Here is a 64,400-nt window from a genome sequence, read left to right as displayed (position 1 = left end):
GGGCAATCTTAACTCCCAGAGGCCACTGACCTTCCTGACCATATAGAGTTTCCTCCATCTTCAAAGCCAGTAGTGGAAAACTTTTGCCTTGTTGAACCCCTCTCATGCTTTGACTTTCTCTAACTTCCCTGTCTGATTTCTAGACACAGATGGATTGAAGGGACTCATGTGACACGGGGAGGCACTCCTGGATGACTCTTTTCCCTTAAGGTCAGCTGATTTGGGAACTTGATTACATCCCCAAGTTTACATCCTCAATTGATGTTTGCCTGAATAACTGGGAGAAGGTGTTTGCACACCAAGGGCTGGGAATTTGGGGGCCTTTTCAGAATTTTACTGATCATGCTTGTGATCTGTGCAGCTACAAGCATTTTCTAATTTGGCCTCTAATCTCCAGTCTCTGCCTTAATACTCCCATAAATTCACATTACAAAGTAGGAGCCTCAATGAATCTTTCTAAAGCACAGTTCTGATTAAATTTAATATCTTGCTTAAATTGATAATAAAACAACCAACACTTTGAAGGTCTTTCATGGCACGTAGGTAAGGTCATTGAAAATCAAGATCTGTGTCACCTGTTTCTCTTTACCTTCCTTCACGCATCATTAAATCGAGAATTTACCCTGTTTGTCCTGTGTACAGCAAGCTCAGTGCTTTGGCTTCTCTCTCTTCTCCTTATCCTCATCTTTACACATCTCAAATGTTGTTTCGAGGCTGCATTCCAATGCCAGCTGTTCCAAAGAGCTTTGCATTGACCTCTTCTCTTTTGAATGCTGTTGTTTTATTTATTTTATTTTATTTTTTAAGTGGTTAGTGCTTCACCTTGGATTAAGGTAAGTAACAAATGCCTTGTTGCTCCCACTGGATGGCGAATTTTTCTAGGCCAGATTTGGCTTTGGTTCATCTTTGTCTTTCTACAACACCGGATAGTACCTTGTAGAGATTTTATGTTGCAAAATGTTTGAGCCATTAACTAAAAATTAAAATAGAAACCAGAATGGGTAAGAATTCATAAATCTTCATTGTAAATGCTTAATTACATTTCCACGTCTTTGGCAGTTCAGGCTGATAGTCTGTTCTTTCTTTTGTGGTTACTGTATTTCAAGGTCATTGACTCCAGAGCTGTGGTCTTTAAGTTAAACAATATTCTTCAAATGCTTACCTAATATTGGATGATAAGCTTATTTATATTTCCATTATATATAATTTTTTTTGGTTTACTGAGAAAAATGTTTTTTTCTGCTTAAATTTAAGAAAACTTTCAAGAGCTAGAGACATCTTATTTTCTCATTCACAGAGAGAGTTAACCGTTATCTAATATTAGTAATATTTCTCTACAAGTCATTCCTTGACTAGTGGGCTCTGTTGTATGAGTCATGTGTGACTCAGCGATTATTCTGGATTTTTAAATGAGTTACCATTTATTTAAGTGGGTTTCAGAAACATTATTAGTCATTCTGAAATGTGCAGCTTGCACATTTCCAGTTATGATTAATTAAAAATAAGAACAGAGCAGATATTTACTTGGTAACTTTCTGAATTTTCAAAGGACTTTGGCATAATTATTTAATTTTATTTCATAAAGCATGTACCTCATCAGCTATGAAAAATGGTAACTTATTTTAGAGATCCTTTTTAGGACATACTGAAATAAGTCATTTTGGAAAAAAAAAGAATTAGTTTATGAATGAAAAAAGTGAATGAACTTATGGAAAAATGGATTATAAAATAAACTGAAGCAGAAAAAAATAGACTGAACTCTAAAACTGCATATTTGAACAATAATCAAAACCTTACAACTTAACTAAAAATAAACTACCTATTAAAACATGTTAAAGGGGAGAGAAAGAAGAGAGATGAGCTAGGTTTCCTCTCTCTACTGCTGATGTAATAATCCTTTAAAAGGATGTCTTTATTTTTGTGGGATAATGGTATCTGTTCCAAAAGTTGGTTTGCAAGTTTCTTGATTAGGATCTGGAATATATTTTCTCATAGAAGTAAAGTTACGGATGACGGTTGGGTTCCCTATGAGCTAGTGCTACAGAGGACAATAGTAGGTTTTGATGAACACACAGGACTTTGAATCAGAATATTGATGGTAGTGAGTACTTCTAGTCCTCTGTCTTTCTAATATAATCTCATTAAGTTTATAGTATTATATGTTTTTGTATTATCATGAATGTAAGTGTTATTGATTGCTTAGCCAAATATTATATTATGATTATTTTTGCTTTACTGCAACTCTTTGTTTTCCTTGGGGTGAACTGCAGTTTATTTTTGTTCTTTTGCTTATCTCTCTATGAACTAATTACTAATTTGACCCTACACCCAATCAATAGTCTAAATCTCTTCTTAATACATTTGGACCCACCAGATATTCTTACAAGGCTCATCCTTCTGAAGAATGTCTCCCAGATCTTCAGACGTGCTTCCTTCTGGAATGGTTCCCTTTGGGCCTTGGGTACAGCTGTCATTTGCGAACTCTGTTCCCTGCCCATGGTTGGGATCCTCTGTTTCTTGAACTACATTGTTTCTTACTCTTTGGTTTATTTTTGTTGTGGTGGAGAACATCCACTGCTAGTCTCTTGAGAAAGACGACGATAATGAAGGATGCCATGTTTTTTGGATGTCTTAGTATATCATTACATGTTTTCCATAGTTTGACTGCGTAGGTGATTTTAAATTGCTTTCCCTCAGAATTTCAAAAGCACCATTCCATTTTCTTCTACACTGTAGCTTTGCTTTTGAGAAATCCAAGCCACTCTGAATCCTTACTTCTTTTTTTTTTGTAGCTATTTTTGTTTTCTACTGCTGTATACTAAATTACCACAAATTTAGAGACTAAAACAATGTCTATAATTATCTCATAGTTCTGTAAATCAGAGGACAAAGTGGGTTTGGCCGGACTCTCTGCTTTTAGGGAGACACAGGCCAACACCAACATGTCAGCCAGGCTGGGCCCTCCAATGGAGACTTTGGAGAAGAATCAATTTCCAAGCTTTTTTAGATTTTTTGGCCAAATTTGGCCTTCATTTGTAGGATTCAGACTTCCATTTCCTTGCTAGAGTTCAGCTGGGGGCTGCTCACGTTGCTTGTCAAGTGGCCTCTTCTATCTTCAAGTCAGCAATGAATCTTTCTGGTGCTTTCCATTCTGATTTTCCCTTCTGCTGCCGGCCAGAGAAAATGCTCTGCTTTTAATGGGCTGATGGGTTTAGATTACCCATTTAGATAATCTCCATATCTTTTTTAAAATTTATTTTTATTTTTAATTAATTAATTAATTAATTTTTATTATGTTCAGTTAGCCAGCATATAGTACATCATTAGTTTTTGATGTAGTGTCAATGATTCATTAGTTATGTATAACACCCACGGCTCATCACAGCATGTGCCCTCCTTAATACCCAATCTTCACATCCTAAAAACCTGTGATATGGGATTTTAATTGCATTAACAAATCCCTTCATAGCAGTACCTGGATCAATTGAATAACCAAATGATGGAAATCTTGGGGGGCCTATCTTTAGAATGCTGCCCACCACAGTAACTCTGTACTTTGGAGTGAACTAATTCTACAGTTGCATAAATAAGTATGTATCAGTTGGGATACTTAGTAACAGAAATCAACTCTGATAGATTTAAACAGAAAAAGAATTGTAAAGACATCAGACAGCTTTCAGAGTCATCAAGGGAGCTGATACTGGCCCCAGGGAATGGAGAGAAACAGACTATGGCTAAAAGAATGGCACCCAACTGACCCTACAAAGATTTGCATAGGTGATGTAGCTTGTCCCTGAATCACTCACAGGACACCAAACCCTGCCACTTCTGCCTCTGGAAACTGGATCTTTCAGCCACTGGTACCATGTCCAAAATGAAGTCTTCCCTGTCCCTGCTCCTTTGTCCAATAGTTTTGGACTGAGAATCCTGAGCAGACGACAGCTGAGCAGACGACAAATACCTGTCCCTAGATGAGGTGCATGCAGGTTAACTGTAGGGTTAGAAATGATGTGGGGGCGCCTGGGTGGCGCAGTCGTTAAGCGTCTACCTTTGGCTCAGGGCGTGATCCCAGCATTCTGGGATCGAGTCCCACATCAGGCTCCTCTGCTAGGAGCCTGCATCTTCCTCTCCCACTCCCCCTGCTTGTGTTCCCTATCTCGCTGGCTCTCTCTATTTCTGTTGAATAAATAAATAAAATCTTAAAAAAAAAAAAGAAATGATGGGTATTAAGGAGGGCACATATTGCATGGTGCACTGGGTGTTATACGCAAATAATGAATCATGGAACATTGCATCAAAAACTGGGGACGTACTGTATGGTGACTAATATAACAAAATAAAAATTATATAAAAAAAAGAAATGTGAGAATCTGATATTTTCAGCCTCTGGAGTGAAAATTAGTCTATTGCTACCACCAAGACTCAACATAGGTCTTTTTTCCCCCCAAACGTGGGAAGAGTTTTAGATTCTGGGCACTAAACAAAACAAAACAAAACAGCACCAATAGCCATAGGGGCTATGAGTAAACAATGCTGTTTATGAATCTAATTGAATTGATAAAGCAAGTAGCAAATCAAATATTTGTACTTTTAACATTAAAATGTCCCAGTTTTTTAAATAATATTTTTTATTGTTATGTTAGTCACCATACAGTACATCCCAAGTTTTTGATGTAAAGTTCCATGATTCATTACTTGCGTATAACACCCAGTGCACCATGCAATACGTGCCCTCCTTACTACCCATCACTGGCCTACCCCCCTTCCCTCTAAAGCCCTCAGTTTTAAAATGTCCTAGTTTTAATCATTTCTCTAAAAATTAAATTTCTATACGGGGTCTCGCATCATGTTCTGAGATATCTGGGCTACTTCCTTTCTCTTTTGGGTTCCTAAAAAATGATTAGGAGACAGTGAGGGCCTGAAGAGCAGAAGGCTGTTCTGGAGGGATCTGAAAGGCATCATCATCCCTCCCCTCTCAGCTCAGTCACAGTGATATCCCAGTGCCCTCAATGCCATCTTGTTTATTTTTTTGAGATAATTTTAAACTTACAAAAGAGTTTCAAAAATAGTATAGAGTTCCAGTATGCTCTTCTTCAAGCTTCCTCGTAGGTTTGCATCTTACATAACCACAGAACATTTACCGAAACAAAGAAATTAATCTTGGCACAATACTATTAATTAGAGAAATTATTTGTATTTCACCAGTTTTTCCAATGTCCTTTATTTGTTTCAGATCCCATCTTGCGTTTAGGAATGCCATCATTTTTATTTTTATTTTATTTTATTTTGTTTTATTTTATTATTTTATTTTATTTTATTTTATTTTATTTTATTTTATTTTATTTTATTTTATTTTATTTTATTTTATTTTATTTTTACTATTCCTGATATTCTACACACAGAAACTTTACAATTCTTACCTGGGTTAGTCATGCTAGGTGCTTAGTTGGAATTGAAGTATTAGGTCAGTTTTCTATTATAACAATTACAGCACGGAAGTGAAGAAGTTACCTAAAACTTGGAATATACCGCGGGGAGCATAAATAAGTGTAGGGGACTGTGGGTGGGTCTCCTTTTCTTTACTATATTTCATAATCACAGAAGATTAGAATTGGGAAGAATCAGAGAGATCATTCTACCCCAATCCTCATTTTGCAAAGGAACCAAGATCAAGAAAATTAGGTGATGTGTCTTTAAGGAATAAGGCTTTATCTGAACTCTGGTCTTTAATCTGCTGGCTTTTCCACTATAGCAGCAGTTCTCAGTGCGGTCTAGGGGCCCCCAGGAACCCCCAGACCTTTTGAGGAGACTATGAAGTCAGAACTATTTGCATAATCAGAGACTATGAAGTCAAAACTATTTGCATTTTCACTCTCATTCTCTCACGACGTACAGTGTTGTCCAGAGGCTGCATGGTGTGTGGTAAGCCAAGAGAATGAATGCAAAAGCAGAGATGAGAGTCTAGTGATTTTTGACTTCTAGATACTAAAAAGATTTGCAAAAATGTAAAATGGTGTCGAGCTTCTATTACTTTTTTATGCTTTGGAGAATAAAATATTTATGTTAACGTGTACTAGGCTCATTACTATTCTATTTGGAAATATGGTAAATGCTAATTGACATATTTACATAAATGAAAGATGGAATTCCCAATCATATGTAAGCACTGTCCCAGTATTTGGAAGGGTGTCATTAGTAAAAGAAGAAAACGTGGATAACACCAACTACCAAACTTATTAAATCAATGGTGTTAGAAAAATGTAGTCTGTGACACTCCCCTTCTTTTTTTTTTTCTTTTTCTTTTTTTTTTTTTTTAATGATTTTTTATTATATCATGTTAGTCACCATACAGTACATCCCCGGTTTCCGATGTAAGGCTCGATGATTCATTGTTTGCGTATAACACCCAGTGCACCATGCAATACGTGCCCTCCTTACTACCCATCACCGGTCTATCCCATTCCCCCACCTCCCTCCCCTCTGAAGTCCTCAGTTTGTTTCTCAGAGTCCATAGTCTCTCATGTTTCATTCTGCGACACTCCCCTTCTTTTTCTAAATAGAGCTCTGGCTGTTTTGGAGTAATTTTTAACTCATTATATGTGATTGCAAGCTCCTTATGTGCCTTGGAACTCAGATTTCATGCTCCTACATTCACGATTGACTCCATTTAACTTTATGGAGTTTGGCTAAATATATGAATAATAATTGAGAATGTTGTATTAAAATGACTTTGAACTAGTTTTTATTTTATCATCTCTACAAAATTGTCATGTACTTTTTTCAGGGAGTTGCATTGTCTGTACTTATTGCTTGATTGAATTTATAGAAGGGTCAGATGACAGGAGAAATTCCCTTTCCAAAGCAAATGAAAAGGACAACAACAACAAAAATCCTCCCATTCCCCGCCTGTGTGTATGTTTGTGTGTGTGTGTGTTTAAAGATTGATTGATTGATTGATTTGAGAGAGAGAGAGGAAGAGAGAGAGAATCCTCAAGCAGACTCCCTGCTGAGCACGGGGGTGGATGCAATGTGAGGCTCGATCCCAGGACCCTAAGATCATGATCTGAGCGGAAATCAAGAGTTGGCCACTGAAGCGCCTGAACCACCCAGGCACCCCCTACAATGTGTGTTTCTGCCCATTCGTGAAATGACTGATCCTCTACTCAGCCCTACCCAAACTATTATTTTAATGATAGGTTTTAAATCTCAATCTTGTAAATAGATCTACTGTTTCCTTAGAAAAAGAGCTGTTTCTAGGCAGAATTGGGGAGAAGAGGAGGCTAGGTAGATGGAGGGAATTAACGGAAGATGTCATCAGGAGCTCTAGAACTACTGAGACAGCCCAAATACTGCTCTTCACAATGTTTGGCTACGTTCTCTTCCACTAAGGGTGTCCATGGCAGTTTCTCTGGTTGTCTGTCACAATTGGATACATGTGAAAGAGGAGCAAACCCCTGCAGCATCTAGAACAACCACAAATCTGGAGAAAGATAAAATGGGAGTATCCTTCTGTCATTGTTGTCAAGGCCTCCTGCTGACCCTACATGATGATTTTGTGATTGAGGGAGGTGGTTAGGAAAACTATTCTCCCCTCTGTACTCATTTATTATTCTCACAAATCAGGCCCTTAGTCACGTTGGGCATGTTTTATCCTACTGCTTTAGCAGTTAGTGCTGGGAAGGCAAGAACTTCGTGTTTCATATATTGTTTCGTAACATATAATACACGTACACATGAAACAAAACCAAAATTATTGTGGGTTCATTTTCTCCCACTGTTTCTTCTACAGTGAAAGAATAGGTTTAATCTTGTACTTAATTTGCATCCTTTGCTCCTCTAGTCCTGTTAAATAATTCATCAGAAGGCAGTAACTTAGTGGTAAACAACCCACTGTTTCCCCTTGGTGGTACTTAGTAAACTTTAGCTGCTGCAATCTGTTCTCATAAAATGAATCCCATCATTCCTTTAATCATTTTAGCCACTCTTCCCTGGATTCACTCAATTAGATTACCTCTTTTTGGCAAGAGAAGTACTCGAGTTGAACAGTCTTCCCATATGTTGTCTCAGAAGAGGAGTAGGGGAAGGACTTGAATTGTACATTCATGGCTCAATGGCTGTAGTCATTTGCCTGCAACAGTTCCTGAATAGAGTAGGTATTGAGCAAGTGCTTGTGAATGAGAAATGTTGAATATGGACTTGTGACAATTCATTGTTTCTTCCCATCTATCTCTTCAACCCTTTACTAACATTTGGTTTCTTGAAAATGGATTTTGTAACAGTAAGACTTTGAATGTATCTCATGCTAATATCACAGATTTGGTTATACGCCATTTATCCATGCACAACAAGTGATTATGGTACTGCTTGCAGAATTGCCTGTGACGCGGCTCTTCACTAAGCAGGTGTGGGACTGCATCACAAGTAAGGGGATGAATAAGCGGACTGGCAAAAACCCGAGAATTTTCCACAAGGACATGAAATATATACACATGAATATGAATAAGTGAAATAGGGGATACCAGCAGAGTTTCCTTTAACCTGTATGGTTTCTGATGGGCTTGCATAAATGCCAAGGGACAAAGGTTATTGAAGTTTCCTCACTTTATACTTAGACCTATATTTATGCTTTCTTGGGTGCTGTGTTCTTTTAAGTTTGAGTCCTTTCCCATCTTGCCTTTGTGGTTGAGAGTGTAGATTTTGGGGCCAGGCTATTAGAGCTCAGATCCAAGCGTGCCACTTAAGCTGTGGGGCTTCGGCAAGTTTATACATAAGATTTCTGTGCCTCAGTTACTCCATCTGTGAAATGGGGGTAATAATAGTACCTCATTAATTTTGGGGAGATCAAATGAGTTAGTATCTGTAAAGCCCTTAGATGTTCACCTCTACACACAAAGAACTATGTAAGTATATCTTATTTTATCTACTATAATATCACAGTGGTGTTAAACATTTGTAAAATTCCTAAAGGTTTTGTCATGATTACAAGCTTTTACAGCCAGAGTAGAGGAAGCAGTGTGGACACTCCAGCTGCATCTAGGTCACAGCTCCAAGTAAAGAGATCGAACCACACTATATAGGCAAAAGGGCTTTCACTGAAGAAGCTCAATTCGTGGGCCAAAGAAAAAGGTATTTTTGGAAGTTTTTTTCCCCCTTTTGCTTCTTTTTCTAAACTATGTTTGCTTAAAGACATATTACTTTAAAAATTATGATGCCATCAGAAACTTGTTTGTGATATAACGTAAAATATACTAAGGGACATGAGATATATACCATTTAGATTATTACCTACCATCCTTTATAACAGCCAGCACGCAATGGAAATCAAATTTTTCAAATGAGCTTGGGCCCTATTAGAGTTTAATATCTTTATTTTTTTAATATTTTGTATATAGATTATAATTCTATTTTGCACCAAAAAAATGTTCATAAGTCATCTAGATTCAAGTAGAAGATACAACTTATCCTTAACTCTGTCTACTATCTAGGAGGCAGTGTGGTGGGAATGTTGTGTTCAGTTTGTGAATTGTTCTTAAATGAGCACCCCTAGAATGATTCTCAACAAATCTGAAATAATATACATTATTTTCTAAAGTAGCAACCTGGTCAGAGAACACTCAAGTGTTTGGTATATAAATTGTATGAAGGGCTTTGACTTTACCTAAAAAGTAATCATAATCATGAATATAAATTGTCACTTCTGGGTGACGATGTCTGACAATAGATGTTTCCAGTCCTTTATCTAATAGAAAGAAAGCACTCGTGATAACTTCAGTAGCTGCAGTGAATGACTGGAGCACAGAGGTTATCACTTGAGACTAAGTCATCATAAAAATTTGATTTAGAATGGCATGAGAGACTATTTATTTTTTGGCAATATATACTTAATTCTCATAACAGGAGTGTGGCATTTTTTCCTTAGATAATAAATTCAGTGTTCCTCATACCTCATTCATTCAACAAAAGTATATTGATCTCTTATTATGAAATAGGCAGTGTTCCAGGTGCTCGGGTTACAAAATGGAATCCAAACCCTCTAGGAATTCACAGCTTAGGTGGGAGATAAAAAGACAGATAAAATACTCCATGATATGGTAAATACTATATAAAGTTACGTGACAAGATAAAGTGACTAACTGTACATAAAGAAATTACATAAGGCCTCTTAACCAAAAAAAAAAAAAAAAAGAAAGAAAGAAAGAAAAGAAAGAAAAATCAAGTAAACACAATTGAAAGAACTGCTTTTTGAAAAGAAAATATGAGCAATTCATCCCCCCCCACACATCAATTTTCATTTTATTAAAGATATATATGCCCATGGTTTAAAGAGTCAAACAGTTCCTCATTCTACTTCTGTTTCCCTTCCCAAGACATCTAGTCTCAATTTCTTTAGCTGGATCTTTTTGTTTTAACTCAGTATCTCTAAAAATGGTACTTATATCACTATTTACTCATCTTTAAGTTTTTGGCATTAACTATGGACTTCTCACATTGGATAAATGAGGATTTAGCTCTTTTTCCTTGTTCCTCCCCAAATACACATGCACACTTTCAATTCCTAGAGTTGTCCTAATAAAGCATGGTAATATTACTAGGATCAATCATTAGTATTTACTTTATCATGATTATGTAAAGCTATCCACAGTTGAGCCATGTGGTATTATTACATGATTATTTTTCCTGGCCCATATCATTTTTTCTTTTCTGTGAGGTTAATAATTGTCTTTTTTTCCCTAGTTGCTTATGTATAAGGATCCTATGTATACATTAGAAATTCGGTTTCAATTATTCCCCAAACATTCAGACACAAAAGATATTTTATTAATTTATTCTTTTTGAAAATTATTTCTTGAGCCTTTGCTGTGAAAATATCCGACAGTACTTTACTCTTGATATTCAGCTGTCGTTCTGAGATTTTACCTTCTCAATTTCCTGGGGATTCCCTTTATTCTCCCCCATGCTGGATCTGCTATTACTTGGATCTCTGTTTTTCTTCTGTATTGGTTTCCTATTTTGGAAAAACATATCCATCATTAGGTTTCCACGAAAGGGTATATAGAGTGGTATGTGAAACATGTCTTTATTTTGTTCATTTGATCGATAGTTTTGACTCAGTATAGCATTATGGGTTAGGTATTTTCCCACAGAATTTTGAAATCTTTTCTCCCTTGTTTTCTAGCTTCCAGTGCTGCTATTAAGAAGTCTGGGTTCTTTTGAATTCTTCATACATTGTATGTGTTAGAGTTCAGAAATTTTATGATAATGAGTCTTGATGTGTATGAGTTTTAATCCATTTAGCTAATTATTCAGTGTAGACTTTCATTCTGGGAACAAATGCCCTTCACTTCTGGGTAATGACTATTTTTGAAGATACCTTCCCCTCTATTTTTCTCTATTTTCTTTTTCTGAAACTCTTATTATTCATATGTCAAACCTCCTAGGTTGGTCATCTTTTTCTTTTTTAGTCCCTTTGATCTTATTCTTTCATTTCTTTGCTTTTTTTTTTTCTTATTTCTGAAAAGTTCTACAATGCACACCGCATTGTTTCTTGACTTTTCTCACTGATTATTTAGGATTAGCTTTCTGTGGTTTGTTAAAAGTTTGCTACAATTTGTCCATGTGCTTTCTACCACCCAAATCTCTTTTCTTTGTCCCCATTTCTATTTCCTTTTTCGCTTATGCCCTTTAAATAGATTTTCTTTTTCTTTTCTTTTTTTGAACAAGCAAAAGTAAATGCATGTATTATATCTGACATCTCTCTCCAAAAGGCCTCGTCCACTTTTTAAAGAAAAGTTTATAAAGATAAAGGAGATCTTTTATCTTAAACAATCAAGTAAAAAAATTGGTTGGTTAATCAGGAAGGTCAGCTGAAATAAAGTACCCTAAAAAGGAGTACTTATTTAAAGATATTCTTTTAACTTAAATCATGTAATTATACACTTATCAGCCAATCTATTGATTTTGGATCAATACCTTGTTTGAGCATACATTCATTGATTTGAGTCTCATTGTCTCTCTTGCATGAACTGTTATCATAGTGTATCATATAAGACTAATATGAGATTATTTATTTATTTATTTAGTGATAAAGATCTTAAGACAAACCAAAAGAAAATTCTATACTTTAATAAATTGTCTGAAAAATTTTTTAAGATTTATTTATTTATTTATTCGACAGAGAGAGACAGCCAGTGAGAGAGGGAACACAAGCAGGGGGAGTGGGAGAGGAAGAAGCAGGCTCATAGAGGAAGAGCCTGATGTGGGGCTCGATCCCATAACGCCGGGATCACGCCCTGAGCCGAAGGCAGACACTTAATTGCTGTGCCACCCAGGCACCCCAATTATCTGAATTTTTTACAGGTGTATTACCTTAACAGAATTTAGCAGCGATTTTTATTAGACATCTACTGCTATTTACTGAATCTCTCGTGAATGGGATTTGTACCCTTGTAAAAGAGACCCCAGAAAGCTCTATGTGAGGGCACAGTGAGAAGACTGCTATTTATGAACCAGGAAGTGGGCCCTCACTGGACATTGAATCAGCTGGTGTCTTGATCTTGGACTTTCTGGCCTCTAGAATTGTAAGAAATACATTTTTATTATTTATAAACTACCTGGTCAATGGTATTTTTGTTAAAACACAGCAAACTAAGACTTATATCTTAGTTTTGAAGCAATGTTAAATATCTTCCTTTGAGTTAGTTTACATAATATTTAATTAAACTGCATATTTATAATAACTAGTGCAATTTGGATAAGTAGTTTTGAAAATAACTACAATTAATTTTTAGTAAATATAGAATTAGACTGCTGGGAGAAGTCGTGGAGGGGACTTGGTAAAGTAGCTAACCTTGAGGTTTAGAGTGAGGAGAGTCTAAAGACAATTTGATTGGGAGGTTGGAGATGATGGGGTACAAGTCTAGTGAGTACAACAGAATTGGAAGGGTGCTCAATGAATAAGTTGTCCCTGGAAATGAGAATATCTGAGTTGAGATCTCTCTGACTTATGGTGTGCAGCTCGTGCCACTATTGTGCGGATAAAACTGCTCTGCTTGTGACATGAAAACTCTTATAAATGAATAATAAAGGAGTTCTAACAACTTAGTAAGACTTAACCATTTATCTGACTTATTTTTCAGAAATGTACCGACTCCCTGTTTTATGATACAAGATTTTCATTTTATCTTGCTTATTAGAATTAGAATTAATTCTGAATTTGGAAGGCCAGAGAAAGAGGGTGTGGTTGTGGATATAAACAGTATGTAGGTTGTATTTTATATAAATAATATTGATTATCTGAAAACTTCAGCTATAATTTTTTTTTACTTTGTCTTGATTTATTAAAGTTGATAAAGAAAATCAACATTGGGATTTGAGTGAAATTATGAAAATCAACTGAAAGTAATTAGGTAAACAGGTCCAATTTGATTTTTTAAGTTTTAAGAGAGAAATGAAAAGCTTTTTAGATACTAAGTTTTGTAATGAAAAATAGAGAACAAAATTTGTCAGCAGTATAGCAAGTGTTATAAACAGTGTGTTTGAATTCTATATTATGGTTTGACTGGAAGTAGATGCAGAGGGTAAACTGAGAAGATACTGAAATTTAGGAGGTAGACAAGAGACACAAAGATGGAGACAGGTGGAAAGATGAGCAAAGAAACAAAAGGAAGAGTAGAGTTGATTACAACAAACATAAAAATAATAAGTATGCGATTGTGAAAATAGAACGAGAGAGGCCTGGCTGATGGGTGGGAGTGCTGACCTGGGCTTCCTCAGGCCAAAGTCCAGGATAGAAGTGATCGTATATGGGGACTGTACACTTATACATGGAAAATACTTAGAGAGGATTTGATTTGATTTAGAACAACCTTCTACCCTCAGCCACCAACTTGGAGTGACAACTGAAGAAGGCAGAAGCATAATTTCAAACTCTCTTTGAGAAAGCATTTCCTGTTCCCTCCGACTGAGTTGGGGTTGTTTCTGGGAACACATGGGGCAACCTGTAGATCGTTCTATGTTCCTTGTGGCCACTGGGAAGGGCTGGGGTTTGTCGGAGACTGACATTTGTAGAATTAGAAAGGCTAAAGAGAGATGGTTGTGGTTATATAATGAAGGACCAGAATTAATTTAGAGGCTAGAAGGGACCCTAGAAAAGAAAGGAAAAGAAAAATGGGAGTTACAAATGAGTGGGTCTTTGCCATTGGTACAAATCTGGGTCACTTACAGCTGTATTTTTCCATTTTTGTTTTGTCTGTGGACTGTGATTGCATAGTTGTCCAATAAATGTGTCATCATCCAAAGCTAACAATAGATTTCATTCTAGAATGCAATTGTTATATAACAAAATTCAGTATGTTGGAGAAAAAGTCAATCAACACAGTTTTAAGCATTGTAATGTCCTTTGTGTGTAGGGATTCAGGCATAAATGAGCATTTGTCATCTGACTTTTCTAGTGCGATTCCAGCATAATTTGCCTTGGGCATGACACATCCGAGTCTGGTGTTTATCCTGTATTACCTGCCAGACCCCTCTGGAAAGAGCCTCCAGGGAATTCATCAGCTGCAGTGTTTGTTTCAGGTATACATATAAATACGTGTTGAATGCATTTGTTGGGGATATTGTGGTTTCCAGAGTCGACTTAAATAAAAAAGTGTGAGATGAATGATGAAGGGGACCTTCTGCAGGAGGTATGAAGTTAATAGTTAAAATGTTATTTACCAAAATACTGACAGCAAAGCTTTTTATTACTCTAAGTCAACTGTTTGAGTGCCAGGATGAATAAGGGCAGCAGGATTATACTTGTTTTATGTCTGCTTTGGAGAAGTTTGTCAAGAAACTCTCTCCTCTACTATGCATTGAGTTTATAAATATAATAAAAGCAAAATTTAGAATTTGCATTAGAAAAGCTCACTTAGTTTGAAAGATCATTGAAAATAACTCATTAGGCACTGGGTTTCAGAAGCATAAGGAGCTATAAAATTCTTTTATGCCTATTTTGGTTGTTATTAAGAGCACGATCTTTGTTTTTCTCAAAGCTTTTGTCTAAGTGTAATAAAAATGGTTTGAGGTTAAGTGGATAAAGGTGAGAACCCATTTTCAAATTATAATTGAAATGCATGGCATTTTAAATAGTGATAGCCTCTCGTCTGCTCTTGAATATATTAAAATACTCAGTTGTCAACATGTAGCATTTTTTCCTCGTTTTTAATGTGTATGTACCCAACTTCTACTCTTGTATTTCTGACAGGCCATTCTGCAAGACTGAAATGTAGACTGGGAGGCACGCTGTGGTTGAGTCTGGGAGGATGTGGGTTTTCTTTAGATGAAGTTAAGAAAATAAAATACAAGAAGCAAAACCACTATGTGCAAAGCATAGTTGTAGACCAACGCCCTGTGTTTGAAATAGTGGCAGAGAGAGAACAGACCCGATCCCCACTCCTCCATCTAGTGGAGAAGACATCTAAAAGAATGGGGTCACTGCTACGCATAATGAGTATTGGCAGTGCGCTTTGGGATGGAGACAGCAAATGTACTTTCCACAAGGAAACTGGGTAACAGTATGTGAAGAAGGGACTCGCTGGGGAGTAGCTGTGGCTTGTCAAGCAGTGTCTTGTCATTGGACATGTTTGTTTAATAGAAAGAATTTATCTGAAAGTAAATTTGTAGCTGCAAATGATGGCTTAGAGAACGTAATTAGTATGCACATTATTACCGTTTTGAGATAGTGGTGTCTAACTATTCAACTCCTTCTTGGTCTAAGTTTTACTACTCGTGAGCTTATGGCAAAACTGTGTTTGCCATCCCCACCTCCTGCAGTGTTAGCCAAGGATTCCAGGTGACCCAGCTTTTGTGAAAATCCTGAAGAGTCACAGTCTCCCAAGACTAGTCTAGGCCAATGTTGACTGGAGAGGAGAAAAACTAGCAGTATGGTTTCAAACTACGCAATTTTCCCAGCGAGAGACAAACCCTGTCTCTTGGGGAAAAATTCCTTGATAACTGGGATAGAACATTATATTTAATAGATCTAATAAAAGTGAGCCTTGGTGTCCACTTGACCCAACTCTCCATTGGATAGCCCCTGCGTTGCCCTGTGTAGGGTTGTATTCTCAGGAAGAGAAAGAATATGGGAAGCGGGAAGGAGAGGGCGTGTGACATTCCATTTCGAGTTAACTAATATCTGGAAAAGGACAATGATTTTGTTCCATGCCAGATGCTCTGGTAACGTGAGCAGCAGGAGCAGAAGGCTAGCTGCAAAAAAACACAGCAGCTGAACAAGGGCTCGGCGAATCAAAAGGGCAGATTGTATGTGTGAAGAGAATCTCCCAGGATGATTTCTTCCCCAACCTGAATGAATTCCTCAGTAGACTCTTCAGTGAGAATGAACAGTTACTAATCTTAGATTTGGTATTTCCCTAAAGAATATTTTACTGAGATTCTCTGTTGAAAACAATGTCAGAGAGTCATGTATTCAGCCAGATTCTTAGCAGTAGTGCACAGAAAATAGATCAAAAACACGTTCTTATTCCCCAAAGTAGACCCTGTGGGTGTATGAAGTTGCAAATTAGGGAAATGGCAGCGCATCATAATAATTAAAATCTATGTATCAAAAGCCTTGTGTGTGGTACTGAGCTGGGTGATACGCCAAGCGAGTTGGGGAAGAGCTGTTCTCTGCCCTGTAGGTGATGCTTATGCCTCAATATCTGTGAGGCAGACACAAAGGAAAACACCTGCTCTGGTAGACAGCGGGGTGATGCTTCCATATTGTAGAAAGAATGGATCCCATCTGGGTGAGACCAGAGGGTTCATCCTGCTTGGTAGCCCGTATCATCTGTGTGTGTGTGTGTATGTGTGTGTGTGTGCGTGTGTGTGTGTGTGTGTGTGTGTGTGTGTTGGGGCGTTAAGTGCAACTCTGTGGGAGGCTATGACTGACTTTCTAGAAGGGGGACTCAAGGCTAGAGATTTCCCTACCCCAACTTACCCTAATTGTCCCTGCTTTATGCTTGTCTGCGGAACTCTATAATGACTTCCTAATTCTATTTTTATATTTTAAATGTGTTTGGTCTCTTAAAATTCAATTTTATTTTTAGATTCAAGGGTTTTAGTTCATTAGATATTTGTTTTTATTTACCTCGAATCTATCTCCTTTTAAGTGTCTCTCTCAATGTTAAAAATTAGGTCTGTGTTTCACACACAGAGTGGTTAAGAGTATACTCCTCGAAACCGGAAGGCCTGTGTTTTAATCTTGGCTCTACTTCTTACGAGCTGGGTGAGATGGGACAAATTATAGGGTTTCTCTGAGCTTCATTTGGACATTAATAGTACTGACTGGAAAAGATTTTGTGGAGAGATTAAATGAGTTAATACGTGTTCAGTGCTTAGAATAGCACTTAGAACATAGTGAATAATAGGAGTTCTTCATCATATATACTTTATTATGTTGTAGATGACCAGTAATCTCTCCCCTAGTTTTCATTTTTACAGCCTTGAAGAGTTTTGCACTTTTACTTTTACAGAGTAGAATTTTATTTGCCTTTCTGTGTGATAATAACAATTCCATGTGGTATACATTTATATAAACAAACACATATTGATCCACTTCTAGCCCATTAATGTTTTCTTAGCAACAGTGACTGGAACTATATTTAGTATTCTAGCCATAAGCACCTCATATTTTTTTAAAAGATGGAACACCTTCTGCTGTCACATTTAAAATATTCTTTTTGATGAGGCCCAATATTTTTATCTGCAGCAGCCTATTAGCTGATATCTTCGCTGACAGGTCTATAATGTTCCTGGATCTTATGTCACGCCGTATTATAGAACTCATTGCCATAAATATATATTGTATATCTATGTATATTTAAATTTTTCTACCAATCTTCTCTCACCTTTGAAGCATATTTGTTGCTTTTCTGCCCATCACAAAGCCTTCAGAATTACTTTGATCCTATTTACACAGATATTTTTGAGACAAAAATCTTCCTTTCTCTGGAAAATATGGAGATTTCTTTTTCAGTAGAAAAGAAAGCCAGTGCCAGCACCAAGTTCAGGTAACTGGCCAAATTCTTGATCCTTTGTTATTTTAACTTCGTTTGTTATTTAGCTTCATATTGTGAAAATAACATGGTGTTAGACGTTTATAAAGTCATCTTTTCCCTCTCTGAAACTATTGGCTATGCACATTTTTCTCATACAGAACGCTCTGTTGCAGATTTCGCGTTGCTTTACCCCCAGAGGCGAGATTTGCTCTAGGCTTGTTGCTGCTGTTGCGCATTTTGCCGTCTCGTTGGGAATGGAAGTGAGATCCAGAGCTCTTCGCATCATCTACATTGTGACATTTCTTTCACATAGAAGCTCTTTATAATGATGGTTTCTCTATAATTCTTGGGTGGAGGTGGGTATACAGGTGGAACAGGGTTCCATCTAATCTACTCGCTTGGATCTAGGTTATTTTAGTGCAAAAGTGGTGAGCATCTGTGGTGGAAGAAATGGAAACTCTCTGGGTTGTTCCTGGCATTTGACTATCTAACCCTTCCCTCCCTTCCACAAACGTGCTTGGGAGGAGAAACTGGCCACATATTCAAATAGCCCATCCCATTTATAGCCACGGTATTACGTAAAATTCTGATCCTCTGTGACTTCCAAGAAATGTATCTGTGTTTACGTTCTGTGCTTAGGTTTACCTTAGAAGATAGGGTTGCTACTGAACTCTATGTTAAATTGTGAAGTTAAAAAAAAAAAATACTTGAATTTCCTGCTGCCTTTTATATAAAACTGCTCAATATTTAGTTTTTAAGCAACATTTTTAATTTTCAATGTTTTGTTGCCTATAAAGTTTGTAAGTAGGATGACAAAATGAAAGAGGAGTTTTCAACTACACATTTGGATTCTGCTACTTTCCAGGTGTGAAGTCAGAGGAACTACTGCAACTTTCAGAGTCTCAGCTGCTTCCTCAGGAAGATGGTTCGAGTAGTACTTTCCTCATTCGTATAATATACCTATACCACTTTTTATCATGTATTATATTTATGTTCCATGGAACAACAAGTAGCTCATCTTTATTTCTCACAGAGCATCTGGACTCTTTGAGATATTCACTAAATACTTGTTGAGTAAATGAATGGATTTCATACAGAGGGTGGCCCTAGTAGGTCGCCTGTCAACAGGGGTATGAATGTACTGTATCTATTCTCTTCAGTTTCTCTTTTTGATATATTTCAAAATGTTTCTAGTCCCAATCAATATTGACACATTAAATCATTACTAGGAACAATTATTAAAGAACTTATATTAGAAAATGAGCCATTATAAGAGTTATTTGGAGTAGTAGAAACAACTCTTTCTGAAATATTTGCTTGTCAAAAATCTAAAGGTTAGAGGGAAACAGAGGACTCATTGTTTTTTGTTTTTTAAAATAATTTTTATTTTATTATATTAGTCACCACACAGTACATCCCCAGAGGACTCATTGTTTTTTAAGTTTTCCATTTTACTTTAGGAGCTTCTGACCTTTGAATTTTTACAATGAAAAATTTTTGTAATAAAGAACAAATTATAACCAAAATCTCTGGAGATTCCATGTATTCAGATGGAATCTCCTAAAATGCAATACAGTTTAAGGATTAAAATTCTCTACAGATATACAGATGAAGGTCTAGTACTGGGGATAAGTAGGTCTGCGGGTAATGTCTCCCGAAGAGCGTCTCATTTTCGTTAAGTTGGGAAATAATGGTCATTTGGGTCCTTGTCCTTAGTGATCTCAGGGACTCTAATTTAGTGTAAGACTAAAGTGACTTTGCAGAAATAGATTGGTTGAAGGAGTGAATCACTTACTAGACCATAAAGAAGTTCTAAGTTTTCAAATAAGTTCCCAAATGATGCTTATTTATGTAGTTGGTGAACTAGAGAACTAAAAAGGAGAATACTTTGGACTGGTCTTTAGTAAGACAGGGAACAGGTCAGTATGAAGAAAACATATTTAATTATCAAGACAATAGAAGGCAAATATTTTGTAGTTTTGGTTCTTTTTATTTTTTATTTTTTTTTATTTTTTATTTTTTTATAGTTTTTTTTTTATTTTTTATTTTTTTATAATGATTTTTTATTATATTATGTTAGTCACCATACAGTACATCCCCAGTTTTCGATGTAAGGCTTAATGATTCATTAGTTGTGTATAACACCCAGTGCACCCCTCCCCTCTGTAGCCCTCAGTTTGTTTCTCATAGTCCATAGTCTCTCATGTTTCATTCCCCCTTCTGATTACCCCCCTTTCTTTATCCCTTTCTTCCCCTACTGATCATTCTAGTTCTTATGTTCCATAGATGAGAGAAATCATATGATAGTTGTCTTTCTCTGCTTGACTTATTTCACTTAGCATTGGTTCTTTTTAATTTTATTTTATATTATTTCTTAGTATTTAGAAAATTCTTTTGAAATATCACGTTTTAGTGATGCTATCAGGAAGCATAGGAGATAAGATTTTGTTTATGCCTTTTTTTAAAAAAGATTTTATTTATTTATTCGACAGAGATAGAGACAGCCAGGGAGAGAGGGAACATAAGCAAGGGGAGTGGGAGAGGAAGAAGCAGGCTCCCAGCGGAGGAGCCTGATGTGGGGCTCGATCCCAGACCTCTGGGATCATGCCCGGAGCCGAAGGCAGATGCTTAATGACTGAGCCACCCAAGTGCCCCAGATTTTGTTTATGTCTTAAAGGGAGTATTCATAACCTTGAAGATAAGGTGTGGCTTTGAGGATAAATACAGTGAAAAAGTCTTTTATTTTATTTTATTTTATTTTATTTTATTTTATTTTATTTTGTTAGTCACCATACAGTACATCGTTAGTTTTTGATGTAGTGTTCCATGATTCATTGTTTGTGTATAACACCCAGTGCTCCGTGCAATACGTGCCCTCCTTACTACCCAGTGAAAAAATCTTGAAAGAAAGGTGGAATTAATAGGGTAAAGGGACAGTGTCATTGTGGAGCAGCTTGTCACCAGCAGAGTTTTTTTTTTTTCTCTTAGTTCTTCTTAAGAAAACTGAGGAAGTCCATGTAATATTTTATTTGGGAAAAGTATTTTGATTACATCAGGCTACTGAGTTATCATCAGGTCCTATTGGACATTCAAAGATATTTCCTTTTGAATCACTTACGAAGGAGGGACCGGAGTCAAAATTTCCTTCTGGCCTTATATTTCAACATGGTACCCATTGGTTGCCATTCATTTATTAGAAAATATTTACTCAGTTCCTACTTTATTCTAGTCAATATATTCAGCTCAATGATACAGCTAAAATGCTACCTTCTAGGGATCTCCAGTCCCTTGACTAGGTTCCCCTTGTCAGTCTTTTCTGATTTTGTTTCCTATTCCATCTATCTTGGATTCCATATGTCATTATTTTAGCCTTTCTTGCAAATATCCTCAACTTATTTTTGTCAATGTCTTCCTAAGTCTGTATCCTCACAAAACCTCAATCCTGTGTTTCTCACTTTTCTGAAAGAGCTTTGCTGGAGGAAAAATAGTTTACCCGTGCAGATCGATGCCACTATAACTTAAAAATCTCCAGTCTCTGTAGGGCAATGAACATTTTTGTTCCTTGAGTGGGTTTTTTCACATTCTCTGCTATGACGATGGCAAACCATTTCCATTCTCTTTAAATCTTTAGTCTCTCATATTTATACTGTCTGAGCACCTCCCACCTAGCAGAGAAAACTGGAAGCTCCATTAATGGCTACCTTTCTTATCCAGAACAGATAAGAAAGATCAAAGGTTTAAAATTAGTTTCACTTTCAGATTCTGCTACTTACTGGATAAACTTAATTGTCCTGAGGCTCAGTTCTGTCATCTGAAAAGCACTTATTAAATGTTGACAATTCCCTCCATCGTCTCCTCCTCCTAACTTTCCTTTCCTCCTTAATTTTTCTCTTCTCTCCTCCTTCTAACATTCTATCTTTTCTTCCTCGTATGGAGGAGGATATATGAAAGTTAATCCCTTCATTTCAGCTCTAGTTTCCTTCTTTTCTGCCCTTTCAGGAACCTCACTTTATCCTTTTCCTTCTCTCTTCAACTTCTTTATTAATTCTTTTCACTAAGCATTGAAATATGTGTTAAGTCTGTTCTTCCTAAAAGCAACATAAACTTTTCTTAGACAGACCCCTGTGCACTTCTCCAGTGGTCATTGTGTCTGTCTCCTTCTCTTCTTCCTTTCGAGTTGTATTTCCTGACTGTCTCCATTTGATCGTAGAGTACATTACTGGCACGCTTATCATATGTAGACCCTGGACTAAGCACCTCTCATTCCTCTTCCACTCACTGCAGTCTGGCTGCTGCTCACATTCTGCCCCTGAACCTGCCGTTACCAATGCCTCTAGTGACCTGGGTCACAAATACAATGGACTAGTCTTAATAGCAGCTTTGTTTATAGTTTCGGTAGTAGGCCTATTCGTGCTCCCTTCTTTTAATACAGCTTTTATCTCTTGCTATCAATGACATGCCTACAACTTCATATATTTTGTATTACAGTCCCAGAGCAAATTGGCAGAAGTAGAACTAGTAGTTAGCAGGTATGGATATTTTTAGATTAGTCCATGTACGTTTGCGATGTGTTCTTTCTAGTATCTCTTCTGTAAATATTTTGAATACATTTTCCTCCCTTTTTCTTTGAAGAGCACACTTTAAGGAAACTGAAAGCACGTTCATATTCTTTTACGTTTGATAATCATTGATCCTTTTCCCCCATTATTTCTAACAAAGGTTAAAACTTGATGAGATTTTTTGGCTTTCTTTCTTTCTCTTTCTTTCTTTCTTTCTTTCTTTCTTTCTTTCTTTCTTTCTCTCTCTCTCTCTCTCTCTTTCTTTCTTTCTTTCTTTCTTGCACCCCTACCATTAATAAAATCAGAGTGTTTGGTAAATGCATTAATGATTATACCTCAGACTATAGCCAGTATACAGGGGTCAAAACAAAGGTTTTTAAAGTATTGATATTAAAAAGGTAGCTGTTAGAGAAGATTAAAAGCAAATGAATAAAATCAGTGATATTTAGAATCTAAATAACACCAGTCAGTACATTGAAGGGAAAGTTATTAGGTCAAATTAGGGTCTAAATTTAATGGTTGGCAGGATCCCTTTAGGTGAAGCCTCTTTTAGTGAATTTGATCAAGCCACTGAGTTGGAATGCAAAATGACAAACTTATATTAAACCATAAAACAACTTTCAAAAGAAACAAAGTGATGAGAAAAACATGAATAATGAAAATTCTTGTGATATGAAACATTCTTTAAGGCCAGTCCCATGTATGAGACAAAGGAGTCATCTAATGGAATGATAGCAGAAACATTTCTGAAGCAGGAAAAGCTTCTCTGTTAGAAATGTCAAATCAAGTCAGGATCAACTTGTTGTGGTAGAATTTTGAGATTGTCTAAATTAAGCATGAATTAGATTTGCATATTTATGTCATGTGATCAAAATGAGATTGCATATCTGTGCTTATGCTTGTGGTTCTTCCAAACTGGTTTACTTCACCTCTATCTTCAGCTTAAGGGTCCGTTCTTCTTTCTAACCTTGGCCTAGTTTCCCTGGCTGTCTAAAGCCTTTATAAGATACTCTGCCTTTTTAATAATAGCAGTAGTACGGAGTCTAAGCATGAGTGTGTCTCCGGTCACAGTACCCTCTCTGAGAACCCTCAGACTCCTGCATATACCCGAACCTCTCTGATAAGTTCTCCTAGTTTATTGTTCAGAATCTAGAGCTGTTCAGATAAGGGATTAGTGCCTGACTCAGGAAGAGGCATCGTACTGAGTCAGGCGCCCAGGTGATAACCTAGAATGAGGTATCTTCCCAACAGAGAGCCCCAGTAATGCATGGTGCCCAGGTAATAATAATCAAGATTAACATCTGTTTAGTACTTACCATACATCAGGCACTGCTTGTCCAACATGATGGTGCAACCAGGAGATTTGTAATTTGGAACTGTTTTATTGAATGTGTGAAAAGTTCCGAACTAGTTGGTAAGCAGGTGCTGACAAGAGTCCCTTAAAACTCCTTCCAACCCTCTTAACTTCTGTAGCTATCCTACTAATCCTTTTGGGCATTTGGACCATTCCATGATCCATCAACTAAACAGTTAACATCTGGCACTGCGGGGCCTCTCTAGAACCCTGCCCTAGCTTCCCAACACCCCAGCAATGATGCAGGAGCATTCTGATGGCATCCATTAAGGATGCATTAAGTACTTGGACTCGGGAGCCAATTGCCTGGGTTCAAATCTTAGCTTCACCCATGATGAGAAATGTGATTTTGAGCTAGTTAATTAGTCTTTCTTTGATTCAGTTGTCCTCATATCTAAAATGAGGATGGTACTATATCTATCTCAAGGGGTTGTTTTTGAGACTAAATGAATTAATACATGCAAAGCATTTAGAAGATAGGTGACATATAGTAGATACAATAAAAGTGCTTTTTATTTTTATCAGTTCTCATAAGAGTTAAACGTTTTGAGCATCATCTCTCAGTACCACCCTAGATACCAGTGCTAGGGAAAAGATTCGTGGCCACTGCTGCTGTCATTGTGTCCGGGGCCCTGGAGAACTGCTGCCTATTTTGAGCTGCATTCCAGTCTTTTTGACACCTGGCTATGTGGAAGTTGAGAAACTGTCTTTTCTTCTTTATTCCCTACCTTATATTTTAAATTAATTGTCAACATTAAAAAATCATAGAGTTTCACATAAAAATCCAGGCTTCCGGCATTCATTGGAAATTTGGAAAACTGGCAACACTGGGGCCAGGTTTTGTCGTGGCAGTGATTGGCAGGAGCCAAGGGGGGGGGGTTCTTCCTGGAAAGGGGTCTCAGCTCTGGTGGTTACTCTCCAGACCACTGCATCTTTTTGTTATCTGTCTGGTATTTGAGTTTGCTACCCCTGAACTAGGGTGACCTGTGTCCCTTTCTTTACAAGATGGAAGGCTTCAACTTCTATAACCACAGTTTATTGCCTGTACTAAATTATAAGACTGTTTACGGAAGATGCCATGTTTTATTTACTTTATCTCTGAGTTTGCCTTACCGTAGTAGGTTGCCTATAGACCTCACTGTCTGGACTGATAAGCTTCAGCTGGTAGTGACTTAAGATTGTTTTAAGCTTTATACAGAGAAGAGTTAGAAAAAAAAAAACATACAAATGAAAAAGAATATATAATTCCTGAAGTTGAGTCAACAAGTTTTTACGAGTCATACAGACAATATTACATAATGGAAGTGGAATTTCCTCCAGTTCAACATTCTGGCTATAGTGATTTGGGAAGCTCCTCAAATAATTCCCATTCTTCCTTGGCAGTCATATGACCTTGAACAGATCATTAAACCCCTGCGGACTATATCTGCTTTGGCAAAATGTAGGTAATAATAAATGTTCCCTTGATGTTGTTGCATTAAATGAAATATAAAATATTGTCTGGTTATGAAAATACTTGTAAAATGTGAATATACTTGCTGGGTTTATGTATATTTATAGCAGTGTTTATAGAAGAAAATAACAAGGCTCCAGAAGAACTTGCTTCTTAGTGGAAAAGTCAGAATTAGAATCCAAACTTCATGAATCTTGGCTAGTAGGGCTTTTTTACTGAAACATTATCATATTGTAACCAAATATAAATGAAAGATTTAGGGGAATAAAAACATTCTGTTGGGAGCAGGATAAGCCAGGGATCCAATAAACTAGGTTCAGCTGTTAGAGATGTGTCTATACTTCGATCATCCTTGTATATAAAAAAATTCAAAGGACTGAACCAAATGTATTCTTCATTTGAAAAAAAATTTTTTTGAGCAACTCTTATGGAGTTGGAGGCATATATTATGACTTAGTTCTTGGGCTTTATTGATGAAAATCTCAGGTTAGTAACTAGGTGAATTGTCTTTGTTTTTTCTTAAACTTTCCCTTTTGATCTGGTTTATATGAAAGCAGGTGAATGTTATTAAAATGAACTTTCTCTAAACTCAAGTCTCTGGCATTTAGGAAGTAGAAGGGCATTTTGGAAATCGGAAGACCTGTTTGTAAACTGCATCTCTCATTCACTCTTGTGGCCTTGGGCAAGTTGTTCAGGGTCTCACTTTTCTCATTTGTAAAATGGAGATTCTTTTACCTTGAGGGTTATGCTGAGAAATGTGCCTGACAAAGTGCTCAGTTTTAGAACATTTGTTATTCAATTGCAGGTTAGAATTTAAAGCTGAAAGAAATCTTAAAATCTATCTCATTTGATTCCTTTAATCTGTATATGAGGGGATCCCCAATGAGTAAAACGAACACAAATGTTAGTCTGTTCAATTTCCTTTCATATTTATATACCTGACCAAGTATTTCATTTCTAAACAAGATTTCTTCTTCTTTTTTTTTTTTAAGATTTATTTATTTATTTTAGAGAGAGAGAGAGAGACAGAGTGCACCCGTGCATGCTGGAGCGGGGAGGGGCTGAGGGAGAGAATCTTCAAGCCGACTCCCCGCTGAGCCCAACGCTGGGCTTGGTCTCAGGACTCATAAGACACAAGCAGAAACCAAGAGTCAGAATCTTAGCTGACTGCTCCACCCAGGCACCCCTAAACAAAACTTGTTAATAAAACTAGAGTCATGTATTTATAAAAACACTTATCAAAAATGCAATTACATAATGTGTATTTCTGGTGATGTATTTTTAGAAATGGTGAATTTGTACAATAATGCCAGTATATCACTGTCAGAATTCTATCAGAATTGTATTGGAAAAATATTTAAATAGAATAATAAACTGCTAGAAAAAAATAAACTACTGTATCTCACAATAAGTATCATGTCATCCAAATATAAAATTATCTGGAGTAAAAGAGACCACGATTTTCTAAGATGTGAAATTTTAAAATGACAAAAAAGATTTTATCCTATGAAATGTATCTTTTTTAACATAGTAACAATAATAACAATGTGTCATAATTACATATACATACAAGTTAAATTATTTTTTCTTCTTTTAGCTTTTGGAGGCCGAATTGGTATTGACAAATGGGTACAGCTGTTCCCCAGCAACCACTCTGGACACATATTTATAAGTCACTCCAAGATATGGAGCCTTTCAGAATCTGCTCTTCAAAAAGACAATAGCTCAAAATATTTTAGACTAGTTTTGACAATGAGGTTTTGTAAAAACACAAAAATACCAATGTCAGCTGTTTTTATTCTCATTTATTTTCAGTGTTAGCTTTTGTGTCCTGAGATGGGGGTGATTCTGCCCACTTTTGGGGCAGAGATGGCTGAGCTCTTCACCCCTCGCCCTTGCTTCACAGCCCAGCTCCTTGCTGGGAATAGTTCTTGACAGGTCTATCAAGAAATTCTGTGAAGGAGTAGAACGAGCTAGTAAAAGTTAGGTTATTTTGTTTTAAAGTGTTTTTTAGATTTTCCCAAGCTATAAAACTGTTGGAGTATAACACTTGTTTTACACATACAAAATAGTATTTTATGAAAGCAACTGCTTTTTTGAAGTAAAGTAAATATTGATGCAATAAGCATGAGGGTAAGAAAAAAGAGAATAGAATCAAATTCTTCAGGTACTTGTGCTTCTGGTCAAAAGGTTAGAGATCCTAAAAAAGATGGAAATCATAAAAAGAGGACTTTGAAGCTGAAATGGGTTTGGTAAAATATTTTTAGGAATGGATAATATAAAATATCCCAGAGTAAAAAATAAAGATAGAAATCTTCACTGGTTGGACAAGATCCTAATTTATTTAATGACAAATCTATACCACGTACAAAAGGAATGCAAAATATCCGGACTGTAAGCAGAATATTGGGCTTCTTAATTTTGAATTATTCAAGAGCATGTGGAAGTGACAAAATTTACTTCATTATTAAAGTCTCTTGTATTCACTTTAACACTTAGTTATCCAATTGTCATACGTTCTTGACATCCCAATTTAGCTGCGCGCATGGTCTGTTATTTGGTTTTTTGTCTATGAATTGCTACAGGATACGAGAGATGAGGGTAATGAGACTGAAGCCACCAGGATGAGTAAATTAAGAAGAACAAGAAAGAAAGTCACAAAACAACCTGTTTTCTCAACTGAAGTAGGAGAAATGGATATATCCAACTCAAAAGGTATCTTAGCTACTATGATCCCTGAGGAATATGACGTCAGTGACAATCTCTATTTGGTTCTCCTTTTCATAAAAAAATTTCTTTTCATCTAAGGGAGAGGCAAAAACAAAGAAATAAAATGTATTTCTACACAGGGAACATAAAAGATAACAAATGTAAGGATATAACGTAAATATATAAAATTAACCAATCAAAATACTCAGAATTGAAAGGGAGCAGAACTAGGATGATAGGGAGGGAGAAAAAGAGAGAACACAGCAGAAAGAACATATATGTAAGAAGGGAAGCATATGTTTACCCTGAGACCAAGTGTAAAGATAATCACTAAGGATTTGGGAGACCACAGTAAAGATGTGGAACAAGTTTTTGTATCCCATGCTGGCATTCCAAGTAGACTCAAGAGATGAAACAGTGCTGAAACTAGGAATTAATCAAACAACAGGAGACTCAATCCAGGAACAGTGGTGTTCCAAGGCAGGGACAGTAGGAATGGTCAGTGCGTGGTAACAGTAAAAAGTAATCAGAGTTTTTGTCAGTTTTATTATTGACAACCAGGACAGACCATTCTCATTGCCCTTCATTTGGCATGTCATTTCCTGGGAATAAATTATTTTCTTAAAGATTCCTCTCCGTATCATGTTAAAGGACAGTTGAAAACAAAGGCGGTGTGTTTTAACATTTTTTCTGTATTTATTAAAGAGAGGATCAGAAACCACACGGTGTGCCACAAGTTGGGGGATTTGAGCAAACCAGCTGTGGGACCTGGCTCTGCAGACTCTCATCTTCCACAAAATGACAAGGACTCCGAGGATCAGACGACAGTGATAAAACCATCACCTCTCAAAACATCAGCCCGTGCTCCTTGTCGTGAATTTAACACAAACTCCAACCATACCGGTAAGGGCTCAGAAACAAACTGACATATGATTCTAGCCACTACTCCCAAATTTGTATTTGAATTAAAGATAAAGTGGCATTGATCGAGGAATTCTGGTTTGGGAGTCAGAAGAATTTATACACCTATCATTTATAGGTGAAAGAAACTTTATAGTTTTCTTTAACCACAAGGCTGCTCATCTAGAAAATGGAGGGTTTGCGATGGACGAACTTTCTAGTCTTTTCTAAAAGTGACATTTTTTTAATTCTAAGTTTCTGGCTTATCAATAGTGATATAACTATTTTGGCTTATCAGTGTATTGGTTAAAAATCTCTGGGATCCTAAGTTAAGTGGAAACTAGTTAAAATGAGGTATTTATTCCATAAAGGAATCCATGATGAAAGGGTTGAACAAACAAGGTTTGGAAAGGCAGAAATAGAGCAGAATGTGGCATTAGAAGGACAGCATCCTCCAGGCTACCCTCACTACTGACACCAATTGCAAGTTAGGGAATCCCCCAAGATAATTTGCTATAAGGACTCACAGAACTCACTGAAAACTCTCATACTCAAAGTTATGGTTTATTACAGTGAAAGAATACGGATGAAAATCAGCCAAGGGAAGAGACCCTGTGGGGAGAGTATAGGAAAGTTCTAAGGGTGGAACTTCCGTTTGTCTTCTCCCAGTGGAGTCATGGACAGCACCACTCTTTTGCCAACAATATGTGACAATATGATGGAGTATTGATAACCAGGGAAGCTCACCTGAGTCTTGGTGTCCAGAGTTTTGGCGGGGGGCTCCACAGTGGGGCTTCATGTGGCTGACCTCAGTCTCCTACTTCTCTGGGAGTCAAACTGAAACCATATGACTCAAAGCTCCCATGATAAATGACATTATTAGATTTTTTAGTGTGGCCCAGAAGCCCCAGGTAAAGAAAGACACTTTTGTCAGGCAGGACATTCCAGATTATCTTCCAGAAGCTAAGGTTAAGGAGGTCTCCTTTGGCAAGGTTAAATACTTTATGACACACAGGGCCTAAGGAGGAACCAGAGCCTGGGAAGTGAACACTGTCAGGATTCCATAAGTATTTGTTTTCTGTTGCCAGCATAATGAATTACCACAAACTTAGTAACTTAAAAGAACACAGTTCATTACTTGTAGTTCTATATGCCAGAAGTCTGGGTTGTCTCAGCTGGTTTCTCTGATTCAGATTTTGCAAGGTTGAAGTCAAGGTGCTGGCCAGCTGGATTCTTATCCAGAGACTCTAGGGAGTGCATTCAGATTGTTGGGAGAATCCAGTTCCTTGAGGTTGTAGGATTGAGGTATCTATTTCCTTGCTGACTGTCTACTAGGGTGGCCCATAGCTCCTGGAAGCCTCTCTCTGGTCTTGTGTCTCAGGACCAAGACAATCCCTCAAATACTTACATTTGGAACCTCTCAAAATTCTCCTTCTTCCTCACCTTTTTTCTGCCTACAGCTGGAGAAAGTTCGCTGCTTTTAAGAACTCTGGATGATCCAAGACAATATCCCTATTTTAAGGTTTATAGCCTTGCTTGAATTTGCAAAGTCCCTTTGAGCACACAGTTAAACATAGTCTACGGGTTTCAGGGTTTAGAATGTGAACATCTTTGCGGGGCAGTTCTGCCTGCCCCGGCATCTCTCATCACTGCATTTCTCTGTGCATTGGTTTCGTGAATTTCTCCATGAAATGAAGATGAACACTGGCAGCCTAGCATCAGGCACTATCAATCCAAATGCCCCAGGGGCCAGGTGAATAATGCAAATGAGTGAGATGGGCTGGTGTAAGGAAACAGTCAATGGGGCTGGCTTGTGAGAAGCTAGCGCACAGGTTGACAAACTGTGGCCCACACGCCAAGTTCAGCCTGCTGGCCATTTTTGGTAAATGAAGCTTATGTATTGTCTCTGACTGCTTTTGTGTTACAACGGCACAGTTGAGAAGTTGCAACAGATACCGTACGGCTTACAAAGCGGTAAATATTTACTATCTGGCCCTTTATAGATATAGAAAACATTTGCCAACCCATGGATTAGAGGATCCATGCCCCATTTCAGGCCAGCGCAGAGCTTTAGCCAGTGGTTGCTATGGAGAAATAACTACCCAGTGTTGCCAAACTTAGTTTCTTTAAGAGAAGCTTGAACTCAGATATGTAGGTGTAGACTATTTTAAAAGTTTCCAAACACTGGGACAACTCGTAAGAAAACATCTGCGGACCACATTGGCTCTTCCACAGTTTGTGACTCTGGTTTTATATAGTCTTATCCATAAAAAGGAGATGAAATCGACCATTTCTTAGTCTTAAATCAAAAGAATCTGAACAACGAACTCGTGTCACGAGCTCTCTGCACCCACCGACTGTGACTAGGATTATGGGTATCATAATTAACTTCCCCTGGCTCATTCAGAAGCTCCCTCCTTTGGCCCCAGGCTAGATTAAGTTTTTTATAGGCCCAAAGGACCAAAAAGTTGATAGCTTCAAACACACCACCAATATAGAATTTAAAGATAAATATGAAAATCTACTCCCCAATAAGTGTTAGAAATTTTAACATGGTGTTTTCTTCTCCGTGATATCACTCTGACTTTTAAAAAATATATTCTTTTTTCAAAGAAAAGCACCCCCTCCCCACTTTTTTATTGTTTTTGTTTTTGTTCCTGCTTTTACTTGGTTATTCTGCCACCTGGGCTCACATGATATGGCTTGGAGACTGGGGTCACATTCGCTCTAAGAGGGTGTCTCTCAGAGTAGCTGCGTGGCCCAAGGAGGGCAGGCTCTGGGAAGGGAGTATGGCGGATCATCCCAAGCATTCCATAAGTTAATGTGTTGCAGAGTATACTCTTGAATGCACGTTTCCCTTCTTGAGTTGGTATTTCTGAAAGTTCAAATGCCTATTCAATTTGCCTTTTATAAGTGACCATGGCTTGTTCTCTCTAACTGAAATATGTCCTCATTGTCACTGAACACAGACAACATTTCTCCAAGGCCTTCTAGTTGCTACAGAGCTTTGAGGTTTTATTTTAATTTTTTTTTGTTAGTGTTTTCTTATTTTTTTCCCCCTAAACACTCACAGCAGGAAGTGTATCTTCCTCTGTAAGAGCAGATTGATTTACTTTATTAGTCCTCTGAGGGGATGGGAAAGGAGGACCCCTCCCAGGAACCACACTGTAAGAAAAACAAATGAGTCCCTGAACTAGCAATTATCTGCCTGCTATTCATCATGTGCGTCTGGGAAGGTCTGACCAAAAGGTTTAATTGTAACTAACAAGTCTGATTTATTTGAAGAAAAGAAATTCAGACAATGATTCAGTAAGATTAGTTGATTCCTTGAAAATGAAATTAGATTGGCTAGAGTTCTCATATTTGGTGAAGGAATTAAACTTTCAAATGAATAAAATGAGGCTTAAGATACTTACTAAAATATGAGATGCCAATTTCTACTTGCAAATTAGACAAGGTCAAATCACCCAGGGTGTATTAGTTAATTTATTTACTCACACCCCCCCCCCCTTATTAAAGGAGTAGTCATTGAGCATCTATGATATGCCTGTACGGCTGCAGGGACTGGGGATATAGCAGCAGGTAAAGCTGAGCCCCTAGTCTCCTGGAACTGACATGCGAGTGGGGAAGGACGGAGAGTAAGCACATGATTCTACAATACGGTGGGTGGTGATGAGGACTCTGAAGAAAATGGAAATGGGATGACATATTATTATGGGCTGAATTGTGTCTCCGCCAAATTCATAGGTGGTTGGAGTCCTATCCCCTCATCCCTCACAAGGTGGCTGTATTTGGAGAAAGGGTTTTAAAAGAAGTAATTAATGTTAAATGAGGTCTATAGGGTGGGACCCAATCCACTATGACTGGGGGTGTCGTACGAAGAAAAGATTAGAACACACACAAACAGAGGGAAGATCACGTTACAAGCCAAAGAGAGAGGCTCTCAGAAGAGACCACCACTGTTGACACTTTGACCTTAGACTTCTACCCTCTGGAACTGTAAGAAGATAAATCTCTGTTTGAGCCACCTGGTCTGTGGTATTTGTTATGGCAGCCCTGGCAAACTAATACACGTCCTCACTGTCCAGCCGTAGTGCAACTTGGACAATCTTCAAGTGAATCAGGGGTTAGACTTGTCTGAGTTGTGATCAGATAGAATTAATACTCCAGGTGATTATCTTTATTTACTTTCAGCACTTTTATCCATGATAAAGTATACTGCCTTTGTATTCAATGGCGTATGTATTGTCTATAGTTCTCCCAGTCAATAACATAAAGCCCTATGAGGGAAGGGCTTTTTCTGGCTTCTTCCTAGATATATGTCCAATATAAATAGTATATGGTAACTAAACAACCTATCTTGAGTGGATGCATATTTTTCTTACTTTAAAAAATGTCTATTTATTGTAGAAACATTAGAAGATACAGATAAAGCAAAGAACTAATAAGATTGTCTGTGATCATATTACTAGTGAGCCAATAAAATGAGCTTGCTCCTTTTGTAGGAGATGCCTACAGATTTTTTTTATGTTGTTAAAATATTTACAGCTTGTATGTAATTCCTTATTATTTTTAGAATGCTGCTTGTCTGAAATTTTCCATATTTTAAAATGCCTATAAATTTTATTTTCTGTAAGGAGAATTGTTCAACTTGGGCAGAACACCCGATACTTCAGGATAGGTTGGGAAAACAGCAACTGCTAATTTAGCATGAAACATTGTAATTGCTACAGCTTAATTGTTTGTGTTAAATGGAAGGTAGTTATAAAGCCTCAGGAGTCTCAGAGTAGCCAAATGTATCAGTGACAGGACATTATCTCTAATATATTTGTATAGGTGGAACCAGTAATTTGTTTTCCTCATGCTTCATGTCCTTAAAATCTACTTAATCTGTGTTTTTAAACTGTCAGTCTTTATGCTTATTTTTAAAGCCAATTATATCTCAAAAAAAAGGATATTCAGGTATCACTTTAAAATTATAGGTGCTCAACATCAGTGATGTGATAGATTGATGGGTAGTCAGATTCAGACATGATCATGGTACCATTACCAGGGTTAGAGTAATTGTGCTCACTTTATGTGTTGAAGAAGCACTTATATGGTGCTTAATGTCTGCCAGGAACTGTTAAATAACTTGCTTAATCGTCACAACAAGCCTATGAAGTGGATAATATTGTATCAATGAGAAAGCTCAGGCTCAGAGAAGTAAGAGAGAGTCTAGGGCACAGGCAGGATTCTGAGGGAGGCAGATGGCTTCAGTGTTTGTGTTGAATCTCTACAGTCTGCTACCTCTTCTGAAAGTTTGGACAGTAGCTAACACTTTTGATGTGTACTACGTGCCTGACCTTTTTATATGCTTTGGATATATTCATTCGTTTTATGGTAATGAGTCACCCCCTGGGAGTTCAGAGGTCTGGTTTGTAGCTTCAATTTTGGCAATGAACTGAGAGTGATTTGGACTACCTCACCGTACCTCCCTGGGACTCAAGCTAGCAAGCTGGTTGGATTAGGTGACTTATTGCCAAACTCTCTTCTAGCTCTGAAGTTTTAGAATTTGCAGGCTATCTTAAATATATATATATATTTAGGTTTCTGGTTTTAAAATTAAGTAATCAGGCTAGATTTTTCGTCTCTTACACTCTCATCCTTGAAAAACAATTTCGTTTGCTCATTTACACTGATTTTGAAGTTTAAATTTGACAGAGACATGTAGATGTGTTAGATTCAGATGCCGTTATAAAGCCCTTTTGGCAAACAAAACAAAAAACAAAAAATGCAAATCTTCAGAAGATAAACAAAACTAAACAATTTTTTTAAAAAGATTTTGTTTATTTATTCGACAGAGATAGAGACAGCCAGCAAGAGAGGGAACACAAACAGGGGGAGTGGGAGAGGAAGAAGCAGGCTCCCAGCGGAGGAGCCTGATGTGGGGCTCGATCCCAGGACTCTGGGATCATGCCCTGGGCCGAAGGCAGACGCTTAACAACTAAGCCACCCAGGTGCCCCAAAACCAAACAATTTTGCCTTTAATCATATAGGAACTTTTAAGTTAGGTATTACCAGTTAGTGCAAGAAGCTCAACCTTTTCAATGATAGTCATCTGTATACAGACTTGTATGGTGCCTAAGCTGTCAAGCTATGCAAACGTATCCTGACTTCCATAAGCAAAGGCATTTTCAGCAAGTAATTACATCTGATATTGCTCTATGCTTATTCAAATACTGTTAACTTTCCCTTAGCCCCAAGTGCTAAATAATCTCTTAAGCTGTTTAGAGACCATATTTTTGGGAATATGGTAAAGGCAGGGGTAAGAAAGGTAAGACCTCCAACTGTAAATCAATGACAGGAGAATGTGATGATTTTGTTAACAATCATGATGACTAAATCACTACCTCCCTTTGCTTTTCAGTTCATCACGATGTAATAACCTAGGGCCATCTTCTGTTCTACAGATAACACCGGGGACGGCACTCAAATTCCCACCACACCTCACCTCTCCTCTAGAATGAAGCACATTAAACAAGAGATGGCCAAAAATCACCTTCAGTTTGTGCGATTTGAAGCAACAGACCTCCATGGCGTGTCCAGATCCAAGAGTATCCCCGCACAATTTTTCCAAGTGAGTTTTACAGGGAGAGTTATGATTGAATGTAATTTCATGACCATGAACAAGCAAACTGTCCTTACTACTCTTTCTTATTTTCTTGTAACCTATACAGTAATTAAAGCTGAAAACCAATAATTTATTTTGTGTTTCCCTTGTCCCTCCCCAAACACATTATGGCTCCCTAAGGAGCTGAACATATACTTTCAGGGCCCAAATAGCAATTCCTTTACCCAATAGAAATACAAAACTAATTAAGATGGGTAATTTTAGTCTTTCTGCCTTGAATAATTTCCCTCCATAGAATTATCTTTTCTCTCTTACTGCAATTATGGAGATTATATTTTGTTTGATATGAGAAAATTGCAACAGAAGACCCAAGAGCAAATATAAAATGAAAAAAAAAAAAGATTAAATAGAAAGAATTTGCTGGATAAAAAGCATATGCTCTTCAGCTTCTAATTCTGATAAGAAAATACCCTATTTTTGTTGGATGACTTGATAAATGCCATTAAGTTCTTAAAAATAGTGATATAAAGAATATTGTATTTTTGGATATGTTTTGAGACTTTCTGAGATTTTTTTTCAGTTTGTGTCATGTATTTGTTTTAATGACTGATTTGTTGTGTCACTGAAACATTTCTTAGAAGGAAGGGACATCAGTCAGTATTATACGTGAAAGTACAAAAGCTAAGCAACCTCTAAGTTTATTTTTAAAGTGTATCTTACTTCTATCACTTTAGTATCAAATTGTAATTTTCTCATTTGTTTCATGTTGGAAAAAACTGGGCATCTTCAAAAAAACTTTTTAAAAGAATTCCAACAGGTTCAAATTTGTTTCTTAAAAATACTCAACTTCACTCATCATCAGGGAAATGCAAATCAAAATGACAATGAGATATGACCTCACACCAGTCAGAATGGCTCGTATCAAAAAGACAAGGAAATAACAAATGTTGGCAAGGATGTGGAGAAGAGGGAACCCTTGTGTACTGTTGATGGGAATGTAAATTGGTGTAAGCATTGTGGAAAATCCCAGTACGTACGTTCCTCAAAACTTAAAAGTAGGAATACCATACCATCCAGTAATTCTATTACTGGGTATTTATCCTCCAAAAATGAAAAAACACCAATTTGGAAAGATATATGTACCCCTGTGTCTATTGCAGCATTATTTACAATAGCTAAGATATGGAAGCAGCCCAAGTGTCCATTGATAAATGAATAGATAATGAAGACGTGGTATACATACACCATGGAGTATTTCTCAGCCATAAAAAGGATGAGATCTTGCCATTTGTGACAACATGGATGGAGCTAGAGGGTATTAGGTTAAATGAAGTAAGTCAGACAGAGAAAGACAAATACTATATGATTTCACTTACATGTGGAATCTAAAAAAAAAAAAAAACAAAACAAATGAACAAACTGAAATAGACTCATGAATGCAGAGAACAAACTGATAGTTTCCAGAGGGTGTGGATAGGGGATAGGTGAAATAGGTGAAGGCAATTAAGAGGTACGAAACTTCCAGTTATAATTATGTCATGGGGATGAAGAGCACAGTAAAGGGAATACAGTCAATAATATTGTAATAACATTGTATGGTGATAGATGGTGACTACACTTACCTTGGTGAGCACAGCATAATGTGTACAATTGTCGAATCACTATGTTGTACACCTGAAACTGATATAACATTGTATGTCAATTATACTTAATAATAATAATAATAATAATAACAACAACACCAAAAAAGAAACACCCCCCAACCCCAATTTGTCTCTTAAGAAATCCTTTAGACCTGCCTGCAGACATTGTTTTCTCGTCATCCAGGCAAGAATACATGTTGGCTAATTTTGATAAGAAAATGTGAAATTTATTGTGAACAGGCCAACAATCTAATTTATATGAATTTCTTCCAATCAATAAGAAAGCACAACTGGCACTTCAGGCACTTGCCAGAGACCTCAATATAAAACTGTTTGCTATTCAGTTTTTGTCAAATCCTAATCATTTATTCTACTAATGGCATCTCAAAGCTACATATTTAGAGTATATTATTCTAGTTCCTCAAAGAACCTCTTTTATGGAAATATAATTTAATATGCTCCCTACACTTGCTGGGGATTGATCTAATTGACATAAAAAGAAAATGTCTGCAATTCTTTCTTTTTTTTAATACTATTGAAAATACTTCCCATTCTCTTGTTCAATGTCCAATATATCAGAATCAACTTTTTTCTTCTGCAGTTTATGTGGGGAAAAAGTTTGTCTATCATAAGAATTTTAATATAACTTATCATACTTCCTCTCAATTGCTGTATTTATTTTTAGCCTTAATTTGCTAATACAAACTCACTTTCTCATTTCAGCCATTATTTTATTGTCATTATTATTTTATTATTTATTTATTATTATCTCATTTAGTCATTATTTTATTCTTATTTAATGATCACGTAGTATCTATTTATTTTTTAACAAAACACTTTAAATTCATTTTGGAACTTGTAAAGGTATAAGAGTGAATATTTACATCATGAGTATTTGTAATTTAAAATTAAATAATTCATTTTGGAAAATGTATTGCAAATGAACATGAAAAATAAGTTCAGCTGTGCAAAACAATATTAACAACATGCGTCTGATATAAATACAATTCTGTATGGGGAACTCATTAAACAAAAAGTGGAGTCCATGATTTGAATTTGCCTCTAACTTAGTGAAAAGTAATTTCAATCTTTCTAAAGTAATTTTTAAACCTTTTTCTGTATGTGGAAAATAAAACGTCAATTTAAAAATCCCTATTAGACCATGAGGGGGAATATAGGAGATAATATAATCCATCTTCTTCATTTATAGATGAGTGAAGCAAGACCCAGAAAAGTTAAGGAAAGGTTTCTTAAAATTATACAAGCAATTAGAGGCAGAGCTGGGATGTTCACCTGTGATTATTCACTTCCAGTTCCAATTCTCCTCCTTCCCTTCCTCCTTCTCCTTCCCCTCCTCTTCCTCCTCTTCCTTCTCCCCCTCCTCCTCCTTCTTCTTCTTCTCCTCCTCTATCTTCTTCCCCTCCTCCTCCTCCTCCTTCTCCTCCTCCTCCTCCTTTTCCCTTTTCCCTTTTTTCCCTTTTTTACTGAGCATCCAGCTCAGCTTTTTTTTTTTTTTTTTAAAGATTTCATTTTTGAGTAATCCCTACAGTCAACTTGTGGCTCATACCCACAACCCCAAGCTCGAGGGTTACATGCTCCACCAGCTAAGCCAGCCAGGTTCCACCAGCTCAGCCTTCATATTTCTTTTTATTCTTGATTTGAGCTAAGCATTCTTCCTTACTAAAGAAACAATATGGATTTTTAAAAAACAAGCCACCTACTAAGAATAGAGGAAAAGACTGTTATGTAATTGGAAAAGGCCAAATGGGGAAACTGATGATGATGGTATCTACTTTTTAAATCTTATCATGTGGCTGGCACTGTGCTAAATGCCTTACAAACATTAGCTGATTAAACCTTACAACTAACTTACACTGTCTTTGTTCCAGCAAAAGGCTAGTTTTTATCTAAATTATATGCAGATAATGTGGATTCTTTCTATCTTTGATCTACTCAAAACATGATATGTTACAATAGAATTTTTTTTTAAAGATTTTATTTATTTATTTGACAGAGAGAGAGACAGCTAGCGAGAGAGGGAACATAAGCAGGGGGAGTGGGAGAGGAAGAAGCGGGCTCCCAGCAGAGGAGCCTGATGTGGGGCTCGATCCCATAACGCCGGGATCACGCCCTGAGCCGAAGGCAGACGCTTAACTGCTGTGCCACCCAGGCGCCCCTACAATAGAATTTATAACTAATTCTTTGGTGGCCTTTACTTGTGGTCCAAATTTCAGTTATCATAGAGATTTGAGCTATTTTGCAAGAGTTTTTATTGAATCCCTGGTGACCTATATTGGAGTGTGAAGTTGTCCCAGTGCTTTATATTTATAAACACACTTTAAGGTAACTTAATTTATTGCCATGAGCAAGACATGCTTATGTATATTTATATGTTTCCCACCACTAATAAAGAGTCGTTTGAATTCAGAATGTCCAAAAAAAGAACAAAGAAAATGACAATGTTAAAAAAGAGTGCTCAGAAAAATACAGATTAAATAGTTTGAAGAATAGAGTGTGACTTTTTCCTATTCTTTAAATTTGTGAAGGTCTAGCGGAATGAAATGGTAACAAGTTATTCCCTATTGTTCACAGCCAGGTGAATACAAACACAGATTTCAATTGTAGGAACTCTTGAAAGTCTCATGAATAAAATACATTACCCTTCATTTTAGGAAAATACAGAACTAACATACAGATTTTCAAACTAAGAAATTGAAAAGTAGGAAAATAACATTATTTCTTACAGTAAAAATTCACATGAAAGGATTTCATACTAAAGTACTCTAAAATTCCACAATGCCTCTGTGTGTGTGTGTGTGTGTGTGTGTGTGTGTACGGGTTCTTGAGGGAACTGAAAAAATTAGGCAGGCACTGAATAGTGCTTGACTTTCTCAACTTTACTACGGGCAAAAGCAGACTTGGCTCAGTCAAGTCAAACGGCTCTTGAAAGTGTTTGTATAGATGGTGGAAAGTGAGGAAGTGGAAAGTGGAAAGTGACTATGTGCCACTGCACATAGTCAAAGGCAGAAGAGAGACCAGTAGGTGGTCTCTGTTAGCACCAGCCCCTCTTTGGTAGCCATGCTCTTTGGGATTGGAGGTAATAGAAGAAAGAATTTGGCTTACAGAGTGTTAGTATGTTTTATTAACCTCATGACACACACTGACATTATGGGAACCAGACCTTATGGTTAGCTTTTCCCCTACCAGTAATGTAACCCGTCAACACATGAAGCCTTGTTATATTGCTATGACACAATTTCTAGAAGCTGTTTTGCATGTCTGCTCAACTTTATAACCTCATTGTGTCCCTGTTGTCTGGCACATAGCAAAAGTTAAATAAATGACCAAATCCACTGACCCCCAAGAGGTCTATGGCTAGAAAGTGCCTTAGTAACCATCTAGTCTAACACTTTTGTTTCACAGACATGGAAGTGGACGCACTTAGTCCAGTGATTTGTCTAACTTTGCACAAGTGACGAATGAAAGAGTTAGGCCTAGAAGTCAGATTTGGTGACACCCAGGTCGTGGCTGACTTGAAGGCTATATCACGTTTTAGAACTATGGCTTTGGAGACTTAGGTCCACACTCACAGGCAGTTTCTGGGACTGTGAGGTTGTGATGTATTCATTCTTAGAGGGTTGTAGTAGTGAATGAAGAGAGGAGTGCAGCTGTCAGCAGACCTGGCTCTTCTGCTGTTAGGATGACTGTCATGTGTGTCCTAGGACTGACCACCATCAAGTCTCTGGGAAGGACTGAGGATTCTCAGTCAACTATAGGGATTACCATAGAATAAGCCCAAATAAAACCTTATCTGAAATATTAGCAACTATGCCATAAAATAAAAAGTCCTTTAAAAAGGACTAGTTTATTATGATCATTTCAAATAATTTCACAAGGCTTTACCTTTGTCATTTGCTATAGACATTTTCTTTATCATTGTATCTTTTATTTATGACTGCTATTTTCAGATCCGAAAGCACATAAAGACTTGAGGGCTAAAAATATTAAGAGTTGTTTATAAAAGTAACTCAGGGGTTTATTTTAAAATATTTTAAATTTGGGGGCCCCTGGGTGGTTCAGTCAGTATAAAGTGGCCAAATCTTGATTTCAGCTCAGGTCATGATCTCAGGGTCCTGGGATCAAGCCTGTGTGGGGGCTCCATATTCAGCAGGGAGTCTGCTCGAGGATTCTCTCTCTCTCTCCCTCTGCCCCGCCCCCCCACCGTCTCTCTCTCTCAAATAAATACATCTTAAAAAAATAAAATATTTAAAATTTATTTGATATTAAGCTAGTGTTAACCGACAGATGTTAAATACATTTTTTCTTCATTAACAATGCGTCCCCCCACCCCACACCTTCGTTTGCTTTCCAGTTTCATAACCTGATTGCTCTGTCCTTTAATTTCTTTAGGAAAAAGTGATCCATGGCGTTTGCATGCCCCGAGGTTATCTTGAACTGATACCGAATCCTAAGGATGATGAAGTGGATCACATAAGAGCAACATGTTTTAATAGCGACATTGTCCTGATGCCAGAGCTCTCCACCTTTCGGGTTTTGCCGTGGGCTGAGAGAACTGCAAGAGTGATATGTGACACGTTCACTGTGACTGGCGAGCCTCTTTTGACTTCCCCGCGGTACATCGCCAAGAGGCAGCTGAGCCAGCTGCAGGACTCTGGCTTTTCCCTGCTCTCTGCCTTCATCTATGATTTTTGCATTTTTGCTGTGCCTGAAATTATCAATTCAAAGACCATCTCTTTTCCTGCTTCAACATTGCTAAATAATCATGACCAGCCTTTCATCCAGGAACTCGTTGATGGCTTGTATCACACTGGAGCCAACGTCGAGAGTTTTTCGTCCTCTACCAGGCCCGGTCAGATGGAAATCTGTTTTTTGCCCGAATTTGGCATCAGTGCAGCTGATAATGCATTCACCCTCAGAACAGGTGTCAAAGAAGTCGCAAGGAAATATAATTACATCGCCAGCTTTTTCATCGAGACTGGATTCTGCAATTCAGGAATTTTGTCGCACAGTCTCTGGGATGTCGAGGGGAAGACAAATATGTTCTGCAGCAATTCTGGAATCGAGGAGCTCACGATCACTGGGAAAAAATGGTTGGCAGGGCTCTTGAAGCACTCTGCTGCTCTCAGCTGCCTGCTGGCTCCCGCTGTTAGCTGCCGAAAGCGTTATTCCAAGGAGAGTAAAGACCTCAAGGAGAGTGTGCCCACAACATGGGGATACAATGATAACAGCTGTGCTTTTAATATCAAGTGTCATGGTGAGAAAGGCACCCGGATAGAAAATAAACTGGGCTCAGCGACTGCAAATCCGTACCTGGTGCTGGCGGCGACTGTTGCTGCAGGCTTGGATGGACTTCAAAGCAGTGATGGTGTCCTGGCCGGTCCGGATGACAGCACGGACTTCTATCAGGCAAAATCTTCCGAGATCCCTTTGAAACTGGAAGACGCTCTTGTGGCACTGGAGGAAGATCAGTGTCTGAGACAGGCTCTTGGGGAAACTTTTATTCGGTATTTTGTTGCCATGAAAAAATATGAGTTGGAAAATGAAGAAACAGATGCCGAGAGAAATAAATTCTTAGAATATTTTATTTAGAATAGAACCCTTAACTATTCTTTTGGAGATGTGATTTTTACTTAAGTAGCTGATCTCCCAGGAAGAAAAGATTGGATTTTTCTAATTAACAACAAAAGGACTACATAGGCTTTCGCTCTTCTTTGTCCCCATGGAATATTTGGCAGATGAAGTGGGACTGCCGGAGGATTCTGATAGTAGAAACAAACAATAAAGTTGTGGTGCAGCTGTGTAATGTGCAAATTTCCCAGGTCTTGTCAGTCAGTCATCATTTCCTCTGTGTATGTTGACCTAGATAGAAATATTCAGTTATTTCAGGCAACAGATACATTCACACAATAAAAAAACCTTTAAGATTTACAAAGCTAAATGTAAACCGACTAAAAAAAAAGAAAAAAGAATTTCAATTATGCACATACATTGTGACTACCAGGGAGGCAAAAATGCTTACTAATACAATCTCACTAATCTAGACATAGAGAGGACAGACGCTCTGTTTCTTGCCTTTTCCCCATCCTTCTGCCATTACCTTCCCCATCGGCTAACCTGCCAGGAATGTGGCTAGTGTAACACTCTTGGGAATGGAGCCCACACAAGATGGAGTAACAAGGACGAAGCTCTGCTTTGTAGAGCAGATTTTGCCAGCATCATTGTGATCTTTCTAAATAAGTTCAATAAATTTTCAAAAATATGTCATGATGACAAGTGAGCGGAAGCTTTCACATTACATCCCTTCTTTGTACCCCTCTTTACTAGCTCCTGAAAGTCCTAGGGAGTTCAAGGCTGTAATGTCCATAAGAAACAAATCCATAAGAAACAAAATTTGGCTGGGAAGAATGAGGTCAAATATTTGAAAGTCATGAAAATTTTTCTTTAAACAATATCTCATATAGAACCCCAGATATAAAAAAAACACAGGTGGGATGGGTGAGTCCTTGGGGATGGGTGGGCTCTTCATGCTTTGTTCTGTCCTTCAAAGCTACGATTTCAAAGACACCTGTAGTGCTTTGTGAAGTGTGAGAACAACTGTTGACATAACCGGGGCTATGTTTGTAGCTTAAATTTGTATTTAAATGACTGGTTCTGCTGCCCACAAAGGTCGATATGTCCCAGAGAATATTAAAGGTTCCAGACCTTCATTTGAATGAGATAGTATTATTAACTATCACTAAAGTTTAGCTCCTTTGGGCAAGAAATCCAAAATCCACTGACTAGCAAATGAAAACCCTATTCTCCTGCTTAGGATCAAACAGGAGATTTTATGTTCAATTAAAACTGACAGTGGTCTCAATTTAGATAGCAAACACAAGAGCAAAGGATTAGACTTGGCTCAGATTCTCCTATTCAAATTCGTAGCACCCAGTAGCTTAAATAGTAAAAGTCATCTGTCCTTCACTAATTGCTTCCCTCTTTGCTCCTCTGAGCAGGAGAAGTGTGTCTGGATTCATAAGAATCATGTTCTTGGTGGATTAAAGGGTAGAGGAAAAGGTAGTGCACAGTGGGTGGAGAAGGAAAGGAATTTGCCCTGAACCGTCTGAGAATGTAATCCCACACATTACGTCATGGGAAGGATAGTAGGGAGGAACCAGCCCCATAGCAGCTCGCTAGTTATTTGCCAATATCCATTCTTCCTCTGTTCTCAGGAATAACACCTAAATGTGTCAGTTGGGAACACACTTTGGAAAATAAAATTCACAATTCTGAGTTCCCACTGTGGCTGAGTGTGGTTGTGTTATTAGATTCGGGCCAAAGAGCTCTAAGTAGAAGTGCTGTATGGAAGCTCTGGGAAACTTCTTTAAGGGACAGATAGTCTGCTTCCTGCCCTTTCTCAATAATCCTTCTGCCTCTGCCCTTCCAGTTGGCTACCATGCAGGTGTTGTGGCTAGCGTAATGCCCTTGGGAACGGAGCCCATACAAGATGGAATAACAAGGACAAAGCTCTGCTTTGTGGAGCTAAGCTCTATTTACCTACATTCAGATTTTTACCTGGGAGAGAAATAAACTATCTCCTTTAAGGCACAGTGATTTTGCATCTTTGTTACTGTGACAAAACTTACCTTCCTTCCTACTTGTGAGTGTGACTATGTGTGTGCGCATGAGTTCATGTGTCTGGGTGTGTGTGTGTATGTATGTGTGTGAGGAAACCTTTGAGGAATTTGGGGATGAAAGAATAAAGACAGAAGAAACAGTGAAAGATCACTTCCTCAATCTTTTCACTTCTTTTTTTCCTTTTTGAGAGAGACAAAGAGCAATCATGCACTCACGAGCAGGAGGGAGGGGCAGAGGGAGAGGGAGGGAGAGAATCTTAAGCAGGCTCCTGCTGAGCATGGAGCCCGATGAGGGGCTCTATCTCAGGACCCTGAGATCATGACCTGAGCCGAAATCAAGTCAGTCACTTAACTGACTAAGCCACCCAGGTGCCCCTAAGTCTTTCTGCTTTTTGAGAGGAGAATCTGAATTAGAGGGATCCACACATTTAAAAAAAAAACTGTACTGTCTCCCACCCTAATAGAACTGTATAGACACCTTGGTCGTCCATGGGCCTTCATGAAACATGGCTAGTGCTTCGGCTTGGCCTTTCCACAGCAGATAAAAGATGTTACAAAAATTCTGCTAATCAAGTTGTTTGTAGCCTCCCTGGCTTAGATCCTATTAGCATAACTTAAAAAAATACATTATTCAGGATGGCAGTGTGAGGGGATTATGTAGCTAGGAATAATACCTTCAATGTTAATTGTACCACAGTGAGTTGACAGAAAATACTCAGCCATGTGTTACCAATCAGCAAGTTGGTATGGCCATCTTCACAGAGATTTCCCTTAGGTGTGTGCTGACGTATATTCTTGTTTTGTAAGGTAAACCCAAAGTAAACATGGGCCAAGAGTAAAGTTTAGGGCTAAAGAAAAATTGGGTAGATGTAAAAATTCAATTATCTGTTTCTTTTCTATTTCTTGTATCTGTTCACCACCTTTCTATTTCAGAAGGGAATTTTTTTTTTTGAAGATTTTTTACGTGTTCATTTGAGAGAGAGAGAGAAAGAGAGCAAGAGAGCGGGGGTGTGAGGGAGAAGCAAACTCCCTGTTGAGCAGGAAGCCTGCACAGGGCTTGATCCCAGGACCCTGGGATCATGACCTGAGCCGAAGGCAGGCACTTAACCAACTGAGCCACCCAGGTGCCCCTCTAAGAGAACTTTTTGCTGATGCTTCTACCTTTTTAGTCCTGGCAAGAGGGCCAGACACTCACTCAACAGCATTTATCAGGCACATTTTGTGTGCTAAGATTTCGTATCAGGCTAGACCCAGAAAAAGCAGATGAGTAGACAGTGAAAGCATTTTGGATCTGTTTATCTTCAGCAGAACAGAATCTTTCTTCCTTTTTTTTTGGTAGACCTAATGCTGAAAAAACTATTCGGAAGGCTGCTTTATGGCTTGAAAAGGATGCTTTATGAATCTCTTTACAGAAATTACTTTCTTATTTTCATTTACTATAATTGTTCTAATCAAAGCTTAGGGGAAAATGTGATTACTGAATTTAAAGTTGGTTATTAAATGAGTATACATAAGAAATGTAAATGAAAAACTATAATGTTTTAAGACTAGAAACTAAAACATTAGTATCGTAGTAAGAAGTTTCTATTTTCAAGGACACTCTATGATCTAAAATTTCATTTTACAGTGTCTGAATAATAACGAAGCTTGAAATGATGATTTGAAGGCAATGAAAGATCTGAAAACTTTAATATGAATAAAAATTGAAAGTGCACAGTAAGGTCTGAACTTACCAGCAATGTACAATAGTTTATTGGCATATCTCCAGTCTCCTGTTTAACAAAATAGACTTCCCAATATGTCTGCAATATAGGTATTATTGGACAATACCTTTAATCTTGGGTTTCCTACTCCAAGTGTCTCCAAACGTTACATATGTGCACAGTGCCCTACAGCTTCTGTTAAAGTGCTTCATAGGTTGCCTATAGTTAGCAGTTTATAGGACGGATTGCCTAAATAGGATGTGAATTCCAAGAACAAAGGGCACAGATCTTATTATTATTTCTGTTTATATTTCTTATTCCTTGCAGATGTTCTGGAATTCAATACATCAATCAATCAATATGCATAGTGTAGGCATAATACAGTTCTATGCTTGTACAGTATAATACTGTCACATGTATTCTCATGCGCGGAGAGCGTGAAAAGGAGAAATGGGGGCAACCGAGAGAAGCAATGGTTTGTGGTTTGTTATTAGCCCCGAAATTTTCTGCCATTAGATGAACTTCCTTAGCTTCTCTATTTCTAGGAACTCTTGAGTGAACAATTTGATTAGCTTGATGGGGATCATAAAAAACAGAGAGCAGAGTGGAGTGGTCCCGCTTTTTGGCCACATTGAATCCTTCAGTACCTTTCTTACATTTGTAGAATTCCTCACCTTTTGTCTCCCGTCGTCCAAGGTAGAAGTTAGAACCTCAACTTTCCAGTTTTTCTTGCAGCCGTGGTGCAGACTCTGCCGATCAGACGCAATCATTCAACGCTCAGGACTCCACTCTGGGGAAATCTGAGGAGGCCGCAGTGACAAGAGTCCCCGTGGTGGCATCTGGGGTGGCATTGGTGGGACTGTTGCTCGGTGAGAGTGGCTTAGCATCTCTGTGCAACAGTCAGAGTAGCTTCTACACCTGATTTCTGACCCTCCCAGATTCTGTGACTTACCTAGTTTCTCTTATACCTACATTTTCTGCTAAAAATAGCTGGAATTTGCAAAAAGACTGAGAAACAGTACATAAGGATACACAAAGAACAAGACACTTTGATAAGGGGAAAGGGATAAAAGGCAGGGAGTGCTCCTTAATCAGAAGAGCAGGAACAACCTCATGTTTATGTTAGATTTAGATTAAACAATGTTTATTAGGCTCCTTGCCCTGAGCATGCAGCAGACTGGTGCTCATTCACTGCTTCATTTGACGGTTTCTGCAATTTCATGAGCATGGTATGCTCATTATTTCAAGTTCAAGAGAGGTATTCTTCTCAGAAGTTCAGTGTTGACAGAACCGAGAATCCGACCCAGGTTTCCATCCTTGGAGCATTAGGGTCTCTGTGCTATACCCAAATGTGGTTCCCTACACAGTTCCAGCTGAGAACAACACTGAAAATTAAGCTGCACATCATATTTCAATTTTAAGGCTTTAGGGCATCAACGTGCAGGTAGATACTTAAATAAACGTACCTTCCCTTTTTATTAATATGTGGTTCAATTTAATGTCGTTGCACTGAGTTTTAGTTAATATGTTCGACGGCAAATAAATCCCAGCAAACCAGTTCTGGAATTGTTCAGGTAACAAATAGCAGATATCTCTATCCAGGCCAGAAGATCTCATCACAAAGGAGTATCAGGTTATAACAGCATCTATTTCAGAACTTTTCTCAGACAAGAATAGTAATTCAAGCCTTAAGTAGTTTTATAATTTTTTGAACATAAAAAACACCTGGTTGAAGTTTCTGACAGTCCTTGGAATTTGAACTGAAATTATTTTGTTCCTTCTTCAGAAATATCCTTTGACAAGTGTTCAGCATTCACCGAGAGCATGGAAGATTTGATACTTCTCTCTGGCTGCTTAAGGAATAAAAGATAAGAAAGCACTTTGATTTTTAAAACAGTCAGCTTACCTGAAGGGAAAAGGTGTAAATTAAGGTGAAAAGAGAATCGGCTGAGAAGTTGGCACACGACGAGGGAGTTTGTTTCTTTTTTTCCTTTTTAAGACTTTTTTTTTCTTTTATAATTTGATCAGTTAATTAACTGATCATTTAATCTTATCTGGAAAGGAAAGAAATGTATAACTTTAATTAATAGCTGTACAAAGATAGAACTTCCAATACATGATTCATTGAAAACGAATATGGATATCTGTCGATTGGACTGTATATATACAAGGGATTTGCTGCATAAATTGTTACATTGTGGAGAACGTTGCAAAAGTAAGCTAGAGGGCGGCAGCGTACCATCAAACATTCAGTATCGGTGGCTCAGAATTCATCACGAAACCTAAAATTAAACATGAAAGTAACCAGATCTTAAATGAATGGAAATAGAAAAAAAAAATGTATTAGAAATACTAACAGCAGAAATGCATTTCCAGTCACATGACTTGCATTTGAATATCTTCAGGTTAACAGATATTAAGTACAGGCTCAGTATCGGGGCCGGGGGAGAGAAGAAAGGAGCACTGGAAGGATATAATATTTCTGACACTGAAGGGTAGATTCAAGAGCCATTAGAAATAGGAAACCATGGAAACATTAGCTTCATTATGTGATGCCTGAAATTAATCCAGTTTTTAAAATTCTGGATGACTCTGCAATGGATTTGGAATAAATAGTTCTGAAAAGGACTAAAGAAGAAATGTTAAATATTTAATAAGCTACGAAAGGAATGATACAAATCCTAGCTGTAATGCGTTACTCATTTGGAGGTTTATTGCAATGAATCAGGCTACAAAAGCCTCTAAAACCTCTATAAATGAAATAAATTCCACAAAGTGCTAGTTTTCTTTCTGAGATCACTAGAAAACATAAATGCCAACTCACCTTTTACAATTAAACTTCAGAGTCAGAAGTGAAAATAGATGGCTAGATTTTGGATTGTTATTGACTTAGATACTAAACAGCATGTCTTTTTTTTTAATTTTTAAAAAATTTTTATTATGTTATTTTAGTCACCATACAGCACATCATCAGCTACAGAGCATTCTTATTTAACTTATCAGATAATTGTTTTTGAGAGCCATTTGCACGTGAATTACTGACGAGGAAGGTGTAAAACTGGACAACACATGTTTCTCTCTCACAAAGAATTTTCAACTTCACTGAGAGAGTAAGACATGTTTTTAAATGTCTGTGAATTAAGGACAGATACATGTTGCAGAAGAGAACAAAACAGCACAGAACAGAATGTCATTGATCAAGTAATATTAAAGTCTGTTTGTATCTTGTCTGTATGTCCTTGACTCCAACCTCGTTCCCCCCTGGACGGCAGGGCTTATCAGGCTCCATGTCTCAAGGACTTGAAGAAGGAAAAGCAGTGTGGCTAAGAAGGAGAGAAGAAACAGCAGCCTCGTCACGCTGTTCCCCTTCCTTCATTCCCTGACAGGAAACTGGCCTTTCCGCTCTGCTTCCCACATAATGCAAGAGGCCTCTCTTAGATGTTCTCAGGATCCCGCTCTTCTGGCCCTCTCAGGCCCTAATGCTACCAATTCCCCCTTCTCTACTGTATCTCCTGTATGGCCCATTTTTGATGTTTCTTTCCCATCAGAATTTAAACATGTTGACACGTTTCCAATGTGTATAATACTCGCACACATATCCCGAGAGAGGAAAAAAAACTGTATCAATCACAAGTACCCTACATATTCTCCTCTTTTTTTTTTTTTTTTTAGATCTTATTTATTTATTCGTCAGAGAGAGAGCACAAGCTGGAGAGGCAGAGGGAGAGGGAGAAGCAGACTCCCCACTGAGCAGGGAGCCTGATGCGGGGCTCGATCCCAGGACCCTGAGATCATGACCTGAGCTGAAGGCAGACGCTTAACTGACTGAGCCACCCAGGCATTCCATATCCTCCCCTTTTAAATCAAATTTGTTGATTAGGTTATGCACCCTTGCTCTTTCTACCTCCTGTTGTTATTGACTCCTGATAGCTCCATACCAATCTACTCCAACTCCTCTCACCAAGATCAACAATGACCTCCCTCCCTCTTGTTAAACCCACTGGCCATGTCTCCTTCTTTATGTTTCAAGACTGCTAGGCAGGCAGAGTTTGATACAGTTGACCTCTGCCTTTTTGTTGAAATGGTTTTCTCTTGACTTGTAAGAGGCTCTAGGTTTTCTTCTCTCCCTCCCCACTTCTCAATCTCCTATGAACATCTGTCTTCTGTCTGTTATTTATTGTTGGTTATTATTCAGGATTTTTCTCCTCTCTCTCAAAAGTCCTCTCCTCATTCTAAAATGTGTCCTTGTAACATCTTATCTATTACTGGTTTGACTTTTTACTGATTAACACTCTTGGTTTGAAGTAATGGGAACCATATTCAACTTGATTAAATAAAAGAGAAGTTTTGGGGTTTCTTTCTGGTAGAGGTAGAAGTGTGCCTCATGGGCCATAAGAACTTGGATGCAGCGAGGTCCCAGAAATGGGTCTAATCGGGGACCAAAGTACTGCAGATAAGCCAGAATGTCTCTGATCTCATCTCTGTGTTTCTTTTCATGCCAGCATTATGCTTTCTCTCTTGCTGTAGCCTGGCTTCCTGTTTCTTTCTTTGTACAATGGAGAATGGTTGCTGGGACCACAGACCAAATTCTTATCTCTTATGTTCAATAAGCACCTGCCCGAAGGTGGACTTTCCAGTTTCGATTCCAAATTGTCTGGTTCAGTTTGGCCAATGTGCCCACTCATGCAGCTACCTGTGGCCTGCAAGGGAGAAGTGACAGTGTACAATCATGACTTTTCCCTATTACAACGTGGGGGTGAGGCACGGAGAAGAGGGAACCCCTGCAGGATGACACAAAAACCCAGTGAGTGTCCATGGGAAGTCCCATCCCTTCAGTTACCATCTGCAAGCAGAAGACTGCCAAACTGATGTCCCAAAATGTACTTCCACTTGAATGTCCCCTGGGCAATTCAAACTCGGTATCCAGTGCTTAACTCACCACCTTTAGCCTAAAAGTCTATGTATCAGTCCTCTACTATTCTTTCAGTCTTCATAGGCCTCCTACTAGAAGAGTCCCTTGTCACACCTGGTTACTGGTCATCTGCTGCCATTCATAGTTTAAGCCCAGGAGTCCTGGTGAGACGTGTAGTCTCTTCTCTTCACATAGTCAGGGCTCCCCCTCACCCCGACCCCTTTCATCTGTCCATGTTGTGTCACTTCAGCTTTTTCTGGAACCAAGGGCCCTCTGAGTTTGTCATGTCTTCCATCCACTGAAGGGCCTACACCATCCACTGGGAAGCTTCAGTTATGGCTTCACTTTGTCCCAGACACTGGTTCGCAGCTGGTCCGCCATTTCTTTTCTCTCTATGCTTTTGGCATGTGATTTTGGGCAAGTAACCTAATTTCTTTGAGGCATATTTCCTCCATTGATAAAATAAGGATAACCTCATTATCCACAGCAGCAGGCCTGTTATAATAATTCCTCCTTCTGCCCCCCTTTTTAACTTAAAAAGACTACAGAAACACCTGGGTGGCTCCATCGGTTAAGGGTTGGACTCTTGATTTCTGCTCGGGTCTTGATTTCAGGGTCGTGAGTTCAAGCCCTGCATTGGGCTCCACACTGGGTGTGGTGCCTGCTTTAAAAAAAAAAAAGGACTATATATAAAGTCAGATCACATTGCTAAGAGGCTTCATAAATGTATTGTGCTAAGCTCTTCGGATAGTCCTTTAAAAATGTGACACTAAGAGAGTTTCATATGACTTAATCATCCAACAGTTACTGAAAACTTGGCTATGAGTTAGATGAACAGAAACCTAAAGCTGAGTGGAGAATAAAGAAATGTCTTGACCGAAATCTGCAGAGAGCATCTAAATTGGACCCCACATGCAGTCTACTTCAAATCTTCTTGGCTTCTCTTTATAGTACGAAACAACACCCTAAGGATTCAATTGGCAAGGTCGCTTGCCACAGTTGGAGCTCATAGAGACAGTGGGGATAGAATGATTCTCTCACTTCAGGGATACTCATTTTTCATACTCATGTACCCAGCCAAAGAAGCCCCATGCTGCATGGTGGCCTTATAGCTTGTTTTGGTATTTTGGTCGGGGCACGGTAATTGTTTTTGTATGTCCTGTGGCTCCCAGAGCTGTTTCTCTGCCTCACTGGTATGAGAGAAGAGGGAAAAAAAATAGTGAGAAAGCGAGGCAGCTTTGAGAATCACATTGCTTACAGGGATGCCTTAAAACCGTGTTGCTCAGAGCTGCTCCAAGGGATCCTTGCAACAGCAAAAGCATCACCTCCGAGCTTTTTAGAAATGCAAACTCTCAGGCCCAGGAATGTGTGTTTTCACAAGTGCTCTAAGCAATTCCTCTGCACGCGTAGGTTTGGAAAGCACTGACCTGCAAGATCAAGACCTGTCCAGGAATTCACAGAGATTTTCATAAGCCCCGAATCTAAGGGGAAAATACACAAAGTCCCTGCTGCTTTTGAGAAGCTACTTCCCTGCTTCTAGTTTCTTGTGCCCCTGGGGCTATCATTTGCTATTCTAAACTGCTATGGAGCCAAACAGCTGTTCTCACACCTAGGATATCTTCTTAATACTCAAAAAAGGCTTTTACACGCTTCAAAAAAGCACGTTATCTGCTGTGCTGTTAGGTCCAATGTGATGACTATTAATCACTTTTGCCACTAAGACAGTTAAAAGCTTCTTGACATGTGAATGATCTCACTTCAGTTCATCATTTCCTCCTTTAAGGAAGGAGAGAGACTCTATATAAAGAATAGTCTCTGATTGAATGGCTCCCAACTTACTGGGTTTGGGATATTCTTAAGAACCCAATTTTGGCAGGACATTTAATCTTATTAAGCTATCTGATATTCCCAGGAGGCAAAATTCTTGCATGATCAAAAAGTCACGTGGTATTTGTTTGGTACTAGTTGGGGTTATGCAATGCCTCTTAATTCTCTTAATGCCTCTTAATTCTCCCTAATAAGCACATTTTTTCATAGGACAGAAACAGCTATGTCAGGATATACACTCACAATAGGAAACACATTGTACATGTTGCATTTGTCCACATTCCTGTAAAAGATTCTGAAATTTCTGAAATGCATTATTCATATCAGATTCACACACACACACACACAGATGCACACACAGGAATGAGAGAGAAAGAAATGTATTTAACCACAGTAGATCTAAGCCTCTACATAAAAACACACACAAATGTGCGATTTGGAAAGTGCAGTCATTATGCCTACCGGGGCAGTCTAGTGCAGAGTCTTCTGTGGCACAGGCTCCAGAATTAGACTCTGGGCTTGAGTCCCAGCTCTATCCCTCATCTCTGTATCCTTGTGAAGGTTTTGTAAACTTTCTGTGCTCAGTTTCTGCATCTGTAAAAGGAGGATCAGAATAAAACCTCAAAAGTCAATGTGAGGATTAAATTAGTTAATGTATGGAAAGTCCCCGAAATAGTGACATTTGTTAAACATACAGTAAATATTTGCAAACCAATCATAGTATTATTTATTTTTTGTGACAAGAGAAAACATGGATTTCCTTTTACCCTGTCCCTGTGGTTTGAGACCTCCCCAGCTGGGGGCTATGGTTAAAAAAAGGAGTTCTCTTGGAGACATTTATGGTGGGGTTTTATAAAAGAAGCAAACGTAAGGACCAGTTTTAGGCTTTAATCCTGATGTCTTCTGGCCTCTATGTTTGTTTTCCTCTTTCCCATTGCAAATAACTCTCAGACAGGATAAGGGAGTGCTTTTTCTCTTCTTCTCTTCTCTTCTCTTCTCTTCTCTTCTCTTCTCTTCTCTTCTCTTCTCTTCTCTCACCTCTTCTCTTTTCTCTTTTCCTTTCCTTTCTTTCTTTTCTTAGTGTATGGTTTTTAAAAATTTACTTTATTACTTGTAACCACTTCAGAAGTAGTCTTTGATTGACGGAAAATATAATAGTATAACAGATTCAAGTAGTTCTTCAAACATTATTCTTCATGGTTATATTTTATACAAATGTAAGAAGAAGATGGCTTTTGCAAATGGAACTTTCCCATGTAGCATGGATTTTCATCTGCCTGTGAAGTTGAAAGGAATCTTTCTGGCAAACTAAATCACACTGTGTTTCTTGAACAATACAAAGGACTGAAATGCAAGACTATTCATTCGTTTGCTTACTACCAAGTACAATTTTCATGTTAAGTCTAAGAAGAAATATGCAGGGTTAAGAGAAAGGCAGATTTGAATAATTTATATAAAGGACAAAAACTTAACATACACAAAAAAGAATGTTTGACATTGGGGTTTCTTCTGAAAAGAGCTCATTTTATTAGATTTCAAGGAAAGCAAGCTTGTTCTAAAGAGTAACAGATTTATAACCTTTTAAACAAAAAATTGTGCTTAATGAGAAATATCTATAATTAAATTTAGAAGTTAAGTATTATGAATTGACAACAGCATTGAGACCAAGAAACATATAATTTTATACATTTTATGTTTTTTCTATATAATTTTCACATTTGAAAATCTTGTAAGATTTTTTTTCCTGAAAACTTTAAAAAATCATCCGCAGCATAATAATCTATTTTGTTTTGTGCAACCTCATGTAGTTCTATGTAGTTCAAATAGTGATTAGCAGACTTTTCTAAATAGAAGAAAAATATGGGCAAATTAAGGTATTCACAAGCCATCTCAAAGTATTTATAAAATAGAGCTAATCTTAAAATGAATGATCACATTGTTATTTCTCCTTTCAAATTTATGCTACAAACTTTGGCATTAACACTTTTTTTTGTGAGGATAAAATCTTTCATCTTTCTTACTAAGAGGAAGATTAGCAACACACATCTTATGCCAGAAACCGTTCTCCTCAGGTTGTTTTCTCGTGAGCTCCATACAGAACACTGTGCTGGCTACTGCTCATGGTTGGTTAGCGCCATATCTCAGGCTACAAAGGGCTTCTACTGAGAAATTCCCAATGAATTAATGAAATTTCAAGTTTTGTTACCATAGAGTGACACAACAAAATGCTCTGGGATCCATATTAAATCAGAGGGTTTCACTCTGAAGTGACTCAGTTGGTTTCATGCTACTGCACAGTGAATAAGAGTCTCTCAATAAAGCCACACGATGAGCTTCTATATATCGTACAGTAAATCAATAGCATTTTACAACAGAATTATATGGTAAGCTTCCCCGTGCTTTACTCTAAATCAATGGAGATTCACAATAGGGTTCACCTTTTAGCTTCTATGAATTGCATGGTAAATCAAGTATCTTTATTTATTTTAAAACTGGATAGTTGCCATTACGTTAGGCAAGACAGCTATAGGCATAACATTTCTGATAAAAACGATGTCTTATTTCCAAGACTTGCCTCAAGATAATGAGGCAAGTTAATCAGTTTCTCAAGAATAAAGGTAGGAGCTTTTATGATGTCAAATATTGGAGCCACTTGGACAAAAGGAGCTAAACTTACTGGAAGTGGCAAGAAAATTTTCTGAACCATAAACTCATGAAGAAACCAAGGGCTAAGAAATCTTTCTGTTGGTGAGAGGTAACATAAAGATGGGGAAAAGGATTCAGAGAGAATGAGGAAGTTGTATGATGGAAGAGAACGGGACGCTTGTCAAACACTGACTGAAAAGTCCCATCCAATTACTAAAAATTTTATGCTTTCTTGCCAGGGAGAAATAGTTACTTTATTCCATGGTCTCTTTTAATTAGAACATTTTAGGGATTGAGGAAAAATAATTTCTAGAGAAAATATTTTACCAATCTGGAAATATTTTCTCAATTCTGAAAACTTCTTGTCTTTTTAGTACAATGCTATTAATTTTCTATAGACTAAATGTAAGTAGGGTGAGTTCAGATTGGGTTTTAGTCTATTGGAGGGGGAAAGAATTAAGTATAAATTTGATTTTAAAGCGATTTTCACTTATGAGACAATCAAATGAGGTAGACCTTTCAGACAATCCAAAGTGTGAGGCTTCCAAGTAGATATAGAATCAAACATTTTAGGAATGTGAAAGATACCAATTATTCCTCACCTTTCTTTTAAGGATGAAGAACCTAAGGCCCAGAAAATTTTATATGATTTGCCCAGGGCTGTAGTTACTGGCGGAGCCAAAATTATATCAGGATCTGCTAATTTCCAGTCTAGTGCTTTTTTTTTTTTTTAAATGCTGTACAATGTCATCTTCCTATTATCCCATATTAAAATAGAATTTTTGTGCCGTCACTGGAACTTGTAAAATATTTTTACCCTTGAATCTGCCCTTTTATTTGCATTTTGCCATGTTTTAAAGCCCCATTGGTTTTCTGCCTAGAGGAATTTTGAATTAAATTGCCTTTTGGGTTCTAAATTTGTTTTAAAACTCATTTTGAATTGGCTCATAAAACTGTGAGCTTGTCCTGCTTGAGTTCGGGCCCATCCCCTGATTTAAATTGACTTAGACATAAACTGGAGGTAATTTCCAATATTTCTCTACTTCCCAATCACCAGACTTTCGCTATCCTGTTTTACGTTCTTATGACAGAAACTGAAGAAAGCTTCCCAACCCTTGAGGTGATTTAGAGAATCTTGGACCAGATTCAAACACATTAAGAAAAAAAAAAAAGAGTAGCGGTAGATTTTAAATAAAAAGTATATTCGAACCTGTTCCAGAAAAAATGCCAGCAGGTGTCCATGACTCATAGTCCTCAGCCCTTTATCACCTCATTAGCTTTTGACTGCCTGACCCTGAATGCTTATGGCTATGTCAGTGTCCGGGCCTCTGGCTTCCTATTTTCTCTCAGGAATCTGTATTATCCCCCCACCCCCCACCCCACTCAATTTAAAGCTTTTACTGACAATATCCTTTGGGAATTGGGGTAGCAGAGAAATACTATGTAAACATACTGGTTCTGTTTTGGGCACATTACCTCTCACCTTCAGTGACCTTTGAGATTTTAATTTTATCTTCTTTGTATCCGGTCCAGCCCGGAGCTCCCAACATTTCTATCTTCCTTTCCTCCCATGAAGTCCTGAAATACACAAGGGGGCAAAGTTTTAAGAAAGAGTTTGCAATGGCGATTCCGTGAGTAAGTGTGTGAGTGCGTGTTTCAGAGTTTGTGTGTGGATGCACGTAAGCAAGTTACAAATAGAAAATCATCCAAATTCTTTTTAAATGAGAGACAGGTAATGTTTACAGTTAGCTTATATGTGTTGGGCAAATGAGTGAAACTAGGATACACTTCTCTTTGACATTTCAGTTTTCGATGCTTAAGTTTTCTGATCCAGTGGAAGGCAGGCTCACCAGCAGCTGCGGACCCAGTTCTCTGTGCCCTGTCGGAGCTATGCCCAAGCTGCTGACAGATACTCACGGGTCAGAACGCTCAGGGTGACAGCTCTATGACTGCAGCCCAGAGAGAGGAAGAAGACACAGAGAGAGCGGTGACCTGGGGGAAAACCAAACCAAACAACTCCGACTGATGACCTCCACCCCTTAAAGCAGGGGTTCTGTCCTTGGCTGTACATTGCGGTCATCTGGGGAGCTTTGAAAAACACCAATGCATTGGGTCCCACCCCAAACATCCTGCTGCGATTGGTCTGGGGTGGGGCCTGAGCATCAGGATTTTAAAAAACCCTCCCAAGGTGATTCTCATATGCAGCTGAGTTGTTCTTTATCTCGACCTTAAGGACTTCTTGACTATCAATTCTGCTTCTGATTTAACCAATAATTCTCCAACCTGCCTGTGAATGAGAATTGCCTTGGGAGGCTTTTAAAGACACAGATTCCTGGCCTCATCTTGCTCAACTAAACAGAATTACTTAAGGGTGGGTCCCCAAAAATCTGCTCTTAAGAAAATACCTCCCCAGTGATATTTTATGCAGACAGCTACTTGAGAGTTTGCTTATCTGTTCTGACAATTACAGAATCATTTCTACTGGCTGATGTCCTTGAAGTCCCATAGGAACCTCCTCTGACAGTACCCTTCATAGCTGAGGAGGGGGAGAGTTTCCAGAGTTTCCAGAGAAGAGAAAGTGATGCTGGAAACACCTTCCAAGTGGGAAGAAGAATAGGAGGGAATGTAGAAAAGGAGGAGAAAATCTTTGTGTAATTTTAATCCTATTTATTGATAAACCTCTCTTGATTTACAAGCAAGTGAGTCTCCAATGATGCGAAAGAGCTGGATTTGCATCCTGGGGCTGCCACTTACCATTGTGTAAACTCGAGAGATCTGTGTTTTCAGCTATGAAATGGACATAAGCAGAACACATTTTTTGTGGGGCTATTGTGAAATAACATTATGTAATGTGTCTAGCACAGTCATTGTGTGGAAGATTGTAAGAGGCAGCCCTTACTTTTATCACATATACATAAATTTTTTCCTGAGCAATAATACATGTAGAGAGGATGACAGGAGAGAAGGATAATTAAGCAGAAGCATTATCAAGCCTGGAACAATCATAAAACTTAATTGCCATCTATTAAGAAAAATAAAAAATTTCAAGGTTGTTTTTTATTTGAGTCTTACTTATTATGTTGCTTTTAAAAATGTAGGCCATCTCAAAAATGTGATTGTATTTTGAAACATTTCATTTTAAAATCATTAGTGACTTTTATCTAATCAAGAACATATCTATCCAAGAACATTTGCAATTACCACCGGTATCATAATCATCATCCATGGAATTATTATTTTTCTATCCTAGATATGCTAAAATAGCTTAATAGATCAATTTTGGCTTCATCATATTGAGTTTTCTTTTTCCTCTCCAAAACCTTATAAGTTTCTTAAATTACAGGAAAACATAATAAGTGCATTTGAGTCTGATATTTATTAAATAGGCTGTCCATTTGATCTGATGTATCAATTTTAATATATTCAAGCCTCTCAATAGGCTATATTTATAGGAAATATAGACTATGCAAATATGAACAGCAGGCTGGCTACATTTCTTTGGCTTCATTGGTAAAGCCTATGATTATAAATGGCAAGAAGACTTAAAATATCTCCTGATCTGGCAATGGGAAGTCATCACATGTACCATCCTCATAGCCTAGTTTCAGAGAGAGAGAGCAAGGAAGGTGTGTTTTACCATTGCAGAAGTTCCTTTTTTTCTTAGTATGAACCCCCACACAATGCCCCCAACACCTACGACACCTGTGAGTCATCATATCATTATTCCTTTATAAAAAAATATAGTACTGGTGACCTATTTTAAAAGTATCATTGGTAACTACCATAGGCCCAGAAATGCATGAACAAATAAACAGATAAAGAAGACTTCCAAGGCCCAGTGGTGTAGGGATGCGAGACCCATAGACATAGGTTCTCGATGGCAGTAACTCCAGTGGAAGAATAGAAGGAGGATGTGGAGTTCACACAATAGCTTAAGGCTATGGAGTCAGAGCTTCAAGTTTCAAGAGACACCGCAAAGCAAACTTAAGAAATTAATGGTTTCAAAGACAAGGAAAGAAAGGAAGACTTCAAATACACTCTTGAATGAAGGACATTTATAACATTGCATAACATCGTAATGTTGATGGGGAATAGTTTATTGAAAGTAATTTGTATTTGATCAGAACTACAGAATAATTAGCTTAGAAGTGTGGTTTATTCTCCAGTGGTTCACCCCATTTCTGAGAGACCACCAGAGTGGGCTGGATCAGAGCAGTTATGCATTAGGGTATGCTAAGAGGCCCAGGCATTCCTCTGATACCCGGATAGCAGTTGTTCATGGGAACTTAACGTGTTTTTCATTATTTACGCAAAAGAGGAATATCTCTGAGGATTAGACTCATATAATTAACAAAAAGATTCTTCCAGGCTGGAGGATTCGGGTCTTCTCAGTGGGTGGGTTCTCCAGAGAACTTTTCGGACAGAATAATGAATAATCCAAAATCCTATTAACATTTGAGCTCTCACAGGGTGGCATACACCCAGTCATTCTTGACTAGGAGGGTAATTTAGGTAACCTAAGAACAAGTCCAGCCTTATGGCCCCTATTTTGGTTCTTCGATGACAAAATAAGTGTATGTCATTTTATGAAAAGTTTCATGTGTTTGTGTGTTGACGTCTTATACACGGAAGATCTTTTCCTGACTCTTTATTTTTCCACTAATAATATGGATATTTAATCCTTCTTACACACAGACGAGTCTTTTTGAAATATAGTTCAGATATTGTCACCCACCAAACAAAAAACGCTAGTGACTCACAGCTGCCTATACAACAATATTTATATTCCTAAGCTTTTATCTACCGTCCACACTCCCCTTCAAAGACCCCATCACCCAGCTAAACTGAACTATTCATAATTTTTATTTTCACTTGGTATTTTTGTACCATTGTGCCTGCTTTTGCTTTTGGTACTCCTTTCATCTGAACTTCCATTTATCCACATCTTTATTTGGCCAGGTCTTGTATCCTTCACAAGCTAGCTATAGTATTCTTTTCCACTCCATCTCTTATTTTCTTTAAGCCACACACTAAATTAAAAATACATTTTTTTGAACTCCTAGACTAGCTTGCACATTAGGAGGAGATTTTATAGACCTCACAAGCCCAATCAGGATCTTGTGGGTAATCAGTGTAACATCTAGACTCAAAGGAGTAAACATTTTCTCACATTTAGTATGAACAATCCCCATGTTAATGGTCTGGTGTCTTTTCTAAAAGGCCTATTTGTTCACTTCCCTTCCCATAGCAGGCAAGTCCTTATTTTGACAAGATCCATTATTAACATAGTCAGAGGGGGATGCAGATGGAGGAAGCTTTTGATATTTCTCTTTAGTTATTTCATCTGCTACTCTTATTTTTTAATATCTTATGGCCTTAGTCAGCTCAGGCTGCTGTAACAAATACCATAGACCGGGTGGCTCAAACAACAGACATGCATTTGTTTTGCACAGATCTGCAGGCTGAGAAGTCCAAAATCAAGGTGCCAGAAGATTCGGTTCTTGGCACGGGCTCTCCTCCTGCCTTACAGATGACGGTCATCTCATGTGCTCATAAGGCCTTTTTTGGTGCACGCCCGTGGAGAGGGAGACGGCTGTCCTCCTTGCCTTTTAAAGCACTAACCTCATCATGAGGGTTCCATTCTCATGACCCATTCTAAACTTAATTACCTCCCAAAGACCCCAAAGATTATTGCTTCAACATATGAATTTTGAAGGGACATGATCATTCCATAGCACTGACTTAATATATTGCTCCTGCTAAGTCTTCAGGACAAGTTCTAGATGTTTTGGAGGATATCTGAGGCTTTGGCAGGAAGTACTCTACTTAAGTTATTATTTGTTCTCTCCGTGTCCACAATCCATAAGTCATTAGAAAATGAGAATCCATCTTATAGAAACTCTATGGAACAAATAGGATAAGGGTAATGGAAGAGTAAGTATACTCTAATTATGGGCTGTAAAACATTTCCAGACAAAATAGGATTCAGAGGGCCTTCCATTTTCTCTGATGATAAAAGGTAGGATATTAAAGAAGGTGTTATTTATGCTGAAACCTTCCAACCAGGAACAAAAAAATTTGCTGTGATAGGTGGTCAGGGAAAAGCTTAAGAACTGCATGTTTAGCTGAATGACCAGATGGATTCCATCCAATTCTTCACATGTTCTTATTTGAAAATCTATCAGACAGTAACCTCTTTGAGGACAAGTGCCGTATTTCATTCTTTATAAATATTCTTGTAGCTTTTGTATGGCCTGGGCACTCAGGAACTAATTGCTGAATTAAAAAATTAAAACTGACATTCTGTGTGGTATGTTGGAAAATGTTGAAGATTTTGAGTTGAGTTTTAGCTTGGTTATTTACTAGCTGCATGATATAGGTAAATCATTTAACTTGGCAAGTTCTTAGTTTAGCCATCTGTAAAAGTAAGTTATAATGATATCCAATTTACAGTTTATCACAAGGATTAAAGTTAATTAAAAAAACTCCTGTCCTCAGTTTGTATTCATTTATCCAACATACAGTTGATGATGCCTGCTCTGTTTCAGACACAGTTCTATGGTCTTGGGATATACCCAAAAATAGAAGAGACAAAAACTCCATTGCAGAACTTGTACTCTAGTGCTGGAGAGAGAAACAACAACAAAACCAATCAATCAGTTGTAGAGAATGCTGGAAAGCCCCAAGTGCCATGGAAAGAAAAAAAAGAACAGAGGTGAGGGGATTGGAACTATGGTGGTTCCATGGGTGCAAGAGCCACGTCACGGTGTCAGATAAGGTACTCAGAGTAGGCCTCATGGTGAGGGTGAGATGTAGGCAAACATTGGAGGGAGGTGACGGTGTTAGCCAAGTAGATACCTGGAAGAAGAAGGTTCCAGGGTTGGCCAATGTCCTCAGAGGAGCCAGCCTGGGGGTTCTCTGGTGGGGCTGTAGTCATGCGAACAGGCGGGGAGAGGAGCAGCAAAGTCAGAGAAGTGAGGGGGGATGTTGGCAGCAGAATATTTGGAGCCTTGTAGACCCCTGAAAATATTTCAGTTTTCCTCTGGATCAGACTGAGCATTTGAGCAAAGATGACATGGTCTGACTTCCATTTTATTCACGTTTAGTGCCCTGAACACAGTGGACGCCCAGAGCACATCTGATGATGCTTTTGAATTGAAATTGGTATTTCTTAAATGATGATTTATGATTTTCTTTAATCAGAATAAAATTTCGGTTGCATCTGTAGCATGCCAAAGTGACAAACAAAATAAAACAAAGGACAAGGAAATTTCTGTCAGCTTATTGCCAACCTTCTAGGTTGACTGAATATTATTATTATTTTTAAAGGGGCGCCTAGGTGGCGCAGTCGTTAAGTGTCTTCCTTCGGCTCAGGGCGTGATCCCAGAGTCCTGGGATCGAGCCCCACATCAGGCTCCTCCTCTGGGATCCTGCTTCTCCCTCTCCCACTCCTCCTGCTTGTGTTCCCTCTCTCGCTGGCTGTTTCTCTCTCTGTCAAATAAATAAATAAAATCTTTTTTTTTTAAGATTTTATTTATTTATTTGACACAGAGAGCACAAGCAGGGGGAGCAGCAGAGGGAGAGGGAGAAGCAGGTTCCCCACTGAGCAGAGAGCCCAACGTGGGGCTCAATCCCAGGATGCTGGGATCGTGACCTGAGCTGAAGTCAGACACTTAACGACAGAGCCACCCAGGGACCCCTTAACTGACTATTATTAATGAAATATCCAATTTGTGTTTTCCATATAGTTATTTCTTAGAAAGTGAACACATTTTGGCTTTTGTAAAAGTCAGTGTAAAATTTCTTCTCTTTTCTTCCTAACTACTCTGGACACTTACAAGAAATTTTTGAAGAATTTAAAGCACTTTATTTTCTTAAAAATAATATTCTTTTTCTATGCAGAGGCATTTTTCTGACCTATATCTGGTAGCAATGACAAGACGGACTTTCATTCTCTAGTCAGTGCAGATAGTTCCCTGTGCTGATTGTACTGGTTGGGGTTCCAGGGCGCTGCTCTTGCCTTGAGATCAAACCACGAATCCAGGTTTCTATGTTACTCATAGTGTTGGCGTTGTCATAGAAAACAAAAACAAAACCAGATTCAGCATTAGAACCTTCACAGAGCTTTTAATTTTCTTCTCTACCAGCGCCACTCCTGTCTCCCAGAAACTTGCTTACTTCTAATCAGAAGAAACACTTTGAATCGTTCTTTTCTTATTTTCAAAGGGTCCTGAGGGTACAGTTGCAACAACTATACTAGTTACAATTTAATTAAATGATTTTCTTTACTGAATAAATTACTGACATCCACAGACATTTAGTCTTCAAATTGTCTTTAAAAACTCAAAAGGAAAAAGTCCTTTACAAATTTTGCAACTGCTCACAAAAGAGAGGTTTGAACACCTTTAT

General features: G+C 38.0%; 1 protein-coding gene and 1 long non-coding RNA gene across 2 annotated transcripts; one reads left to right on the top strand and one right to left on the bottom strand.

Annotated features, from left to right (window-relative positions):
• The first annotated feature begins 8,724 nt into the window (after nt 1–8,724).
• Nucleotides 8,725–43,763, top strand: LGSN (lengsin, lens protein with glutamine synthetase domain). Its single transcript, XM_008684894.2, has 6 exons — nt 8,725–8,900; nt 14,451–14,574; nt 27,987–28,116; nt 28,816–29,013; nt 35,463–35,629; nt 41,677–43,763. The coding sequence occupies exons 2-6, from the start codon at nt 14,479–14,481 to the stop codon at nt 42,874–42,876; spliced, it is 1,791 nt and encodes a 596-aa protein (XP_008683116.2). The 5' UTR covers nt 8,725–8,900; nt 14,451–14,478; the 3' UTR covers nt 42,877–43,763.
• Nucleotides 43,764–53,814: 10,051 nt separating this feature from the next.
• LOC121105689 lies at nt 53,815–58,045 on the bottom strand. The gene is made up of 3 exons (XR_005838313.1): nt 57,909–58,045; nt 57,468–57,569; nt 53,815–53,939 (listed from the first exon to the last, which is right to left on the bottom strand). It is a non-coding gene; the product is annotated as an uncharacterized LOC121105689 (long non-coding RNA).
• Between the last annotated feature and the right edge of the window lie 6,355 nt (nt 58,046–64,400).

This window comes from Ursus maritimus, unplaced genomic scaffold (assembly GCF_017311325.1).
Source record: "Ursus maritimus isolate PB19 unplaced genomic scaffold, ASM1731132v1 scaffold_29, whole genome shotgun sequence".
Lineage (NCBI taxonomy): Eukaryota > Metazoa > Chordata > Mammalia > Carnivora > Ursidae > Ursus > Ursus maritimus.
Note: the sequence above shows the minus strand (reverse complement) of the source record. Positions and strands in the feature narration are given on the sequence as shown.

Excerpts from the sequence above, each read along its gene's own strand:
- LGSN (XM_008684894.2), top strand. The coding sequence starts at position 14,479 with ATGACACATCCGAGTCTGGTGTTTATCCTGTATTACCTGCCAGACCCC. Across the intron at positions 28,117-28,815 it reads GGATATATCCAACTCAAAAG|AGAGGATCAGAAACCACACG; the intron begins GTATCTTAGCTA and ends TATTTATTAAAG. Across the intron at positions 35,630-41,676 it reads TCCCCGCACAATTTTTCCAA|GAAAAAGTGATCCATGGCGT; the intron begins GTGAGTTTTACA and ends TAATTTCTTTAG.